The sequence below is a fragment of the Arachis hypogaea genome, chromosome 7 (genome assembly GCF_003086295.3).
Source record: "Arachis hypogaea cultivar Tifrunner chromosome 7, arahy.Tifrunner.gnm2.J5K5, whole genome shotgun sequence".
In the NCBI taxonomy this organism is placed as follows: Eukaryota; Viridiplantae; Streptophyta; class Magnoliopsida; order Fabales; family Fabaceae; genus Arachis; species Arachis hypogaea.
In genome coordinates, this window is record NC_092042.1 from 29,167,516 (window position 1) to 29,239,604 (window position 72,089).

At 33.3% G+C, this 72,089-nt stretch overlaps 5 protein-coding genes across 6 annotated transcripts; 3 read left to right on the forward strand and 2 right to left on the reverse strand.

The window, feature by feature from the left end:
- The first annotated feature begins 17,213 nt into the window (after positions 1-17,213).
- Positions 17,214-24,569, forward strand: LOC112702893 (probable peroxygenase 5). Of its 2 annotated transcripts, XM_072199352.1 has the most exons (6): positions 17,214-17,405; positions 17,514-17,633; positions 19,797-19,882; positions 21,255-21,349; positions 21,503-21,628; positions 24,285-24,569. In XM_072199352.1, exons 1-6 carry the CDS (start codon positions 17,366-17,368, stop codon positions 24,430-24,432), a joined length of 615 nt encoding a protein of 204 aa, XP_072055453.1. In that variant the 5' UTR covers positions 17,214-17,365; the 3' UTR covers positions 24,433-24,569. The 2 variants fall into 2 exon arrangements, with proteins under 2 accessions (XP_072055453.1, XP_072055454.1); XM_072199353.1 differs by lacking the exon at positions 17,214-17,405 and having other exon boundaries at positions 17,451-18,863.
- Positions 24,570-40,690: 16,121 nt separating this feature from the next.
- LOC112702895 (uncharacterized) lies at positions 40,691-47,815 on the reverse strand. The gene is made up of 4 exons (XM_025754124.3): positions 47,326-47,815; positions 45,069-45,227; positions 41,141-44,926; positions 40,691-41,026 (listed from the first exon to the last, which is right to left on the reverse strand). Exons 1-3 carry the CDS (start codon positions 47,374-47,376, stop codon positions 44,708-44,710), a joined length of 429 nt encoding a protein of 142 aa, XP_025609909.1. The 5' UTR covers positions 47,377-47,815; the 3' UTR covers positions 40,691-41,026; positions 41,141-44,707.
- Positions 43,170-44,501, reverse strand: LOC112701335 (protein FAR-RED IMPAIRED RESPONSE 1-like). Its single transcript, XM_025752107.1, has 3 exons — positions 44,379-44,501; positions 43,929-44,303; positions 43,170-43,793 (listed from the first exon to the last, which is right to left on the reverse strand). Exons 1-3 carry the CDS (start codon positions 44,499-44,501, stop codon positions 43,170-43,172), a joined length of 1,122 nt encoding a protein of 373 aa, XP_025607892.1.
- An 11,076-nt stretch (positions 47,816-58,891) lies between the features above and the next one.
- Positions 58,892-63,326, forward strand: LOC112702896 (phosphoinositide phospholipase C 4). Its single transcript, XM_025754125.3, has 9 exons — positions 58,892-59,397; positions 60,029-60,225; positions 60,610-60,745; positions 60,828-61,061; positions 61,161-61,396; positions 61,533-61,650; positions 61,897-62,049; positions 62,135-62,221; positions 62,819-63,326. Exons 1-9 carry the CDS (start codon positions 59,086-59,088, stop codon positions 63,110-63,112), a joined length of 1,767 nt encoding a protein of 588 aa, XP_025609910.1. The 5' UTR covers positions 58,892-59,085; the 3' UTR covers positions 63,113-63,326.
- Positions 63,327-65,152: 1,826 nt separating this feature from the next.
- On the forward strand, positions 65,153-70,112 carry LOC112702897 (phosphoinositide phospholipase C 2). Its single transcript, XM_025754126.3, has 9 exons — positions 65,153-65,700; positions 66,510-66,706; positions 66,800-66,935; positions 67,167-67,343; positions 67,573-67,790; positions 67,856-67,973; positions 68,073-68,216; positions 68,319-68,405; positions 69,690-70,112. The coding sequence occupies exons 1-9, from the start codon at positions 65,338-65,340 to the stop codon at positions 69,981-69,983; spliced, it is 1,734 nt and encodes a 577-aa protein (XP_025609911.1). The 5' UTR covers positions 65,153-65,337; the 3' UTR covers positions 69,984-70,112.
- The last annotated feature ends 1,977 nt before the right edge of the window (positions 70,113-72,089 follow it).

The following is a 72,089-nucleotide window of genomic DNA, read 5'->3' on the forward strand; positions in this document are numbered from 1 at the left end:
ACTGTATAATAGTAGTGTGCTTTTGTTTGTGTAATTTTAGTATTTTGCAAGTAGCTAAATATTGAGAATGCAGTTGAAGCTAAATAATGAAATTGTAGTAAATTATAATCTTAGAATAATAGACATTGTGTATTCATTTATTTCTGTTTTCCACATTTCATGACTCATGCATAATTGAAACACAGAATTCTGATTTGAGAAAATAGAAAACATAATCACAATGTACAGTTACACAAAGATGAGATATTCTCATTTTACAATAGCAAAATTTTCAAAAGGTATCTATCAAACTCTATGAGACAGAGTTTCCAAAATGTAACTAACAAATTATGTGAGGCAAAGTTCCAACAATGTATCTCACAAATTTGTTAGGCAAAGTTTTCAACATGTAACCATACCAACCATGCTTTTGACATTGCACAAAATGTATCACAAAACATGTCTAAACCAATTACAAGTTTCTAAAATACAAGATTAGCAAAAAAAAACACAAAAATAGATAACTAAATGTGATATCTTATGATATGACCATCCTAAATAATTAAGTCTGCTTGGGTGGCCTAAAATTTGGCGTTGGAATGAAGTTAAATACTCTTGAAGAAGTTCATTCACTTGTTGCAGTCACTGTTTCATTGGAGATTGTCTCGGGATTTTTTTGATATAGTAGACTGGCCCAAAGTAGCTTGAGTTGGTACAGGCTGAGTGGGTCCATGGATGTTTGATGGTTGCGGATTCAGAGGAGCTGGTGGCCTAAAAGTCCTCTGTTTGGGTCTGAATCTAGTAGTTGGCTGGACTGGTGGTACAGATTCATTTTGAGATTGCTATGCAACAACATGCATAAGATCAAGTTAGTTCACAATAAATTAAGGTGCACAATAATACAACAGGCCAAAAGGAATGGAGAGGAGCATTTACCACTGGAGGAGCAGACTAAGTGTTTTGGATTTTCTCTTGTCCATCTTGTGGGGGAGTTAGCTTATTTGACATATTTTTCTTATTCTTCTTATACTGGGTATGTTTCATTTGGAAATAAGAGTATGCAAAAAATATAGGGTAACTATTAAATTTCAATTGTATGCCACACCATAAACAGCCAAGCAAACAGTCCAAAAAACAAAAAAAAAATAAAAAATACAACCAAGGACATTTCACTTTTCTAACCCTAATTTCTTCTAAAGAAATCTTCTGAGGCTTTGGGTTAGTGTGAGTCTAACCAGAGGATCCATCCTGCAACATCAAAAAAGGAATAGGTCACCCTTAACCTAGAATTCCATGGATGAATATTGAATAGGTACTATTCTATAATATAGTTAACCTAAATTGAAGGAGCAGCTAATGGTGCAGGATTATAGATGGAGTAGTGGCCTCATTATTGTTCCTATCTTGATTAACTAATGCAACTTCCAAAGATACATTTTTCTGTTTCTTTCTTTTTGGCTACTAGTTAGGATTTTTAGGGGCTCCCTTACATGTTTTGAAGTAGTGCATTTTTTCTCCATATTTGCTGCAGGTAACCTGGAAGGTCCTTCTGACTTTGTCGTCATCGATTGTTGCAGGGAGTTGAACTGCTTCCTTTCTCCTCTTAGTTGGTCTACCAGTAGGCCTTACAATTCTGGGTCGATCAGGCTTCAATTGGTCAGTTGGTTACAGGGTTGATACAGATATCATAAGTCTTCCTTATGACTTCTTTGGTGAGGAATGGAGATACAAAATTCTCAGCTGATTTTACTCTCACTCTTGATATCGCTACAACAACATGAACACAAGGTACACCTACAGGACAAAATATCCAAAATAGCATATCTAAATTTCATATCTAAAGAAAATAATATATCTAAAACATTTTACATGTTGCTAAACAAAATAGCTAATATAAATGTTATAACAGATTTGCAAATAGGACATATAATTGTATACCTAACCTGCGAGCTACCACAAATTATAGGTGCATGTTTGATTTTTCATATTAACCCCAAGCTTGTGTGAATTTCTGGATACTTCAAACACAAACACATATCTAAATCCTCTTTTGCAAGCATCAAAATTGATATACAGTCTCTCAAATAGGTTTGAACCTTATGGCTGGGGTAAAGTGTTCATATGAGTTGTGCTCCCTGGATTGTTCCTATGTATCTCATTTAGATAGTCTATCATCTTCCCAAATTGTGCCTTTTCACTGCTAAGAACAATCTCCCTAGCCTACTTTAATGCCCTTATAATCATCTTTCTATTTAATTGAACATTATAATCTTCCTTCATATGGTCTGTTGCCTCCCTAGGTGTCAACTTCGGTTGCGTCCAATTTCTCAGCAACCCATCTTTTGTCCGTAAAGTTGCTTCCATAATTCCTGCCACATGTGTGTTCGTTGTGCAAAGTCTTTACCTCAAAAGCCTTTCTAGTCGAGTTCTTTGACACATAGATCAACCAAGGACAATCCTTCTCCGCCTAAGTTGCTCTAACTCTCCCTGTCTCATTCTTAATATACATGCAATCTCTCATATCATGTACAAATACATCCTTAATTGCTCTTTTAAACTATTCCATAGTTGTAAACTACATACCTACCTTCAATTGCACATCCTTAAATCCAGCATATTAATAGAGATAGAAGAATTAGAGCAAAGGATCCAAATACCCCTGCTATGACCTCTAGCATCTACCCTCCCTGTCTCCTTATAACCTAAACGATTCCAAAATAGTCTCATTCTCTCAAAGGGAATATGAGTTTCAAGAAGAATAAAAAAAGTTGGGTGATATTTATGCATCAATTCCTTGCAGTGAATCTGAGATATTTTATTTGAGGTCCCTCTGATATTCCAAGATAAAAAAAAACTTATATCTAAACAACCCATAAAAGAAAAGAGAAGCTAAAAAAACTAACCTTGAGAGAATAAAGTCCTCACAGAGAAGACAAAGGTCCTGCATTCTGCGCCACCCCACCATGCCTCCCTTCTCCAGGATCCTGGATCAAAGCATTGATATCCACAACAGCCACAGACTCAACCGAGACTTTAGATTGCGGCTCATACGGTGTACCATTGTCCTTCTAAAGCATTGGCAAATTTTGCAAGGAAGCTGGTGTTAGCCTTTTGTGCCCATTCTTGAATAGTGTAGTCCTTGACAGAGTAGGAGTTCCCAATTTGAGTTCTTGATTTTTCACCCCATTAGGCAGAGCTGGTTATTTTCTCAAAATAGAACAATCTGATCCAAATTTTGTTGGAGCCCTGTAACCTGTCATAGCTGGACCTTTTCCTTTTTTATCGACTCTTTTTTTTTTGGCTTAGATAAAGGTTGTTTACCTTTGGATTTTTGTTGGGCTTTACCATCAAGGCCCATTTTTCCTTTACCCTTCCTAGTCACCTAGGTCCATCCCTCCTCATCCCTTTCTTAATTATTCTCCATATTAACTCCATGCAACGTATCCTCCGCAGAATCTGCATGTTTCATAACTGAAATTGCATTCATGGAATTCTTTCCAAATTCAAATTCAAAAATATTCTATTTTGAATTAACTGGCTCCTGACCAACTTGATCTGCCACAATATTCTCCAGACAACCATTTTCTTTCGCCGTCTCAGTTTCAATGCCATGAAAAGCCATGTTGCACTCCGTAGAGATGTGACTGAAGCAACTACATTTATCACAAATGAGTTGTAAACACTCATACTTTACATTATATTCATAATCATCAACGATAACTCTCCTCACCACTAGCAACCCAAGGTCAACTTGAACACAAGCTTGAGCATATTTTTTACGTTTCACCGATTTAGTAGCCATATCAACCTTAATTGGCTTCCCAACAGCAGAGGCAATTCTCAACATAGCTCTTTCTTGATAATACCAAATGTTGAGACCAAATATCCAAATCCATACCATTGTTGCACCGAAAGATTATTCGCAAGGTTTGAAATCTAGTGACAATGGTTTTACGGCAACATAATCGCCTAAAATCATCCAAGGACCACCCAACAGAACCTTCTTCATATCTTCTCTAAGATCAAATTTAACCAAAAAATAATCAAACCCCACATCCAAGACTTTATAACCACCCCTGAGTTTTCAAAACCCCTTCAGCTTATAAACCAGGGCCGTGTAACTGAAGTGCTTCCCCAACACCTTGATAACTATGGCATCCATATAAGGTACAGAAAGCATATATTTAGCTTCCTTAGTGAAAATCACCTTTGGAGGCATTACATTCCCTTGCTTGCCAATGACAACCTCCATAGAATCGCCTTCCAAAGCAATAGATACGTCAAAATCCTTAACCTCAACCGATCCAACCACCCTATTCTGAAAGGAGACTTTGAGACCCTGTCTAAAATCTTCTTGGATAGAATCCTCTATTCTATTAGAAACAACCCACCCCACACTCTCCCCTTGTTCTCCTTAAGCTTCCAAATCGAGAATGAGTGAGGGAGGAGTGAATGATGAGAGCAGGGTGGAAAGTGAAAGGGTAGACACAGCGAGGATTCGTTCAAGTGATTTGAATGAGCTAATTCATTTGAATAATCTTATTTAATTTATTTGTTCATTTAACTAAGTAGAATAATTCATCCTTAATTATATATTAATAGATTTGAAAATAACAAACCAAAAGAAATTGAAAAGAGAGGAGAATTTGAGAGAAAAAAATAAAAGACTTTGGGTGCGAGGGATAAGAGATTAAAAAGGAAGGAAAGGATTCAAAAAGGATAATTGAAGAGAAAAGAATAAAAGAAAAGAAAAGAAAAGAAAGAAGAAAAAAAGAAGGAAAAATGAAGAGGTTCTTCTATAATTTTAGATTTAGCTGAAAACTGCTTACACCTAGTATTTCTCTAATTTTAGTGAGACACATAGAAGTCTTGATTATTAGTGATGAGCGGATAATTTATACGCTTTTTGGCATTATTTTTAGGTAGTTTTTAGTAGGATCTAGCTACTTTTAGGGATATTTTTATTATTTTTTATGCAAAATTCACATTTTTGGACTTTACTATGAGTTTGTGTGTTTTTCTGTGATTTCAGGTATTTTCTGGCTGAAATTGAGGGACCTAAGCAAAAATCTGATTCAGGCTGAAAAAGGACTGCTGATGCTGTTGGATTCTAACCTCCCTGCACTCGAAATGGATTTTCAAGAAAGTAGACAATCCAGGGCTTTCCAGCAATATATAATGGTCCATACTTTGTTTGAGCTTAGACGACGTAAACTAGCGTTCAACGCCAGTTCCATGCTGCATTCTGGAGTAAAACGCCAGAAACACGTCACAAACCAGAGTTAAACGCCAAAAACATGTTACAACTTGGCGTTTAACTCCAAGAGAAGCCTCTGCACGTGTAAAGCTCAAGCTCAGCCCAAGCACACACCAAGTGGGCCCCGAAAGTAGATTTCTGCATCAATCACTTATCTCTGTAACCCTAGTAGCTAGTTTTAGTATAAATAGAACTTTTTACTATTGTACTAGTGTCTCTCAGACCACGAGTCCTTTTCCCTATTTTGGAATTCATATCACATTTTGGGGGCTGGCCATTCGGCCATGCCTGGACCATCACTTATGTATTTTCAACGATGGAGTTTCTACACACCATAGATTAAGGGTGTGGAGCTCTACTGTACCTCGACTTTTAATGCGATTACTACTATTTTCTATTCAATTCATGCTTATTCTTATTCTAAGATATTCGCTGCCCTTCAACCTAATGGATGTGATGATCCATGACACTCATCATCATCTGTCCTTATGAACGCGTGCTTGACAACCACTTCCGTTCTACCTTAGACCGAGCGCATATCTCTTGGATTCCTTGATCAGAATCTTCGTGGTATAAGCTAGAATTATTGGCGGCCATTCTTGAGAATCCAAAAAGTCTAAACCTTGTCTGTGGTATTCCGAGTAGGATTCAGGGATTGAATGACTGTGACGAGCTTTAAACTCGCGATTGTTGGGCGTGGTGACAGACGTAAAAGAATCAATAGATTCTATTCCGACATGATCGAGAACCGACAGATGATTAGTCGTGCTGTGACAGAGCATTTGGACCATTTTCACTGAGAGGATGGGATGTAGTTATTGACAACAGTGATGCCCTACATACAGCTTGCCATGGAAAGGAGTAAGAAGGATTGAATGAAAGTAATAGGAAAGCAGAGATTCAGAAGGAACACAGCATCTCCATACACTTATCTGAAATTCCTACCAATGATTTACATAAGTAACTCTATCTTTATTTTCTATTTATTTATTATTATTTTCGAAAACCTCCATAACCATTTATTATCCACCTAACTGAGATTTATAAGATGACCATAGCTTGCTTCATACCAACAATCTCCGTGGGATCGACCCTTACTCACGTAAGGTTTATTACTTAGACGACCCAGTGCACTTGCTGGTTAGTTGTGCGAAGTTGTGAAGAATGTGAGTGAACCATAGTAGTGTGCACCAAGTTTTTGGAGTCATTGCTAAGAATTGTTCAAGTTAAGAAAAGTGTAAATCACAATTTTGCCTATCAATTAGTAAAAAGAATCGAAAGTTAATTATCACTCTGTTAATACTGGCTCCACCTGTCAACATAGTGCACTACAATTTGCATCTAAAAAATATGAAATAATCGCAAGAAAAGAATATAAAAGTTACTATCAAGATAAAGAAAATAGACTAAAGTTAAATGATAAAATATGAAATTGTAGGCACCCTAGTTTCATACCTTAGATTTTAATCACTTAAAGGCTCACATACTTCATTTAACACATTTCCATTAGGATTCTTAAACACCAAATCATAGCAGTGCGTATTTTCTAAATTCCAACATCATTTCAACCTTTTTAAAAGTCTGTATTAGAAGAAAAGTGTCTTATCACCTTTTCTTAGAAAAAAATATCCTAAGATTATGTGTCCAAACACCTTATAATAAAAAATAAAATCACATACGACCAATTGAATTAATATCAAAATTTCTCATCAATATACTTATATCAAAATCACCATATAACAAAATTTAGTATCAAACCTCATTATCTCATTCATCAGTATGTTGTCATACAAAACTATCATCTTCAATATTATTTCAGTTACCATCATAATGCGGCGTTGAACCTCATCATAAATATCATATAAATCATCTCATACTCGTAATTATCTTTTCACAATTCACTCTCAATAACCATTTGCCAGGATTTGACATGAGCCATCATTATATACAACTTGTAGGTTTAAATCCTCTCAAAACGACTTTAATTTCCTAGACTCGGGAGGATGGATTTAAGTTCTCCTATGATCACCATAGTAACCTGTTTCTGCGTACGCAAAGTGTTGGCCACCCAACAACCTTTCACGTACGCAGCCATTCCCACACACATGGAACTTTTTTCACTATTATGCCCCACGCATACGCAACTCCTTTATGTGCACGCAGAACTTCATGTATACAAGATTTTTTCGGTTAAACAGAAAAACATCTCATACATATTCGTAAGAATTCATTGCATATCAAGATTAAATCTCTGCCCACTCCCCTGCATCCTCCCTTCCAATGTTCTTACTTCCAAAATTAGCAACAATTTATTAAAAAATCATATAGCATATGTTCTTCAAAGGCATAAAACTAAACGCTCAAACCTTCTTAAAGAGATAAGCCCTGCCACAAAAAAGCCTCTAAGGGTCATGTTATGGTCTTGCTAAAATGGCATAAATCTATAGAATTATGCAATTTCTGCTTCTTACATCTTTCTTCATTCTATTTCATATAACTAATCTCTCAATAAATCCTCTCTTTCAATTTTATACCACAAATTCTCAAACTCAAACTTTTAACATTTTTACCTCAAATATCATGTTTTCAATTAATCGAGAATTAATTTATAAATCAAGAATCACAATACCTTAAGCTTCCAATTTCAAGTCTTAAGTATAGTTATCAAAAGTTCAGGATCGAAGAGGTAATCAACCCAATTAGAGTACTGGATTAACGAATTCGTAAAGTTTAAAATATTTTAAATACTTTAAAAGTTTAGATATTATTATAAAGATTGCATTTAGTATATTGCATATAAATAATTTTTTAAAAGAAAAGTTATTTTTAAATATTTTTTATTTTAGTAAAAATTTATATATATCAAGCTTTTTGTTAGGTTTCAGGCTAGGCCAAATTTAATAACAGGTGAGACTTAATATTTAAAAATAATCTATAATAGGCTAAGCTCAATCTAGTTTAATACAATACAGGTCTAGCCTGTTAGCCTGATTTGACCTGGCCTATTTCTACCTTTACAACCATTACTCTTTTTTTTATCACTTTCTTGCTTTTATTCCTTAACTTTTACCAAACTCTTTTTTTTTGCAGCAATGCTACACATACAAATCTTTTTAACAGCCAAGTCCAATCAAGTTGACCCAAACCCAACAAAAACCATCTTCATTGCCCAGCGCATGCAAACATACTCTCACTATCCAACACACTCGACATTTGCGATACGCGCTCTTTGACACGAAAGAACGTTTCAAAATCCTCATTTCAACATTGAAATTCAAACAACTCTCAAAATCTCTCAGTGAAGCTCTCTGCTAGGTTTAGAATCATCAACAACAATACTGAACAAAAAACTCTCAGTGAAGCTCTCTGTGTTAGGTTTCAAATCATCAACTAGAACACTGAACGTAAAGACGAAGCATTATTGACGGTAACTTGATTCTAAATTGTGTGTTTCTGCTTCTATATAGTTTTAGTGTTTCTTATGTGATTTAAGCCATGTTGATGAGTTTTCTGCTATCATCATTTGCAAGTTTGGCTGTTATTTTGATTTAGATTTAGTGTGATTCTTGTCACAAGCTTGGATTTGGAGTTTCTATGTAGTTGTAGTGTTTATTATGTGATTTAAGCGATGTTGATGAGTCTTCTGCTGTCATCATTTGCAAGTTTCGATGTTATTTTGATTTGGATTTAGAGATTCTTGTCATAGGCTTGGATTTGGAGTATCTATGTAGTTGTATTATTTTTTATGTAATTTAAGCCATGTTGATGAGTTTTCTGGTGTGATCATTTGCAAGTTTTTGCTGTTATTATGAGTTAGATTCAGTGTGATTCATCTTTTTTATTTCTTACAGGCAAAATGACAAAGAAGATAGCTGCTAAGAAGAACATTATAGTTGATAAGGCACCAAAATATGATGTAAGCATATTGTCAATAAAACAACTTTATTTTTGTTGCTTAAATAAATTTTAGGGTTAAGTACTTTTTTCGTCCCTAACATCTTGGGTCAAAATCAAAATCGTCCCCGACCTTTTTTTGTTATTAAAATCATCCTCAATGTTACAAAACATTATAAAATCATCCTTTTGTCCATAAACAATATTTTTTGGACAATTTTACTCTTAAATAAAAATAGAAAAACCCTCCCTACTCTCACCACTAACCTCTGCATCATCATCACCATTGCTACACATCTCTTTCTCCCTTTCCTTATAACCATCACCACTGCCACCATAACCAGCACACCTTCTTTCTCTCTATTACCAGTTCATCATTCTAAATCACTATCACCCACCCACTATCCCAACCCTTTTCTTTCCATCTGGACCCTTTTTCTTTGTACAACAATTCAACAACAATAACAACCACAAAATAAATCCATAAGAATTTCAAATTAAGGTGATTTTTCAACAGTCACCCCCAAGCTCTACACATCACATAAAACTTCACTGCAACAATCTAAAATAATCAAACTTCAATAGAGTGAATTGAAGAAATCCAAGTTCAGAAACAAAAAACACCACACCTTAACCGTGGAAGACAAAATCGAAAGGCATCAAACATTGTAGATGAAATTGAAGATCAAGAACATAGACTTAGTGTAGGTCTTGTACCAAGAGAACCCAATCCTATCCTTCCTCAAATAATTCAAATTCAAATCAAACTTCCATGAGCACAAACGGGCCGTCCACATGTGTCGCTGTAGGTTGATTCCAACACCAATTTCTCAAGAATATAGCACCCAACGAGAAGCATCACCATATACTCATGGCACCCAAACAAAACCCTATCCCCAACGTGCAACACCTTCAGCAAAGGGAGGGACACAGCGAAGGGAGCCCCGAGCGTCGTCGACTAAGTGTTACACATTCTTCTGGGCCTCTTCGCTGGCAACGACGACAACGACCACAACGAACGGAGTTTCTAGCGCCTCGGTACCTTGCGCAACCTAAGCGCCCGACCCCGACTTGTTGCCATCCGCCCCCCCTGACAAAGCAACTACTGACGTCTCCTCGCCGTAGAAGACAATGTCAACAACCACGCAAAAGTAGTCCGTCTTTGTGCCGCTATCACCTCCCTCTTCTTCCTTTCCTTTCCTTTCTTCTCCTTCTCTGTTTCTCTCTTCTCTCGTGCTCTCTCATCTCCTCGTCTTGTCTCTCTCTACCGCCACAACGCGATGGTGGAGGCCACCCTCTTCTCCGCCGTCACCTCCCTCTTCTTTCTTTCATTTTCTTTTTTTCTCCCTCTTTTGTTCCTTTTTTTCATTTTAGTTTTTCTGTTTTAGATGTAGTGGGAAGGGGTGGGGTAATGGGTGGGTGGGGAGTAGAAGGAAGAAGAGGAGGGAGAGGGCTATTGCACCGGCGTCGTGCCTCACCGTAGTCCAACTTGCCATCGCGCCGCCACCGCACCCATCTCACCCAGCCGCATTCAGCTTGCTGGCTCGCCGCATTGCCATCGTCGCCACCAAAGAAATTGCCGTTGGAGGGAGACCTTGTCGTTGCAGCAGAAAGCGCAGATAACGAAGAGAGGGTGAGAGAGCTACAATATGGAGGGAAGAAGGGTGGCAGTCGTGAGAGGAGGTGACGATGAAGGTTTCTGCTATTGCCGTTGCTGGAGCTCACCGCTGGTGCACCTGGAGCTACTTCATCCCCTAGCTTGCTCCACCGTGGCCAACCCCTGGCCTCCATATTTTTGTCGAAATTACTGATGTCACTGCTGGAGAAGAGGATCTAATGCAACTGTTGTTTTGCTTCACCAGTGTAGCTCTTACTGTTGCCGGAAAACATGCTACAACTTCCAAACTTGCCGGCAACACTGTCTTGCCACTGTTCTGGTCTAGTTTATTCCCTTGATCTATTCCAATTTTACCTTATCTCTGTCACCATTTTGTTTTTCTGTCTTGCTCTTATTCTGATTTATTTTTTGCCTCTATTCTATTTTGGATTTTCAGAACTATATTTGTATTTGTCTTTCATTCGATTTGAATCTACTACCTTTGGCTAGTGTTGTGGCCATTATTGCTATCGTAAGAATTGAAGTTGATGCACTGTCCTAGTTCAAGTTCCGCGTTCTTTCGTACCCTTTTAATTTGGCACCCGAGTTCAGCCTCTTCGGTCCCTTAGGACCATATTGTGAGTAAACTTTACATTTATAATTGTTTGATTGTGCATCTATAATTATTTTGACATATATCTATTATGATCCTTGAATTATACTCACTATATTTGTCTAGAACGGTTTTAAATTGATTAGAATAATTGATTTATTAAAATTGAATAATTCATTTTATGAAGTTTATACTTTCGGAACTGTACATGAGACCATATATATTTTTGATGAAGTTTTGCATTATTTTAAATTGTTTGATCTTATCTGAATATCTGTTTTTGAGACCATATATATTTTTGATAAAGTTTTGCATTATTATAAAATGTTTGAATTTACTTGAATATCTGTTTTTGAAGCATTGAAGTATTTGTTTGTATTCACTTAGTTTAAAGATTGTGAAATATATTTAAAATGTGTTATGATTGAAAAAGTATGATTGGAAAGGATTCTAATGAGAAAGTATAATATGATTTGATTTGATTTGATACCTTATATATTTGAAAGATCATAGATTTGTTGTATTTGAAATTATATGTTTTGAATTGGTTTGGAAGGCTCGTATTAGAAAACCGTAGTTAACGACGGTTATGACGTTAACTTAGATGCATCTAACTCAGACCCCAGCTAGCAGGGGTGTTGCTAGCCTAACGTGTAGGCCACATGTTAGATCTGTTATTCTGTTAGGACACACGAGAGGAAAGGGCTACCCATTGAGGTGGAGCCGCCCAAGTGTAGACTTTTGATTTGATTTCTATATGAGAACTCCCTTATTGATTCACTTATTATTATCAACTATTATTTTCTAATAAAAAATTACTTTAATAATGATGTTTATATGGTCTCATGTCGATTATAGATGTATTGTCTACTCATTGAGTTGCAAAACTCACCCTGTTTTTCTAAAAATATTTTTCAGGAATAAATATTTGGTCATGTAAGCCTTTCTATTCAAGAGTAATGATCTACAATGGGTACCTATTTTTTGTTGAGTTCTTAGACATCATCTACTCTATATGTCACAGGCAGGATCCAACTATTCTTAGTTATTTTAATTTTTCTTAAAAATGTATAACTATTTATTTTGGAACTTGTAAAATATTTGAAATTTTTTTATTTAACTTATATTTGAGTCGGTTAGGCTTGCTTGGGGATTATTTTCCTGAGCGCCGGACATGGCTCATTTTCAGTCGTGACATACATGCTCTCACTCCTTTGTATGCTTCTCATCCCATTCCAAAAGTGGTGATCTAGATATATTGATGTCCATAAATGCTGATCTTCAAAAAGTTCTGAAAAACATCAAAATAGTAAATTAGATAGCACAACACCCAAAATGTATATAATTTCGCAGTGTTATTACAATGCAATAACACCCAAATATCTAATAAAGTCATTGTTACCTGATAGCCACTTATTGTCTACAACACCATACTTCGTAACAAAATCATTCTAATTTCTATCAAATGCATCTTTTGTAAAAGAGTTTCAAACAACATGACTCATCTCCTATTGAATTTCTTCATGTCTCTTGTAGCCATTTAATTTTTTGTGAAATCTTCTTCATAATATGCCAAATACACCACCTATGAATTGTAATTGGCATGAAAATATCAATAGCCTTTTACATTAACGCACATTGGTCGGTAAGAATGCCTTTTGGAGCCTTTCCTTCCATGCAACGAATTCAACATTCAAATAACTATTTAAATTATTGAATATCCTCATTTTTTATTAAAGCACATCCAAGAAGTGTAGAACCAAAAACCAAATTATACCTAAACTCAACAGCATAACAAAAAAAATATGCACCGAAATGTATTTCTAAAAACACAACAACTGTTTATAATTGACACAAAAAATGTTTTAGACCAGCACAACAAAGTACTTGTTTGTATATAAGTGGTATCAAATGAAACAATATCGCCAAAATACTCAAAAGCAGCCCGGATTCGTGCATCAGCCCAAAAAGTATTTTTAATTTATTCACCAGCCTCAAGTTCAAGCTCATAAAAAAGTTTTGATTCTTCTCTTTCATTCTGAAAAGTATGTCCCAAATTCTTTGGCATCATCTTGTTCAAAAATATTACCAACTTTTATTGTAATGTAATTTCTAATATCTTTTTCAATAAACCTTAGTTCACGATGACCTCTTGCCACTGCAACAAAGGATTGATATGTCTTACTTGGCCTAATACCAGCTTCATCGTTATTTTCAATTGTTCGACGGTCAAACATGCTTAGCTGCCTATGTTGTTTAAGCATCTCTGCTTGATTTGGACAGCATGCATGTGCATGATTCAAAACAACCTTGAAAATAACTCAAACATCAGTCTCCTTCAATATATGTATATGAATTTTTGCTAGACAATTTAATCTAACTGACGGGTTTGTATTCTCATTAGGAGATATGTTGGATTTTCATTTCCCTTCTCTATTGCATGTAATTAATTGATTTTTTATTTAATTTTCCTTTTATTTGTGTTCCTTATTTTGGTAGCAAAACCTTCAAGTTTAGCATAATCTTTGTAAAATTTTTTAACTTCTTCAAGTGTGTTGAAAGTCACCCCAACTTTTGACACAAACTACTCATCAACATCAAACAAAAATTGCAATAACATAGAAAATTGGTCAATACAGCACCATTATTAACTCAAAACAATAGCGAGATTATTCATATTTGACATCAAAGAATTTCATTAACTCATTGCTAAATGAAAATCACATAAAACTAAGCACACAATCACTAATTTCATTTAGCACAGAAATTTAATGTACAAAACTAAAAGATATCCTCCCCAAATAGCAAACAATTCCCCTTGAAAAATACTATTACTCTCAATTATTTTCAAATACGCCCTTTGTCAACTCTCATTACAATCTCTAATAACACAAACAAAACCAATACTATCATCCGAACCAAGATAACTAGCATCACAATTAATCTTAAAAGTACCAATAGATGGGGGATTCTAAAAACCATTTAGAGTAGAGGAAATGGACATACGTTGTAATTCAAAAATATTCCTAAACTCCTTTTCTAAAGTTAATGCTAGACAAATCATTTTTTTCAGAGGCCAAGTTTCATGAGAATTAAAGATGTCATTATTCCTTACTCGCCATATCTACCAAAGTCTCGAAAAGAACTTAAACGGATGTTTTCAATGGTGTCTTGGATAAGATTCGGACTAGAATAACAAGCTAGAAAGGGAGTTTACTCAATCGGACTGGTAGACTTTGCTTGGTTAATTCTGTTGCAGCCGCTATTCCCACGTACCAGATGCAGGTCTTTATTTTTCCCAAAGGAATCATTAGTAAATTGGAGTCTATGATGAGAAATTTTTTTTGGAAAGGACAAGTTGATGGAAGATGATTGAATCTTGTTAGTTGAAAAATACTGGTTACTCCAAAAAAATATGGAGGTTTGGGATTAGAGATCCTTATTGTGTAAATATTGCTCTTCTTGAAAAGTTAGTTTGGACTTTTTTCCAGTAGTCTAACAAGTTATGGGTCCAATTGTTGGATGCCAAATACCGATCATCTCTATATGATTGTTTTAGTTGTCCTAAGAACAAGGACTCTCCCATTTGGAGGAGTCTTTGTAAGGTTTGGAAAGTGGTGAAGGATGGGTTTGGTTGGTGTATTGGAGATTTGAACCAGAATTTTTTGTTTTCTAGCTGGAGGAGAGAAGGACGGTTATCTAATGAGATGGATTATGTTCACATTTCTAATTCGAATCTCTGGATATAGGATATTTGGTTGATTGGTAAGTGGCATTTGGATATTCTTTGTTCTCATTTATCTCAAAATCTGAAAGGTAATATTCTCTCTTACAATCCAGATGTGCAAACAGGTCCGGAAGTGGGTTGGTATTAGTTTGAGTTTGCTGCCAAAGTCTATGACTCACGCAATGGTTACTTGTGGTTGTGTAAGCAGCTGTTTGGTTGGGAGGAGCAGGAGAATTGGCTTTGGTTTTGACGTCAGATTGTTCTAGAAAAGCACAAGTTTTTGGCTTGGTTCTGTCTTAAGGAGTCTCTCACTACTACAAGTTTTCGCTTTAGAAGAGGGATGTCGTCATCGGATAGGTTCCCAAGATGTTTTTCTCTAGTCAGGAATCGGTTTTACATTGTATTCGGGATTGTCCAAAAGCTCAGCTTGTATGGCATAGATTGGATATTTTTTGTCATTCTTTGGATTTGAAAAACTGATTCTTGTATCATAGCAAAAAAATATCTTTATTTAATTACGTGATGGAACATATATTCATATGTAAAATATAATATAATAAAATAAATCTATTCTGAGTATTTAAAAGTATAATTAAAATCATAAACATATAAATATAATAATAAAATTTATACCCCAAACAAATAAACATATTTTTTTATTATACATATATTATTTAAAAAATAAATAATTACTAAAATTAATAACACAAATTTAATATGATAAAATTCAATTTTTTTATCGTATTTTTTATAGTATTTTTATTCATTTAATTTTTAATTTATTAATACTTTCTTCTTTAATTAATAATTAAACAAATTATTTTTATGAAAAATTATTTTTTGTATTATCTTATATAATAGTTTAAAAATAACTTAAAAATGATATTTTAAATAAAAATATTTAATATTAAAATTTTTAAATAAAAAATAAATTATATAAATATTTAGGAGATAAATATAAAATAAATACCTAAAATAAATAAAACAGACAAAATGGGAGTACTCTTGAGAAATAGAGAATTATTTTTGTCTGTTTTATTTATTTTAGTCATGTATTTCATATTTATCTCTTAAATATTTATCTATACAATTTATTTTTGTATTTAAAAATTTTAATATTATCTTTTTTTATTTAAAATATTATTTTTACAATATTTTTTAAACGGTTATATTAGTCTCTTCTTTAAGATAATACAAAAAATAATTTCTCATAAAAATAATTTGTTTAATCATTAATTAAATAATAAAATAGAAATAAATAAAAAAATAAAAAAATAAAAATACTATAAAAAATACTTGTAAAAAAGTTAGATTTTATCATTTTAAAATTGTGTTATTAATTTTAACAATTTATTCATTTTTTAAAATAATTTATGTTTGATAAAAAATATGTTTACTTGTTCAGAGTATAAATTTTAGAGAAAGTATAGGGAGCCAATGACCTAAACGTACAATGTGCACAATGAAGGGTTAGAAAGTATTAGAGATATGATTATTAGTGTTACGTTATCCTATCAGGTTACGCTTTTGGAATAATGAGTGGTTTCAGGACATGGTATTAGAGTTTCAAATCTGGAAGGTGATGGTGGCTATATTGGATAGGACGACAAAGTTACTGACGACGGAAATTCAACGACGTCGTTAAGGGATGAAGAGAGATTACGTGAGAGGGCAGTAGATGAGGACGATATCGGCATTTCTTGTCATGGCGACAGCGATACTTAGAAGGACCGAAGTTACATGACGAAGAAAAAAAATAGAGGAGTGAAAAGATACTTCAATTAATGGGATATTTTAAGAAATTATATTATTATCTATCTCAAATAATAAATTACAAAATAATTTAACTATGATTAAAAAAATAACTAATTAAAATGTGACACATTATAAAAGATAATTTACATCTTATTTTAAAAGAAATTGGATAGAGTTTATCTTATTATAGTTATATTAAATTCGAATTTTGCATAACGTGGCATACAACTTGTTTGGAAGGAACAGCAATAACTCTCATATCGCACGTTATGTTATTCCATACTCTTCCAGTCACCATCAATATAATAATCAATAGCAATATAATAATATTTTATATTTAATTAAATATTATTATATATCCCCTAAAATCAGAAGTTCATCAGAACTCTATTATTATTATCATCATATTGCTAAAGCTTATTCTAAGAATAAAAGATCTATAAGTTCCTCCGTGATTTCGTCCCCTCTCTATTTTGTCATTTTATTATCCATCTATCCATATGTTCCCTCTCTATTTTGTCATTTTATTATCCATCTATCCATATGGCTGCTACTTCTGCTACAGAAAACAGAACACTTAAGGGTATATATATATATATAAACTCAAATTTCAATTTCTTAGTTTTGGTCTCTTATTTATATATCTGGAGTTCTATGTTGTTAAGAAATTTCACTGTAAATTAATGTGCAGGAGTTGGAGGTGGTGCCGAAGAGAAACCAATTCCACTTCATGAGAATGTCATGCAGAAGCACGCTGCATTCTTTGACACCAATCATGATGGTGTTATTTATCCATGGGAAACTTATAAAGGTCTATCTCTCAAATTTCATGACGGTCTGTGTGACATTTCACCTTTTTATACAATAAAAAGTGAATATTGTTAACATGTATTCTGTTATAAGAATGAAAGTTAGCAAAAAAGTGAAGGCTAACATTCTTTTATATATCTCTTCATACTCAATTAAGAGTCTCATACCTTTGTTAAAAAAAAATTCCTTTATATGTACGCTTTTGCTTTTTTTTTTCTTTTAAATGTCAATGATAAAGACTATTTCGGGGAGAAAAGTATTTAAAAAAGACACACACAGAGACAGAATCGTTGATGAATGAAAAAAATTTTCAAATGTTGTTGACTTAGTGGTTCGATATTAAGGGATCGGATAAATGTGCCTATATTTTTTTTTTTTTTGAATAAATATGACCTTTCAAACGTATTTTTTTTTCCGGAATATCCAATATGAACAGAATCGTTGATGAATGAAAAAAATTTTCAAATGTTGTTGACTTAATGGTTCGATATTAAATCGGATAAATGTGACTATATTTTTTTAGGTTAAGTACGATTTTTGTATTCAGTAGATTTTTTGTTTTTAATTTTTTTTATATATAAAATGATCTTTAAAATTTAATTTGGTTAATTAAAAAAATAAAAATAAATCTGATTCGTTAGGAGAAAGCAAGTAAACAATAAACTCGGAACTGAACTAAACCCTCCCGAAATCTCTCTTCAAACTCCGAAAATCAAGGAACACAATGGATGAAGACCTCATCCAACCCAACAAATCCGCATAACCACCCTCAACAAACCCCAATATATACGAAATACACACTCAAGTTGCAGGTACGCTATTCACACTGATTTTCCCTCTAAACTCTCTTATACTCATACTTACTTGAGCGTTGGAGTCCCTTTTCAGGTACCCAACGCCGCCTCTCCAGAAGAAGACGACGTTCCCCCTCGTCCGCTCCAAGGAAAGCTAGCCCGCGTATTTCCAGAAGCGTGCTATACCTCGGAGCCGACTCCCGCACAGGAACATTTGGCGCCCACCGTGGGGCCCGATTTACTTAACCCATTTTTTCTTTACCCTGTGCATTTTTTGTCTCCTCTGTTTTGCAGGACACAAACAATGGCAGACGAACACAGCCGCGCTCCCTCCGACGTCAACCCACCGGAGATGTTAGCAATTAACGAGGCCCTCAGGGCCGAGAATCAAAGGATGGCCGAGCTCCTGCGTCAGATGAAGAACGCTCACGCGAAAGGTGAACGCAAAAATGCCGAACAAAACAAATACAAAGAAAACGCAACTAACCTTTACTCATCCTCCGCGACCAAGAGAGAAGAAAAAACGAAACACTACATGCAAATGGACAGAACAAAAACGCAAGACAGCCAGCCCACTATCTCCGTCGCAAACGTTACACCTTCCAGAACAAGCCCTAGCCGTCCAACGTGCGAAGTCACCTCACTCAATCAACGGCCAGATCATAAAAACCCTTTCCCATAAACCAAAATGCATTAAATGCAGTTACATTTTCCCAGTATCAAACCCTCTCTCTTACTACGTGGCCCGCGCGTAAATTCAAATCAACACACAACTTAATATTATAGACAGTGAACGCGTTAAACTTGGGGGCTCCAAGTTATAGCTCAGCTCCGAGTTATAGCTCAGCTCCGAGTTATAACCCACGAATAAAAGCTTAACCCGTTCACAAAACAGGTCAACCTTGGGGGCTATGATCCGTTAGGAGAAAGCAAGTAAACAATAAACTCGGAACTGAACTAAACCCTCCCGAAATCTCTCTTCAAACTCCGAAAATCAAGGAACACAACGGATGAAGACCTCATCCAACCCAACAAATCCGCATAACCACCCTCAACAAACCCCAATATATACGAAATACACACTCAAGTTGTGGGTACGCTATTCACACTGATTTTCCCTCTAAACTCTCTTATACTCATACTTACTTGAGCGTTGGAGTCCCTTTTCAGGTACCCAACGCCGCCTCTCCAGAAGAAGACGACGTTCCCCCTCGTCCGCTCCAAAGAAAGCTAGCCCGCGTATTTCCAGAAGCGTGCTATACCTCGGAGCCGACTCCCGCACAGGAACAAAATCAATAAATAAAAAAAGAAATTGCTGAATCCATTATCATGTTGATTAATTAATGAAGTTAAATTATCTACAATTACAGGGTTGCGAGAAATTGGAGTGGGGATATTGCTGTCAATTGGCGGTACTCTTTTCATCAATGTGTTTCTCAGTCGCATCACTCGCCCAGTACGACTCTCTGCTCCTTAAATTGAAAAAATGTTAAATGTATAAAAACATTAATCAACAATGGTAGTATGTTACTGCATATCAAAAAATACTTATTTAATATTTCATATGAATTTATTATTATTATTATTATAAATTTAATTATTCATCTATTTATAATAAATTTGATTATTTTATCACGTTAACTTTAATTATTCTAATATGTGTTCTTAGAGCACACCATAAACTCATCACTAATAAAAAAATTTAAATATTTTTATTTAATAAATATAAAATAAATATATTTAAAAATTAATTTTTTATATTTTAATAAAAAAATTAAATTTTTTATATTTTAATAAAAAAATTTTATTTTATAATTTTAATATGTGTACTTAAGAGACATAATAGATAATTTAAATATTTTTGAAAAATTTAAAAAACGTTTCCTATGAATAGAATAATATTGTGTGAATTCAGAATTAGCTAGAACAAACATTTTTTTTAAGTTAAGAGTGAGATTCGAATTCACAACTTTTAGGTGAATATGAAAATATTATGCCATTTAAGTTATAATTCGTTGGGACTAAGACAAAGATAATCGTTATCAACTAATTTAATCTTATTTTTACATTTTTAAAGTTTAGAAAATACACACATTTTTTTTTTTACACTACTGAAACCCAAGTACGCACGCGTTTTTATTTGTCTTATATCCTATGCATTTTTGTGTTAGAAACAGAAACTAAACACCACCTACAATAATAGAGAATTAGCCACTAAAAATTTAATTAAAGGGCAAAAATGTTAATATAGTATTACAATTTACAAACTAATTTGGATTGGTCGAATAATAAACTCACTCATCTGCAAGTTGTTGAAAATTCAAATCCCACCTTATGTATGTAGTTACAGATCCTTAAATTAAGTTTAAATCTGCGACGAATTAGTTCTTGGTGTGTCAGACTAAAATATATATATATATGGAAAAGTATAGGGTACCAACATATTATCTGCCAACTTCTGCCAACTCTTATTTATATTTGTGTTTCATGGAGATGTGTTCGTAGATGTGTCTAATAATTAATATATTTTAAATACATATATAAAGAGACACATCCATAAAATATATCTATAAAGACACTTCTATTAAACACAGTTATAAAAAAGACATTTTTATTAGACACATCCACAAACACACTCCCATGAAACACAATTATAAATAAGAGTTGGTAGAAGTTGGCAGATATGCTGTTGGTAACGTAGCGGAGCCGTATATATATATATTACAATTTATTAGAATTTACTAATAAAGGAAACATTCTCACACATGTATATACATAAAACTTAACACACATTACTATATCATCAAATACTTGTTCTGGTGATGTAGGGGAAATTTCCATCTCCACTTTTACCAATTGAAGTGAAGAACATACAACTCGGCAAACATGGAAGTGACACCGGTGTCTATGATACCGAAGGAAGGTAGTTTGCTTTATTTTATACATTCACTTTCCAGTATGTCTTAATTATTATTATTTTTATTTTTACTTGTACAAATAATAATAATAATAATAATAATAATAATAATAATAATAATAATAATAATAATAATGTACTTGTTGACAAACGTTTTAGGTTTGTTCCTTCAAAATTTGAAAAAATTTTCATTAAGCATGCACATACACATCCAAATGCTTTGACATATGATGAGTTGAAAGAGATGATAAAGGCCAATAGACAGCCAAAAGATTTGAAAGGAAGGTAGGGCTGTTGTGTACCCCATATCCTTGGTAATCCATTATTTTCCGTTTTTTCTTTTATCTTGGCTTATCCACTTAATTACCTCTATGTTTAAAAAAGATTACTTGAATACCATATTTTGAAACAAACTAATAATAATGTGCCATTGATTTTCATATATATAACAAATAAAATATTGTATTTTGTCAAAGTTTTTTTATGGTATGTTATTTGGAGGTTTTTTTGGGTTATGAAAATCAAATCGATGGTTGAACTAGTAAACTAAAATTTTAAAAATTTAAAACTTCAATTGAGATTTCATCAAAATTAAATTGAATATAATAAAATAATATATTTATGCATAAGACAAGAAACTGATTTTGTTTTAATTTTTTTATTTTTAAACCGATTTTTCAGTAAAAGAAGTTGTATTGGTTCAATTAATTAATCAACTTTTATCAATTTTGACCGACCTATGATAATCATTTTTTGGTTAATTCCATTAAACCAACTAATTCAATCCGATTTTCAAAATACTTGGTTTTTTCAAATTCTAAAAAATTTCCACCTCAATCAATAATATAATAGTTTGAACTAATTTTTTTTTTACCCAAAAGCAATTTTGGTAATAGTCAAAATTGTCTCTAAAAGATATCCCGATCTCCATTTTCGTCTCCGAAAGATAAAATTAATCGAATTCGTCCCCCAAAGATATCCTACCTGATCGCGTTCGCTCCTTCTGTCGTCTCTTTCGCTGAGTTGGCAAACGTCCGCTGACGTGTGTCGTTAACTGCCAACGGGGCAGACAATCAAAACGACACAGTTTTGGTACAAGACTCTCCTAGCCTTGAAACGTCGTTGTTTAGTCTTTAGAAGAGAGATTCAAACGTACTTGAGAGCTAGCTTTCTGTAAGCAGTTTTAATTTCTTGATCAGAAGAGTCCCTTGACACAGACAACACCTCATATGGGTCACGTCAATTTGCTGGGGTAGACAGTCCTTCCAATTTTGAATCCATCACCATTAACTAGCCAGTCACTCCTTTTTTCTCTGCCCTCTTCAAACACAGAGCTAAACCCATAAAATGAAAAAAAAATCACATTTTAGCTTTCGAACACTATTGTGGCATGTTATTCATCGACCTAAGCGATAGGGGTGTAAGTTACTAAACCGGACCAAAAATTACCACAAAACTGAACCGAAAATTACAACAACCGATTTGAAAACCATAAAAACCGATTTTTTTTTCGATTTAACTAATTGGTTCGGTTCGGTTTTCGGTTGGCTCGATAAAAACTGAACCGAACCAAACTGAACCAAAGATATACATACATCTTTTTTTTTTGTTGGTATTGCCCAACCCTCCCCCCAAGGCCCAAGTCACTCACCATCTCAAGCACTCAGCGCCTCCCTTAATCATAATCCCTCATTTTTTGCTTCTGATGTACCCTTATTATTTCAGTTTATTGACTATTTTAAACCTCTAGTTATTGTGATTCTTATTCTGTTCATCAGAAATTAAAAACCGAAAAATTGACCGAACCAAACCGGTATTGGTTCGGTTCGGTTCGGTTGCTGTAAAAACAACAAACCGAACAGTTGTGTTTGTAGGAACCAAACATATCGGTTCAGTTGGTTTTCGGTCTAAAATCGAACCAAACTAAACCGATAACACCCCTACTAAGCGAGAGAATTCAAAATCCAAAGATAGATAAAGGAGAGCTCCGAGAGAAAGCAAGGAATTCAAAAAGTCATTGGATCGAGCATGGTTTATGATTTTCTCGGAATGGGGGAAAAGCAGAGATTTTGCGAAGTGGGAATTTGGGGGATCTAAGGGAAAGTGTGTGAAGGTGAGGTCAATTTGAAATGAAATCGGAAATGGAAAAGAAAAGGGTTGGATTAGGTTTGAATTTTTAGGAAAGAAAAAAAAAGAAGGAGATGATGATGGAGGTAAGGCTTTGCAACGTTTGAATCTCTCTTCTGAAGACTAAATGGCGACGTTTCAAGGCTAGGATAGCCTTCTACCAAAACTGTGTCATTTTGTTTGTCTGCCACGTTGACAGTTAACGACGTTTGCCAACTCAGCGAAAGAGATGACGGAAGGACGAATGTGACTAGGTAGGGTATCTTTGGGAGACGAATTCGATTAATTTTATCTTTCGAGGATGAAAATAGAGATCGAAATATCTTTTAGGGACGATTTTGACTATTAACTCATTTTTATAAATAAAACATTTATTATCATACAAAATAGTGACATATTATTGACTTGTTTTAAAAGTGATAATTAAGATTACAAACCTTTTATCTTTAGAATTTATTTTGATGGACTGTGAATATAAAATAATTTTACACAACATTTAATTATATATATAACAATACATCAGGATAAATGATCATCTTTCATATTAACTGCATGAAGAATTATTAAAAAAAAACGAACATAATTAAATAAATGTATATACTTTTTTATTTGTTACTACATCAAAATTAAAATTTTATTTTTATTTTATATTCTTAATCTTAAAAAGGGTTAGGATCATTTCAACCAATAGTCTAAGAATATTGAAAATTATGATGAATGCCAAATTGGATATCAAATTCAAATATAGGGTACGAATAGTAATGCTAATTTAATTTTGCATTTCAAAACTTGATTATAACCATTTGATGCTCAGGATTGGAAGTTTTGTTGAATGGCACCTCTTGTACAAGATTGGTAAAGACAAGGACGGACTCCTACAGAAAGAAACTATCCGAGGCGTTTATGATGGTAGCGTCTTTGAAATACTGAAAAAGGAGCACTCATCGGACAAAAATAACTGATTAATCAAAATTCATTTGATATAATAATAATGATAATTTATTTCTTTGGATAAAAATGCAGATGTTATATAAGGTACAAAGATTGATATTTTAAGCATTGATGCTTATAATGAAATAAAATGTTTAGTATTCCTTTATACATTATATGTTCTTATTTTCGGCCTTAGCTTATTATATAAATAAGTTTTTTTTTTAATAACAAACTCTAAACAAATTAGCCCAATCACTTATTGCTTTATTGGTATATAATTATTAGGCATCTAATTCAAGACAATCCGACCAATTTGTTAGCCCGAGATATAGAGAGAATTGAAAATACAACCACTATAAATTTGAAGTATTTAGTATTAGGAAATTATTTTAATTTTTTAATTTGTAAGCAATACATATATTAATCACAATCATAAATTATGTTATTTTAAATTAAATTATTTATATAATGGTAATCTTATTTATTGTTATAAATGCTAAATTGAATAAGTCATCATTATTTTTTATTTGAAATTAAATAAGAATAAAACTGGATATTATCTTTTGTTCTTTAGATAATTATCTTTTGGATTTTAGATATATTATCTTTTGGACTTTAGATATTATTTTATTTAGGTTTTAGAGTTTAATAGGTGCCATGCTCAAATATAAATAGTGTCTTCAGGGTTTCGGTTCCCAATATACCAAAACCGCCTTTGTTGCTCTTTTTTTCATCAAAGGAGTCACAATTTAGCCACCTAGGATACAGAAGGCGTTGGTTGAGAAAGATCAAAAGAACTACAAGATCCAAATCCTTCCATGACTCCTATGAGTAAAGTACGCTTCCGCATTATGTTATGAGATATTTTGGTGATTTAATATGAATGATCTGAGTTAATAAAATTAATTATTCCAACAAGTAGTATCAGAGCCATCCATAATTAAGTCATCGAAAATATTCGATTTTATTTTATTGGATCAATATACATATGTGTTGTTTACATATAAAATTGTTGCGCGTTTGGTGAAATTGTTTCCACTATGCATGTGCGTCATGTGTGGTGTATATGTATATTAGTATTTTCACTGACGCATCATGAATTCTTTATTATGTATGTGATTGTTCATGACTTGGTGTGTGTGTGTATATATATATATATATATATATATATATATGGAAGGTGTTCACGTGTGGCCATGTATTTTTGCGGAACAGCAGTGTTTCCATTGGTATGTCCGTAAAGATATGGGACATTTTCTTATGTGGAAATCCCATAAATAGAGTGTTGGATGGGATAGCAACTGGTGTAGAAGTTATGCTATGCATGTTGAGAGTAATTATCAGTTTTGTCTAATTTTCAAGAAGGCTACGTATGTGGAGCCAGAATTTGCTGCAGAAGTGCAATAGCACTTTAGAAGAGCCGAAATGGTTATGGGCTGCATGAAAATATGTGTGGCTCGTTTAAGGTTTGAGTGTGAAGGATTGGACTGTGATTTAATTGGTATCACTTATGGACTAAAGACGATCTAATGAGTTGGGTTTTACAGGTGAAAATCCTTTAAATTTTTTTATCCGATCGTAAGTGGTGTTTACTATCTGTTGGTTTGGAAGGAAGGTAAAGATTCCCAAAAAAATAAAAAAGTTAAGCAGAAGGTAAGAATGAGAATGGTTGAACACTTACAGATGTAAAATTGGTGAATAAGTTTAACGATTATTAGTTGATAGTATGGAGCAAATTTTTTGTTTAAATTATGTAAGTAATTTACTAAAAGATTTAAATAAAAAAATAATTTGAAAAATATATGAGAAAAAAATTTCCATTGTGAATATTCTTCGTTGTGTAAGCTCAGGCCCTAAAAAAGAAATTTAATCGATTTAGCGTGTGTAGTTTATCAATAACGTGTTCTAGTTATGTATTGTGCCAGCAACATAGTATGTACTTAGATTAAAGTTTGTATTAAATTTTATTTTGTGAAATTAATTTTGGTTTAAGTACATTAGTATTAATGTGATTTATGGTTGACAACTTTATATCAAAATAAATCGTAATAAAATAAATGTCATTTAGTTGATATTTTTCAAAAAAAATTTAAGTGAAAATTGAGTCGGAAGACATGAAATTTAATAAATATTTTACGTTAATTTATTAGTTGAAGATGAATATTTAAGTAAATTTATAAATGTATAATATTAAAAAATTAATGAATAATAATTAAATTAAGAATAATATATATGAAATCATAAAATATAGTTCATATGAAAAACAAAAATAGTATATGAAAAATATAGCAAAGCATAGTTTAATAAATTATGTTAATCAAAATTTTTTTGGTACTCTCAAAACTCTTGTATTTGATACTATTTTAAACTAAAAATTATAATTATTTATAATTTTATTGTCAGTTATTACTAAAATTTTATTTACTTTGTTTTTTTAAGGAGATTAATAAATTTATATTATTAAAAAATGACAATAATAAACTGGTATACAAGAATTATGCTAATAAATTTTATCAGAACCGTAGCAAAAATAAATTTTTTTATATAAAAAAAGAATAAAATTTGAAGAAGATATAATTAATGAATGTTATTATAAGTTCATTTATCAAATTTAATTTTATGTGCGTTAGTTTCAAGTTAAGGTCGCTGAGAATGTGCCAAAAGGTTGTTGATATTGCATTGATTGAATTACTTGTCGACATGCAGGATAAAAAAAATTTTGACCTGTCTTAAATGTTTTTTATGTTTATAACAATTTGAAGAAGAAAGAAAAAATTGATTTGAATAAAGGTTTTTGAGAATATTACTGTTGTAATCTCTAAGGAGTTAATTTTGTGAACAACACAATCACAAGGTAAAAGTGTAGCAAGTGGAGGAGTGGGCACCTGTTAGTTAATGTTTTTGATATTGGAGGTCTACTGAGAATTTGTTTATTTTATTGTGTGTGTAGTTGATGTAATAAATATTTAATACAGATCAGTTGATTGGGTTGGTTGGTATGGTTGGGCCATTATAAAAGCGAAAAGTTGGAGGTGAGTCTGTATTGTTTACTTTGGTACCTACTGAACTATATGTGGTGTGCCTAACGTGATTCAGGTGGGGTTAAAAGCGAGTTGCGGTAGTGGTTCTTATGAGGTGGAATGATGTTATAAAGGAGAATAAGAATGTTAAAGAACACGTTCAGCAAGTAAGGATGGAAAGCATGCATACTAATAAGTTCCCATGAAGCAAGTATTTAGAGAGTACAAGCATAAGGTTGTAAAGAAGAGTTGGATTGCAAAGAGATGTGATCAACATTAACAGATGATGCTAGCCTCAAAATAAGAAGGAAGAAAGACAGAGGATGGATAGTTGAGGCATGATGGTTGGTACGTACTAACTTTTCAGCTGACCATGGCACAAGACGGTAGCCATGAAGGGTTCTAAGTCGACTAGGTGCTTGCTCCTCCAACGCCGTCGTTTGAAGTTGCTGCCCCATGCCTCGCATGGCAAAGCATCTCCAAGGTGAAGAGCCTCTCTTGCAAGGCATTATTGGACTCCGTGACATCCTTGAGTCGGGCCTCGAGGGTGCAAGTTGCTTGGCAGAGGTCAATGTATTTTTGTTTCCACCTCTCTTCCAGGTCGTAGTTGTAATCGTGGATGTAGGTGTCGTTGGTCTTACAGAGCTCCCGGATGCATAGCTGTGCCGCGTCCTCGAGAGAAAGAGTATGATCGAAGGCTATACGGCCGACAACTACTAAGGCTTCAGACGATGACGATGGCATCACGGAGACAAGGTGGCGATAGCAAGTCCGACCATCAGGGACCCTTTGGACGAGAATCCAATAAATGGGACCTGAAATGTGCAGGTTGTCGCAGGCTTGGTCCAGATAAGCCGTCATGCTTGGGTTAAGCAACGGAGGCGTAGCCGGTGTCGCTGGGACTAATTGAAGGCCTACGGACGGTGAACTTTGTTAGGAGACAGTAACAATGAAAATGGAGGATCCAGTAAGGGAGGTGGTTGTAGGATGAGAACTTACACTGCGGTTTGTTTGGCAAAATGTTCTGAAGTTGGTGAAACCTTGCATGCAAGGCTCTGAGGGCAATTTTTTGCTTCTCCTGGTAGTCGTTCGTCTCAACGGCGTCCGGTGTTTCGCCGTTCATGATGCGTCTTTTGCCTTCTTCTACATCTCCAGCATCGAAGTATGAAAGCCAGGCTTGCTTGGCTTCAGGCAACGTGGTGTATTTTTCCCAGCAACAATCCTTGACTCATTTATCTGCTCGTGAAGTTCGGATAGAGAAGTTTATATCCTGGGAACCCATCCATCGAAGACACAATAGTAGTCAGGAGTGTCTCTAGTACCCATGAATATTGTTGGTTGTGGAAGGAGCAGTCTGAAGGAATGAGAGGGGGCTTTTATAGGCATGAAGTTGTTAGTGTAATTGTGGTCAAAACGGGAATTCAATAGTTGAAATGTTTGGTTTGGGTTTTGAAGGGGGGAGGGGACTGTGAAAGTGGCAGTGGAATTCGAATCTTGATATGTCCTGTGGATCTGTTCAATTGTGGCAGTAAAGTTTGGATGACAGAGGCGTGAAGAGAGTAACATGCTAAGTTTTTATTTTTTAACATTTACTTAAAGGACATGAATGCTTGGGTGGGGCGTAGCCAAATGTTTATACTTAGTTTGTACTAAAGTATATTTTGTTAAGACATTATGTAGCACCATGAGGATAGGATTACATCTGTACTTTGGTTGGACCTAGTTAAAAATTTTGATGTCGTGATTTTTTTGGATATGTCATGGTCTATAAATATACCTGTTTAAATCACTAGTTGTACAACAACGAAATAGTATATGAGTGGCAGAATTGGAAGACATTGGCGTGATGTATAAAGGAGGATAATTATAGTTCCATAAATTTTGCATTATTGGTGGTGTTAATTTTGATAATATATGTGCATGATATTTCGAACATAAATGGGCTCAGTAAAATAAATTGTGTTGTCGAGTAATATATGAAATTTAGGATTAGAGTTTTCTGGATAATTCTATGTATAAAGGAGGATAATTATAGTTCCATAAAATTTGCATTATTGGTGGTGTTAATTTTGATAATATATGTGCATGATATTTCGAACATAAATGGGCTCAATAAAATAAATTGTGTTGTCGAGTAATAGATGAAATTTAGGATTAGAGTTTTCTGGATAATTCTTGTGGGGTTTTTCTTTGGCGGGAATGATAACCTCATTTCTTTCCATTAATATGTGTATCTCAAGAAATGTGCATCACGTAATTGTCTGAATAAGGATGTGACTTGAAATGATGGAATGATGGAATGCTGGAAATGAGGCAAGTGACTGTAGCAGAGATATATGACATGATTTGGGGATCAGAGATGCAAATCGATGGCTTTGGAGCGTAACCAATTTGTCATGCCTTTATTTTTACCTTTATTTTTGGTTTCTAATATTTTTTTTGTAACGTTTCATGTTCTCACCAAAATTAGGTTGGCCTTGAACATTTTATCTTCCTTTTATTTTTTTTTTACAAACATATATTTATAACTTGTTAAATATTTTAGGAAGGTAGTTATGAGAATCTGAGTTTAGAATTGTCCTTTTTTAAGTTTTTGGAAAAATTCTCTTCTCACCGTTTGTTTATTTATTTAACAAAATAATACTAGTTATGAAAGAATTATATTTCATATTGTATGACGAAATAATTTTTAATAATAATTAGTCCAAAAATTATGAAAAATATATGTTGACACAAAAAATATGATAAAAAAATATAATTAGAGTCCCTTAACTTTTGATATTTATACTTTAATCCACTAAATTATTAGTATTTATGATTTCAACCAAAAAATCTTATAATATTTACATTATGACCCCTAAAAAAATCAAAGTGGTGTTCTTGAGAGTTCTTGGGGACATTCAAAAATGTTCTTCGTATTCTTCATAAGTTTTCCAAATTCGTTATTCAATTGTAACCTGTCTTTCAAGCTTTTTGATAACTAACATTTACCTTAATGCAAAACAAATTATAAGCCAATAAAGTCTCATACTTTTCACTTGATTTCAACATAACCTAACCATTAATTAAGGGCTATGGTTTTGGTTTTAGTTTCCCACTGTACTTAAAGAATAACGTGCATAGCTTGAATATCATCAAAGTTCATGACATTTTCATGAAAGTTTCAACCACAATTACTCATATAAACAAACAGTTTGAAGTATAATCAAACCATTCAACAATTACACAAGTCAAACAAAACAAATGACAATTAATTTCACCAAACTCTTCCTTTAATATACTGTTCTGAATTCAGCTCTCTTTCAAAACGCTTGGAGCACTATTTCCTCCTAAGTTATATATATTAAGAATAACTTTAAATCATTAAATTGTTACTGGATTGAACTTCCAGCTATATGTTAGGATCAAGTTGTTTAAATTAAACTTGCTCAGCATTGAAGTTTATAGGCCCACAAGTCAAGGTAAACAAGAAATATATAGAATAGAATCAAGAAAACACATCTTTATGCATTGTTCGTCGAATCCAAACCAAGTGTGGATAAGTCACATGGTACTGAAGAGAAGAAGAGAGGATCACTTTAACCAATTTCAAATTCTGATTTGGGGTTTAAAAAAATTAAACGTTTAAGACCATTAACCTTTAACTAAAAAAAAATACACTTGTATAATCTTTAAGATTAAATTTTGTTAAAAAAATGTACTCTTATTATTCGATTTTTCTAATTTGGATAGATATATTTTTATTATTTTAAACATTTTTAAGTTCCATACAAATAGTTTTATTTAAACTTTAAATTTAATAGTTTGACTAAATATACTCTTATCATTTTAAAATTTTTGTTGTTTAAATAATTGTACTCTCAGTTTAAAATTAATGCAAGTAGATTTAATTTTATCTTTTGAATTTTAAATAAAAATGTTTGTATTATTTTACATAACTATATTATTTTAATATAAAAATAATATTTTTATATTTAAATAAATTAACGCATATTCTTTTAATCGTGCTATAGTAGTGTGGGATAGGTTGTTGCAAGTTAATCGTGTTAGAGAACGAGACGTATCTGATTTCACATTAGTTGTGCTATTCGATACTGGTTTCGATGAGAAAAGGTAAATCATACTATTTTAGAATAAGGAGTGTAAGGGAGCCAGCATTTTTGTTAAATTCTAGCCGGCACTTAACCATCACAAAGAAATTGAATGATTCTACATCAATAGATGCAATCTCACACCATTAAAAATATTATTGATAGCTAATTGATGGCTAAAAATCACAAAATCTGCTGGCCCCTAGATTTTCTCTTTTAGGATTGCTTTCTAAGTTATTTTAGAAATAATGTCATGTTAAAATTATTTTTTGCTGTGGTATTTAATATAATATGTAAAACACATTAGCTTAGCACTATTTATATTTTAGTAGGTTTAGGAGAGTCAAATTTTTAAATATAAGTTAGGGGAACTAAAAAATTTGATCCCTCTTTATTTCATTTAAAAAAACTATTTTATTCTGTCCTTGTTAGTTAAATTGAAAAACATTTAAAAAATCCAAACACATGATATAAATTAACATGGATTAAAAGACAATAGCCAGGGAAGCTTTTAGGATCTAGATTAGGTCACTACCTAAAATAAAATGCAAGGTTGATAACACTCAATAGATATATCAAAATTTTCTTAATTAAACCAATTAAAATACACTAATAATGTTCATAACCAACATTAACCCCTTATCAAATAACAACTTGAAAAAAAATTGGCATTTGATTACTTAACCATGAAAGACAAAGAATCAGTGCACAGAAAATTAATATTGAACAAAGCAAATTGCATAAGCAAATTACACGAAACTTCCAGAGACGATCACATGTGAGGAGTTTTCGATTTTCAAATTCTCATCAACCAAATAGGGCTCATCCCAAACAAACAACAAAAATATAGCATCACAGCCGATTTCCTTCGGAGTTCACGCGACAGAGTAAAAGCAACATGACTGCTTGTTGACACGTTTAAAAAAATTAAAATTTAAAAAAGGGAAAAAGAGTAGTTATGTTAACCATGAAAAAAATTACTATAACATGGAAATGCAATGAATTAAATTAAAGAGAGAGAGAGGTTCTTCAACATATGTGCATGAATTTATCGCCATGTGAAGCATTCATGCGGAACATGCATGCATTGAGTGAGAAGGAATAGCGCTTTCTACCTGCGTCGATGTCCTTGAATGCTTCATGGTGACATGGTAATCCAGGTAGCATTCCTTGGGGTTAATTACAGTTATATCCATACTGTGCTAACTGCGCCAGTTTTGCTACAGTCAAATGCGTGCCACTTTTCACAGGGTTATATATGGAAATTTCCAAACATTAATCTCAATCGAAGAGTGCTTAGATGTAATGATTACATAGCCTTCTAAATAAAAAGTTTGTACTACCTAACACGACATAGGCATCTGTCATAGCTAAGCCTATATCATGTGAATGTGTATATCAGTCTTGCCCACATACGAGAGACAAGTTCATTTTATCTATTGGTGGATTACCATAACCCTGAGTCGTTCTGCAGCGGAAAACTCCTCTCTTAGAACAGGAATGACTTGGTCGCCACCTCCCAAAGTAGATAATGTAAACACGAACAAAATGGAAGCCTCTGATTCCTTTCTCCAAGATTCTCAACATGTTCCTTTGACAGAGTAAGTTATCGGTACACACCATATGTGTTAATATTCGTTTAGTAAAATCCTTGTCGTCGTTGATATGTGGTGGTGTTGACCTGGTTGCTATATTGGCGATGTAGGTTGGCCCCTGGCGACAACACAGTACAAGAGCGTGACCTATCCACAAACGATGTCAATCCTGGCATGAACCTTGAGCTAACCATAGATGTGGTGAGCAGAATAATGCAGTTCATGTACATGCTTAATGGTTAGCTATGGAAGATAACAATTAGACATTAAGAATATTCAACATGAATTTTGTGCTGTAGCATGTCTTGTTAATGCCGTTGTTAGTATTGAAATTTTGTTGCATCTGATAAACTGTATGTGTTTCGTGTAATAGCCCCATCTAGAACAGCTGAAACAGTGAAATGCAACTGGTGAACATGATGCAGCTCAGAAGGACGTCGTCGCGTGCATTTTCCTTCATGAGAAGGTATATTGTGAATGATTCCCATGTAAACTGTGTGTGGTATCCAACATGGTAGACATCATTCGAGTGTCTGATAGTCCGATATGCAGTTATTACACCCATCTTCAACATATTTACTAGCGATATGTTTTTCTAGTCTTTGTTTTTCATTGTTTTATGATATTCTTTCATGTATAGCTTAATGGGGCCCAAGTTAGATCTCACTGTTGGATGTAAAAGATACGAGAAAATTATTTAAATTAAACTTAACATATTCAAACTTTTTTTAATCGGTAAACAGATTTGAAGGAAATTATATTGGTATTTATATATTACGATTCATGAGATACATGGCATATGTTAACATTTTGCACACAGGAATCATACTTAATATTTCGAAATATTTCAGTCTAGAAAAAAAATTTAAATATCTATAGATGTCATTAAGAAAGTTTTATAGACAAATTTAATTTTTGGCAAATTTATGTAAACGAGCAACTAAAATGTGTTTCTAGGGTTGGAAATTTTGATTTAGAAGCAATTACTTATGTATGTTTTACGTGATTGAGAAGATATTAAAAAATAGTAACTAGGCTGAATATCATTTTTTCATTGTTTTGTTCATATGTATACTGTAAATACATTTTCAGATTACCGAACAAATGGTAAAATTAAATGCATTCAGATTTTTAATGTAATTTATTTTTTCTCAATAAATAAAATAAGGCTTGAGTGCTATTCTATAACTGTTGCATCATTTTTTTTGGCCGACATAATTATTAGGCTAATTAGGCCTGAGTACAAATGGAAAATTAAAATGGGCCTAATTGTTTCCTACATGGCACAGTAAAATAAACTCAAGAGGAAACATAAGAAACGGACCTATATGTGGGCCTTACCACCCAAAAACACTGCTTATTACGTTCTGCAAATAAAAACTACACACACATCTCAACCAGGGAAAAAAAGCATAGACCCACTATTAAAGCAGATATTTGCTCGAGCATAAGTCCAAACACATTTTTGGTTGAGTCAAAGGCATAAAAAACGGTAAGAGTTAGAAACTCCTCTTCCTGGGTTTTCATTTACGAATCCAACTTGCTTCAGTTGTGCCTCACCTGCTTATCTGGGGAGAGATTCACTCCCAGACCCAGAAAACTCTAGACTATCACCCCTACTCTCTTCCGCAAGCTGTGTTACCTTTGAGGCAAGATACAAGACCCATTTATTAGTTGGCAATGTTAAAGCATGATTCCGTTGTCATGAGTCTATCACTCTTACTTGTTTATTATAATGAAATTTTTTTAATTCTTGTGGTGTGCTTTGTCAACGTAGGGTTCCAATGAGAAGCTTGCCGACATTGAGTCTAGATTGGCCATCATTGAAAAGAGGACAGCCACTTTCAACGGGTATTTGCTTCAGATTCTGGACCTGGCTCAGAGGCAGCATGACCAAAGCGGTAGCATCGGTATGGTTTCGAAGCCGTCTATGGCACAAGCGCAGGGGATAGTGCCAAGAGGAAGTCGTCCTCAGAGGTCATGCCGCAATCGGTTAACGTCACGACTGTTTCCGGTCACGCTGACGCCCATAACATCAGCCAACAAAGAGGTCTGTTCACCCATTTTAGGCCACCGTTGGAGAAGGGCAAAGGCATACAGCAAGGCCTAAATTCTGAGGGTGCCCTATTTGACCTTTTCGTTCTTGACTCACCGTGTGACAACGACGACCTCCTCATCGACGAAACGGGATCAACACCAAGATATATCACAGGGGCGACTCTCCTCAGTCAACAGATGAATACCCAACCACACTGGGCTGTTGGGGTGTCAAAGGTACCTAGGCAGGGGCCCAGCGGGAGATCTCAAATTCCTGCCTCGCCTTATGACAAGGTACGTTGTAGTTCTTGTTTCTAAATAACATCATGGTCATCCTACAACATGGGATATGCTACGAAGGTGATTTTATGTGTTCGCATGAGTCTAAACATGTTTGAATATAATAGGACATTGCGAGCCTCCCATCATGGTCCGGCTTTGACAGCACCAATGAACTTTGTGGCCTATTCACGTCGACTCCAGATATGCCCAAACCACCTAAGTTGCCGAAACTGGAGCGCATTTAGATTACATGTTTAGGCCGGCCAGCATCCTCAATGACTCGCGACGTGCAGGTGTTAATGCAGGATTTCGTTACCCAAAGTCATCAGAAGAGGAATGTCCTTAGGCAGGCCGCGCGAGGTCGTGGGCGTGGCTGTCACAACAATAACGCTGTTGATCCCGCCGAACCCAAAATCCCAAAGGTAGGTGACTTGCTTTCTGGAACAAATACAATGTTATCGAATTATGTTACCTATGCTGAATGCCATCTATAACCTATGTAACTCTAACCATCTGAGTCTTACAGACATACGAAATGGTGTTCAGGCCATTTCACAGTATGGGACTCTCGTTGCAGGAGTGCAAGTTAGCAGCATACATTTTCGGCAAAGAACTTCCACTTGAGTAAGTCACCTCACACAAGTATTATATTCTGTACTAATGTGCCAGTTCGTCAAATTTAATTTTGACTAAGTAGCTTGGCTGATATTTCAGGGAGATATTGTTTAAGTATTCATTCTTCGACTTGCCTCGGGCACTATTCATGTCACTGTCTCCCCCAGGGACCCCTTGCCTTGATGTAAGTCACCCAAACTTCTTTCTTAATGCAAGCTTTGTAGCTTCAACCACCGTGTTTATAGCGAATCAACGTTTGGCGTGGTTGCAGATAATTAACGCAGCATGTCTGATGGCGTCAGTTCGGGCACGAAAGAGCAAGACTCCGCGTTCCTGGTATATGCCAACTAACTTTGCAATAAATGTTCTGCTAGACACCCCGGTAAGTGAGCTGGCCCAACATTACCAGCCGAAGTGGATGCATGAGACAAACCAATTGGAACACGTATGAGATCTATCCCTCCAATCTTGTTAGGGATTTCATTCCATTAACGCCAGTTTGTGTAGTTACTTATCCCGCAAATGAAATATTGTTAATCAGAAAAAAATTTTCACCCTGTGTAATGTAGGTCTATGTGCCTATTTGCGAGGCCGTTGATACGTGCTATATGTTGTTGGATGTCAAGGGTGCAACATTGTACGTCCTAGACGTAAGCAGAAGTCCTAAGAGTATTGTACGTCGAGAGGCTAACATGCGGCGCATAGTAAGTAATTTCTTCACGATTACCTACATACTCTGTTACATTATATTGTTGGTGAATGCTTTTGCCTGCCTACCGCTAATGTAACTATTTTTTCCCCTGCTAGTGCCGTGTCCTTGGTAAAATCTACTCCACGGATAAGAATATTGCTAACTTTAGACACACAAATCCGGACCCTTCTAATTGGGGTTCCTTCCACTATCCTGAAGCCATTCCAAACATGGTGGATAGGTAACTCAACTTACTTTAAACTGCTAGCATAATGAGTACAATTATCAATAGCATGACCATGTATGCGATGTAAGAAAAAGAATTTTTCTGGTCCCAATTTGTTAAGTATTTTGTTGTTTTCTCTTTAGTAAATTTTTTATTCTGCAATGATTTTTTTTATTGCGTAAATAGTCTTTAGTAGTTATTGAGGTTAGACCGAAAAAGAAATATAATTATAAAAAATCAGTGTCATCAGAGTTCGAAGAGCCAATGGTCATCTGTCTCGTAACCTTAGGTACACATAAAGGTTGTTCTCCTACTTATTTTGTTGTTCTCCTATTTTCTATATTGGTTCTGTCATTTGACCAATATTTTCCTGTTTTAAACTATATTGTTTCATTAACTAATGTCTTTTTTAAATGATATATAAACTATACGAAAATTATCAAGTATTTCCATGTACGATTGCGTAACTTGATGTTTGTATGTAATATCAAGTTTTCAACAATATTTTTGTCTTTTAGTCAGTTTTGGGATTACCATATTAACACTTGAAGTAGATATCAAATTATGCAATTCGCCAACTAAAAATAGTTCACATTCGAATCACAAGATAGTTCGATACAAATGTTTGTGGCTTAATTAGTGATCTACTTTTAACTCATTCGAATTATATAAGAATAGGTGATAGAACAGCTCAACATTCTTATCTGTAGTATAGAGTACTTGAAAATTTTTTTATTTTTACGTACATTTAAAAACAATTATTTTACATGTTAATTAATATTATTATAGAGTAGTAATTAAGTATGTTAAGTAACTAATACAGATAATAGTAAACAATTTATTTGTAGAAAGGAAATTAAGTATAACTAGAGAACATATTTATATAATATACCGAAAAATTCTATTCAATCTTCATTTAGAAAATATTTTAACTTAATTATTCACCAATTTATTTATTTGTGTTAATTTTATTTTACTGCAAATATATTTTTGAATAATTATTGTAGATACAGGATAAAAATAATACAATTATAAAAAAACGTTGTTAAATTTAAATATGACTATACATATAAGTAGTCACAAAATTATTTTCTCTTAGTACTTTATTTTCTTTATGTCTTGTTATTTACTATTATTTTATTATTTTAAATTATAATTTATAATTAAGTGTTGTCTTTATTTAAAGTAATACATTCAAACTATATTCTCTTATTACATTCCTTTAGTTACTTTTTTTTTAAGACTTTTAAATTTGCTATACATATATTCTCTTAAATTTTTTCAGAATTTCTGAAATTTGATATATACATTCTCTTATTAGAACTATATTTTTTATTCCTATTTTTAATTTAATTCATGTGTACAAAATTCTTATAAATGAGAAATTTTTTTTCCAATTTTAGTTATTTTATTTGCAATTATGTTATTGTATACGGTAACAAGTTGATTTTACTAATTATACATAAAATTTTATTATAAATTATATCTTTTTAATAATTATTAAAATATGTTTATGAAATAAATAATATATCTTTAATAATTATTTGCGAATATCTATAGAACAAACATTACATACATATATATGAAAAACGATAACACTATTATCAAATTACTAAGTAAAAACACCACTTTTTCTTAATCATACTTTCTTATTTTTCCTTCCTACAAATCTATCCCCGGTAAATTATTCAACAATATTTATATAATAAAATAATAGTAATAGAAATTAATTAAATAAGTAACTAATAAAGTTAAAAAATTTAAAAAATATGAATTTATTTTTTTTGTACATAGGATGAATTTCTACCTTAATTATACTTAATTTTGTCTTTATTAAAATTTTATTTAACTTTACCAGTATGACTTTCTCAACATATTCAATTACTTCCGTCTAATAATATTAATATGTAAAATAATTGTTTCGAAATTAACGTCGAAATCAAAATATTTTTCAATACTTTTTATTAAAATAAAAATGTTGAGCTGTTACATCACTTATCTGTGTGGTTAATATTTTTTTACCAAAACTTTTTGTTTCATGGCATCACACAAAATTTGGAGCCAATTTTATTTGACAGATAAGTTTGTATATTTGGTGGGTCTGTTATTTTCTCCCTCCTTACCAACGTTTTTTTGATAATCTTCGTCATGCTAACGTGTTAACACAATGCTACACGATTGACTGCTGCAGCAAGGAGTCATCTACGTGGCTACTGTACTGGTTGCAACAGGCAGGAGAATTTTCTACTCGAATTTTCGCTTCCATGGTGAGTTTCCTAGCATGCCCTTGATTAAACCGTAACTTCTAGTAACTGCAACTAATAATTGTTTCCCAATCTAATTCCTTTGTGATTATATTACTTCTAATGTCCATAACACTGTGCAAATATTGTTATGTAGATCCACTCGGAAGATGTCAGGATGAGGACTGCCACTAGCATTGCTAGCTGTGATGCAAATGAATATGCATGCTTCATAGATGTTAAAGCGGAGCTGCTTTGGTGTGATCTCCTGGATCGCACCGACTGAAGCTATTCCATTTGATCACTCTCTATTTTGATAAGCATATATATGACTTGTATTTTTTGCCTTTTGGATGTATTTTGAATATAGATGTCGAAAACATTCCATTCTACAACTCAGGAATATGCTAATGTTGTCTATGACATTATGCTTCAGTACTTAGGGCCCATTTGAAAAATTTTAGAAGTAACTTTTTTTAAATTTTGACTTATGAAAAGTAGTAGTATTAGTGTCTGGTACAATTTTCAAAACCAAATTGCAACTTTCTAAGAAGCTATTTAGGAGTTTATAGAGAAGTTAAAAAAATGATTTCTCTCATAATATTTCTACTTTTCATCACATTTCTATAAAATAAGCACTTTTAGAGTTAAAAATCCAAATACAAAATAACTTATTTATAAGTTACTTTTAACAGAATCATTTATTGTTTAAGTTATTTTATCAAAAGGAGCTTAATTAAGTTGGTTACCCAAACTGGGCCTTAGTCCTTATCATGTCAGTAACTAGGTTGCCTCTATTTTGGATTTAGGATTACTGCAGGAAATATATGTAAGCGCATAGTAACGTTCGGCACGAAGCCACAGACTTCGCATGTATGGATACAAATTGTATGTGATCATGGCATGATTTACCATACTACTCTATAGCTAGTCTAGTTTTTTCCAAACAGGTGAAATTTTTTAGTCAAACGTCGCTAAGTGTACAGCGTGTGAAATGGTCCACACCATTCTTCATAGAGGAATTATAGAACAACTATAAGATCAACCCAGCTACAGTTGACATTTTTGAGTACCAAATATTAATAAAACGAGATGCTCTTTAAAATTATCATGGTTTGATACTTGGAAAACAAACACACACAAAAGGAAACAAATGACACAGCAAAGATCCCCATGAAAATCGAAACCACTACCTATTTTTTTCAGGTAGACCAAACTTCTGCGATGACATGGTTTGTTGCAAACAAAACAGATCTTATCGACGGCCATGAATCTATCTATAAGGGCCACAACTGACATTGTGTTGGTCAGAGGAACTTTGTAGTTGGGACAAAGGAATGTCCTATCAAGAGCCTTGGCCTATTTCAGCTTAATAGTATCCTTAGTGAAGTGGACAGGGAAAGGTGTCTCTAACCTGAATTTCTCACTGCCTTCTGGACAGGTAGTACTCACATAAACATAGCATGGGGGAATAAATAACGTAATCGAACAAACAACTGCAACATATAATGTATTAAAATTACTGTATAAACCTTTCATAGTGGAATTAAGTTTACTATATCATGCGATCAAGTCAACTACATAAATCGCTGTCACTAATAGGGTAACAAATCTAATTAAAATTTCAGTAACAATATATACTAAACACAATTGAATCACCATACATCTGAGGACATCAGCATGACTAATAAGTAATATAACATCTTTGCCCCATTGGCGACCCAGACTGAACGACCACTTGTGAATAACCACATATGCATGGATCCAAACTGCTTCAACAATCAGCACCACACAATGCTCCCTTGTTCTTAGATTCAAGGACCCTGCAATACATAATGAACACCCACGTTATTGTTATCATATTGTGAGTTTCACACCAGCATACATCAACACTAGAGAAACATAATTCCAAAGTGAAGCATGGATGTCCTGCTTACCATGTTAACATTTGGTGATAATGTTTTCGCACCATAGTCCTGGGTTGACACTGCTGATGTCGGTGGAGCATTGGGACAGCGGGTCCTTCGATGATCGAGACACCCGCAGGTGCTGCACTTACGCTTCTTGATACCCATAGACCCAAGAGGTTCATTGCCACGTCCTGTGCCTTTAGTCCTAACACTAACAGGATCCCTAACCCCTCCTCCAATGTTGCCACTATGGATGTTACTTTGAGTCATGTGAAATTCTGTTTACTTTAGGTAACATTTGGATGGATTTGATGGAGTTTTTGCAGAAAAAGAGAAGAAGGTGAATGATGCTGTCAATCCTGACCTCTCTGCACTCAAACCTAAATATCTCGAGCTACAGAGGTCCAATAAACGTGGTTCTAGTGGCGTTAGAAAGATAACTTTCAGAGCTTTCCAACGATATATAATAGTCTATACTTTTTTTCCACCAGCGCAGCCAAGGTTGCGCCTAACTTGAGATTTCTCAAGTTAGGAGCAAGGAATGAAAAAAGAACGCCCAAGAAGCTCTGCCTAGGCTGGGCCTAACTTGAGATTTCTCAAGTTAGGTGCAAGGCACAACAACTACACACAACAAGGTGTGATTCATTCAAGTTAGGCGCCAGTGTTATTCCAAATCCAAGTAAGGCGCACAAAACCTTGAGTTAGGCGTGGTTGTTATTCCAAATCCAAGTAAGGTGCACCAAAGCTTGGGTTAGACGCAAGCTCACTCACTTAAACTCCAATCCATGCGGCCATGACCAAGTAAGGCGCATGAGAACTCAAGTTAGGCGCATAATCATCCAATTCAAGTGGTCCCAGCGTCCAAATTGAGGCTGTTCGAAGATTTTAACTAATTCTAATTTAAATTTGTATTTTAGTTTAAAATAGGAAAATATATTATTTTAGTTTTAGAAAATAGATTTTAAATTAATTAGGATTAGATATAAAAGAGAAAAAAACTTCTCTTCTGGGAATTCCACCACATTTCAAATTTACAGTTTACCAGAATCCTAGTTTTTACTCTTTTCCATGAGCAACTAAACCTCCATTGTTAAGGTTAGGAGCTCTGTTTATTGTATGGATTGATCCTGTTGCTTGTTTTTTCTATTTTAATTTATGTATTGAGTTATATTTCAAGAATTGTTTTTGTTCGTTATTTTATGAAATTGGGTGGAACGGAAATATGACCCTTTTTTCTAATTGAGTTCTTGTATAACTTGGAAAAGCCCTTTACTTGAACAACAGCTTAAAAACATATTCTCCTAAATTTACAATTATCTGGATTTAATGGGATACGTGACATATAATCCTCTTATATTTGGGTAATTAGGATTTCTGTGGCATATAACTAGAATTGAACTTCACCCTCTAATTGGAATTAATTGACAAAAGAATTGGCGGTTGATGAATTTTAGAGGAGACTAAAAAGGTCTAAGGAATTAGGGTTTAGTCATATATAGTTTGCCAAGAATTAAATCTTGCATGATTAAAATAAATTAATAAGAAAAGTCAATCCGAAAAATAGATAACTCTAAAGCCTTAACTGCTTTCTCCATATTTTATTCCCAACTTATTTATTGCCTGTCTTCTGATATTCTGAGTTTCCTGTTTAATGCTTTTTTAAACTCTCAAACACCATTTTCTGTTTGTCTAACTAAGTAAATTAATCAACCATTGTTGTTTAGTCCATCAATCCTCGTGGGATCGACCCTCATTCACCTGAGGTACTACTTGGTACGAATCGGTGCACTTGCCGGTTAGTTTGTGGTTATAAATTCCGCACCAGTGGTCCCAGTAACCGCACCACCTAGTCCATTTTTTTTTCAAGAAAACAAGTATCCTCCACAACCTTGGCTAAATATTCCTTGAAGTCCTCTTTCCTAATACATGCAACTTTTGCTAACCGCTTGCAGTGCTGCAGGAATGCACCCACTCTACTCCGATACAAAACACCGGCATCACTATATTGGCTACTTAACCGTTGATAACAAAGATCCTCCTTCGCCGCTTTAGACCACTACGGCAACACCAGATTCTTAGGCAGGGAAACAAAATCTAACCTTACCAAAACTGCTAGTATGTGAACACATGGCAAACCGAATGACTCCATCCTCACGCAACTGCAAACAAACTCCTCTTTCCTTCTCATATGTACCATAGTCCACCGTGAATTAGGTCTTCTATACTTTTGTGTCACATACACACACCTATCTTCACCTTGAATGCACTCTAATATAGTGACCCGAACACACTTTTTAAGCGACTCACGATATCTTGAGAAAATTTCCTGTGTGAAGTTTACTGCCCCTGACTTTTCTAACTTCAGAAACTGGGTTTGAAGGATCGGTGTCCCGTACGATGATTGGAAGTCAAGCTCTTCTTCATTGTCCCTCAGGAAGTCCACACATCTTTGAAAATTGGTTACAAACTCAAGTATATAGTACCGCCTTTCCACAAACCTCCCTAACTTTGCGTGCAACGACTCACACCAAGATGTTGTGCAGAGCCCAGCATAAAACCGACCCCGTATATAAGCAGTTGCCCAGGAAGATTTCTTCTCGTATATGTCCTTAACCCACTCTAACTCCCTAACCCCACACTCCTCCAGCATGGCATCCCAAAGCAGTTCAAACTCCGGAACCTGAATATCGGCAAGCATGCAATGTCTAAACAACAATGTGAACCGGGGTTTACATACATTAACCGTCGGATTCTTCAGGAGGTACCAAGTGCATAAGCGGTGGTGAGCATTGGGAAATACTTCCTAAATAGATACACGCACTGATCGATCGCCATCAGTTATCACCACTGTCGGTGCTTTACCCCCCATGCATTCCAGTAACTTTCTTAAAACCCATACATACGATGCTATTGATTCGCATGATACCATCGCAGTTGCATACACACAGGTCTGGTTGTAATGATTAACCCCAGAAAAAACAATAACTGGGAGATTGTACTTGTTCCACCCATAAGTTGCATCGAATGCTAGTACATCTCCGAATACCTGATAATCCTCCTGGCTTCGCCCATCACTCCAAAATAGATCGCACATGTGCTGCCCCTCACCAACCTCGTACCTCCAATACAATTTCTCGTCTGTCCGGGCTGCACCCTCCAAAACCCTCAATGCAGCATTCACGTCACCATTCTACATCGCCATTTGCCGCCTAACCTCGTTGTACATATCTCGCTTAGTAAATGGAACAAAATTAAAACCACCCGCCTGTGCAGCAATAGACTCATAGATCTTTGGAATTGATATCCTAACTTGCTTCATGCTCTCCATGTGTGCAATATCAACATCAGAGATCTTACGGTGAACAGGTAGATAGTCCACATACTTCATAGGCAGGAGCTCGTGGTTATGTTCCTCCACAAAACGAGACACACACCACCTGCCACTGTCCCTTTAGGCTTAATACGCATATCCGCAGGACATCCACAATGATCACCACCTTGTGCTCCCTCTTGCGATCCACCTTCTCTAGCCACTTCTTGTCTCTAAACCCTTGTCTGTTACATAGATATGTGTAACGAAAAAAATCACCATTTTTATTTTTCAACTTCTTTCCTTTTTGCATCGCAAAACCCTCGCCCTACTATACTCTTCATAGAAAATAGTGGCTTCTGCTGGACTATTGAACTCCGTCTTAAGTACATCCGCCGCAGTAACTGGTACTGCATCAGACTTCGTGTTGGCAATGCTTCACTCTGGTTATACTCTAAACCCTCAAACTCATCCTCCTCCATTCCTATGTCAAGCATTTTTTCCTTCATGAATTCACAAGTTGACATGTTAAACACCTTTCACATAAACTCAAAAATGCGCACTAACTTAAAAGAAACTCTTAGAAAGCTTTTTCCACCACATTCATACCCAACCCCGTGCTGTTCAACTCGACAAAATTCGTACCTCGTCGTCGCCTACCATTCTGGGCATTTCACCGGCCGAATTCGGCTCCTCACTACTACCGCATCCCATTTCATTAACCACCCTGCTACATGATGTCATCTCCCAACCGCTCCTTCTTGCCTCTCTTCGAAACTGTGCCTGTTCTGCTCTCAACTCTAACTGATAAGGAAGATAACCAATAGAATTTTTTATCAACAAGCAAATACTTACACACACTCACAGGCCCAGCAAATTTCAACAGTCGAAGCAAAATTAATACCGAAAAACATAAAAATTGATAGTAAGACTGTTTAGACAAGTTTCTTTTTTTAATTAACATGTAAAAGTACGTTGATTTTAACTGCGTTATTTTAAAGGTGTTCTCTTCACATTTTACATTTTGGTCATGTTGCTTAATAACCTTATTACTAATACAAGCTATAATATGATACAAAAATTAATTATTACTCACTAATTGAATAATCTATCACAAGTATAACTTAAACGGAAGAAATTCAACTATTTTTTATAGGTTTAATTACTCTATTACTCTCTATAGTTTTGCAATTTTTTTAATTACGTCCCCATACTTGTTTATCTTTTAATTGTGTCCTTGCACCAATTTTTTTAAAATTGAATCCCTTAATTTTTTTATTCTTTTTATTTGAGTCCTTCGACCAATTTTTTTTAATTATTTGGGTCCTTATACAATTAAGCTAATTACTACCAACAAAGACCTAATTGAAAAAAAAATTGGTGCAAACACCCAATTAAAAGAAATAAAAGTATAGAGGCCTAATTATAAATTTTGTGGAACTATAGGGACCAACAGAGTAATTTAACCATCTTTATAATTGTCTAGGATAGACAAAAAATAAATGGCACAGAGACAAATACTAAAATCCAATAATAAAATCTCTCTTCATACATGTAGGTGTAAAAATATATTATTCTACTAAACATTTATTCAACAATTTTATTGCTTTTTAGCTCAAGAGTTCATAATACTTACGATAGAAATTAAATCTTTTTTACAATATTAAGGGGACCCAAAAGAGAGGTGAGAAAGCTAGCTGTCCACTAATGGGTAATGCCATAAAGGTGCATAACACAAAGATGCAGGTCCAAGTCATATAAAGAAAGGAATATAAACATATAAAAGGAATAAGTAAATGGTGGAAACCCCTCCTGCTTAATATCCCTCAATGCAAAGACTCCAACACAAGTTTCCCCATTCCCCGATCACTATTCAGCAAAGGGATCATAAATGGCCACTCAACAAATAATGTGAAACAAGAACAAATTCATACACTTTCTACTCTAAACACTACTATACAAAAAATGCCGTTTCAGGCTACCACATTAAAAATCATACATCAACATTCAATCTTACAAGATAAGTGCACCGCTTTAACATACATCCATATACTCATATGCATGCAACATTCATATTTCCAGCAAATATATATGGTAACATATATAAATTAGCTCCAACAAAATACCACCAGCAGAAAAAGCAGTTCAAATATGCAGCAATATTTAAAATAATAAAATAAAATAGCAACAGCAAAAAAGCATGTATATTGACCTATTCTATTTGACAATTACGATCACAACCATGATAACTGCAACAGCCCAAGTTTTCTTTTGCACTTGCATCTATCACCTAACAAACTAATCACAAGTGATTAACAAAGTAGAACAACTACTATCACAAAAGCTACAGTAGAATAGTAACAAGCAGATAGAGGTGTGATTCATCCCACACTTCCATTCAAGGTCATGAAATAGAAATCTCTATTACCCTTCAAAGCAATTCAGGCCTCAAACTATCTCAATTGTTAACACCAAACTTAACTGACTTCACCATTAGCATTCACTTTAATCAGGCTTTCGATACTTACATTTCCTAAGTCACTAAAATATTGCTCAATAACCTCGTTATTACTGCTCTAACCAAGTACCTTGCACTTCACTAACTTTAAAACGGCTGCTAACATTAACGACACCAGCATTCATCTTAACTCTTCTTCAGAAGCTTCATTACAACACCATAATACATGGATCCTACTTCTCTAAATACTTCACCAACGATTAAATGAACTTGAACAATCTTAAATCTATACCTACATTGAATCCACGTACCGCACCCATAGCAACTGCATACCCATAAAGTAACAACTACAAAATCCACAACAGGCATTCCACAATCTTTCATTCTAGCAAAATCAAATCAAAGCCCCAACCTACTCTGCATAACGAAAACAACAAAACTTACCAAAAAAAAACAGGAGGAATTTAGATCTTGGAAAGCTTTCTTCACCGGCATCAATCCCGCAAAAAATCAAACCCTAAACCCACATCTACAGACGGTGTCTCATTAACTATGATCCTCTTCTATTCATTTCTTACCACCATCGATTCGCACACCAGCGAGCTTCACCCATGCCATCGTTTGTCCCAATGACCCACAATCGAACAATTCTTCTCCCCTTCAGCTTCACATTCTCTGCCACCGCCCAAACAGGTCTCCTCTCCGTGAGTTCTTTCATTACTAATTCGATTTAAAATACCTCCAGTCGATGTCGAAGCCGCCTGATTCTAAGCACGGATCTCACCGCAAGCTTTATCCACTACCCATCTAAGCTGGTCATTTTCGATAAAGAAATTCCCAACTTGGGTCATTCTCGTCAATTCCAACCTCAGAAAATAACAAAACTTAAGTGGAAAACTTGTTCGTACAGAGAACATCAAAATTTTGAATCCGTACGTAGGAACACCGGATAATTTTTATATATATATATATAAATTAATCTAAATGGCCACAATAACATATATGCCGAAATAGTACTAAAGTTATTGTGGCCATTTAGATTACTTTATATATATACTTTCGGCTACTTATATATATATATTTTACTGTATTCATTTTTTTAATTTGATATAGTAATTGATTTATTTTGAAACATTAGTACAAAGTATTACTATGATTATTCGGATCTAATTGTGTATGTCATTAATTTGGTATAGAATTGATTAATTATCCTTTTAGAATATAAAGATTAATATGTATATGTCACTTATGCGAATATTAATTGATCCAAAAGGAGATTTATATTTGGCCAAGTTATGTGTGCATATTAATAATATTTGATAATAGAAAATATTATTTAATTGTTACATAAAGAAACTAGTAACAATTTGGATTAGTATACCCATCTATTTTATAAAGATTTGGTTTTGGAATAAATTGATTGAACATTATGCTGCCAAAGTAGTCTCTTTTGTGAAAATTGATTTATTTAAAATATTAGAAATATGGTGATATGTAATTTATGGTGATATGTAATTTATGTGAATATTAGTCGGCCCAAAGGAAGGTCTGTATTTGGCCAAATTACATACACATATTGATGGTAAATACATATTTTGGTAACTAATTAAGAATAAAGTAATGCTTATTATTTATGCAAACAATAATCAGTCCAAAGAAAGTTTATTCTTTGGCCAAATAATAAGCATTGCACACTTTTGTTTATTTTCTATTAATTATGCGGTCAATAATCGGCCCAAAGGAAGATTATTGTTTGGCCAATTAATAGAAAATATATGCGGTAATAAATAGCTTGCGAAGTTTAAGTTTCTCTGTGCGTATTAAGTCGGTCCAAAGAAAGGCTTAATGTGTGACAGGAATTTTGACAATATTTGATTACTGCAATGAGAGTATCACTTACAATTAATTTTTCTATCCAAAGATTGAAAATTAATGTTGTGCTAGATATCTCAATATAGATTTTTTCCATTAATTAACTAATGTTTACTGCATGTTCTTTTTGTTCTAATAAAGAAACTACGGCTTCAGCTACCAATGTTTCTGCATAAATTAGCAGTATCCCTATGCTGAATGGTTCAAACTTTAAAGTTTGGAAGGATACCGTGGAGATTATCTTCGGTTGTATGGATCTAGATATAGCTCTTCGAGAGGAGAAACCCACTTCCACTCCAGAAAATCTCAATGGGGTTAAAATAGAGAAGTGGGAGAGATCCAATCAAATGAGCATTATGATCATGAAACGCTCAATTCCTGAGGCACTTCGGGGCTCAATTACTGAGGATAAAGATGCCAAACAGTTCCTAAAGGATGTTGAAAAATTCTTTACTAAAAATGAAAAGACGGAGGCAAGTAGTCTTTTGAGCAAACTTATCTCCATGAGGTATAAAGGTAAAGGGAACATAAGAGAGTACATCATGAAAATGTCTTATCTTGCTTCAAAATTGAAAGCACTAAAGTTAGAGCTGTCTGAAGATTTACTCGTGCATTTCATTTTGATTTTCCTTCCTACACACTTTGGGCTATTCAAAGTGAGTTATAACACTCTGAAGGACACTTGGTCCTTAAATGAGCTTATATCTCACTGTGTGCAAGAAAAAGAGAGGCTACAGCAAGATAAGACTGAAAGTGCTCACATGGCTTCATCTTCTCAGTATAAAAGAAAGCGTGATACTACTGCAGATGCGCCTTCTCAGCAGAAAAGGCTAAAAATAAGATCAAGTTTCAACATATTTCTTCTGTAAAAAGGTGGGACACATGAAGAAGGATTGCACTAAATATGCCACCTGGCGTGTAAAGAAGGGTATAATTCTTACTTTTGTTTGTTCTGAGGCTAGTTTAAGTTATGCACCTGTTGATACTTAGTGGGTAGATTCTGCTGCTACTACTCATGTAAGTGTTACTATGCAGGGTTGCCTATGGAGCCGACCGCCAAATGATGCTGAAAGATACATCTATGTGACAGGTAGCAATATAGTTGCAGTTGAAGCTATAGGAACCTTTAGATTATGTTCCACGTGCGGATTTTACTTGGATTTATTAGAGACATTTTATGTACCGTCATTTAGACAAAATTTGGTTTTTGTTTCTCGTTTAGAAAAATCAGGTTATTTTTGTTCGTTTGGAGACAATAAAGTCAATCTCTGGTCATTTGGTGGATAATCTATATAGGCTTGACTTAAATTCCTATAATAATTAAATACTGCAAACGGGTACGAAACAAAAGCTAAATGAGAATTCAGCATCATTATGGCACAAACGCCTAGGTCACATCTCTAAACAGAGAATTCTGAGGCTCGTATTGGATGAAATTCTTTGACCCCTAAATTTGGTGGACTTTGAAATTTGCATTGAGTGCATAAAGGGGAAAAAGACAAACGAAAGGAAATTATGTGTCAAGAGAGCTAAAGATGTCTTAGAACTGATACATACCGATATATGTGGCCCATTCCCTACTGTCTCTTGGAATGGACAACGGTACTTTATTACGTTCATAGATGCTTATTCTCGTTATGGGTATCTATATTTAATCCATGAAAGTCCCAAGCCTTGGATGTTTTCAAGTCTTTCAAAGCTGAAGTTGAACTTCAACTTGGAAAGAAAATTAAAGCTGTCAAATCTGATCGTGGTGGTGAATACTACGGACGATATGACGGTTCAGGTGAGCAACGTCCTGGGGCTTTTGCTCTTTTCCTAGAGGAGTGTGGTATTGTTTCGCAATACACCATGCCAGGCAAACCTAGCATGAATGGTGTTGCAAAGTGAATGAACCAAACTCTTAAGGACATGGTGAGAAGTATGATTAGTCATTCTTCCTTGCGTGAATCACTCTGGAGAGAAGTCTTAAAGACCGCAGTGTACATCCTTAATAGGGTGCCAAGCAAAGTAGTTAACAAAAATTCCATATAAAATTTGGACTGGGAAAAGGCCCAGTATAAAGCATCTGCATATTTGGGGATGTCCAGCTGAGGCGCAACCTTATAGGCTGCATGAAAGAAAATTGGACTCAAGGATAATTAGTTGCTACTTTGTTGGTTACGCTGAGCACTCACGGGGGTATAAGTTTTACAATCATGCATCAAGGTCTATTTTGAAACGGAAAATGCGAGATTTCTTGAGAATGTTGACTTTAGGGGGAAGGAAACATTAGGAATGTTGCTTTTAATGAGGATTCTATAACTGACAATGATCAGGACCTTGTGCCTATTATTGTTCAAGATACAATTATAGTACAAGAGCACAATGAGAATCCTATTGTAGATCCAGTTGCAGTACAAGAGAACAATGAGAATATTATTGTTGCTCAAGATACTGCTATAATACCGAAAATTAATGAAAATCCTCCTCAACCCCAACCCATACAGCAAGCTCAACAACCTCAAGAAGTGTTATTAACGAGATCTAACAGAGAAAAGAGAAAATCCATTTATGGTCTCAAACAAGCTTCCCGTCAATGGTATCAAAAGTTTAATCAAGTCATTATCTCATATGGTTTTTGAGGTAAATATTATAGATGATTGTGTATACTGCAAGTTCAGTAGGAGTAAATACATCTTTTTGGTCTTATCTGTTGATGACATTCTACTTGCCAGTAACGATATAGACTTGTTGCATGAAACTAACAAATTTCAATCGAACAAATTTGAAATGAAAGATCTTGGTAATGCCTCTTTTGTATTAGGAATTGAGATACTAAGAGATCGTTCTCAAGGTATTCTTGGATTATCACAAAAGAACTATATCAAAAAGATTTTAAGTAGATATGGCATGAAAAGTTGTAGACCGATGGACACACCCGTAACCAAATGAGACAAGTTCAGTCTCAAGCAATACCCTAAAAAAATGATCTTGAGAGGACGTCAATGCATGATAAAACTTATGCATCACCATTAGGGAGCTTAATGTATGCTCAAGTCTACATACGTCCCGATATATCATTTATAGTGGGAGTGTTGGGTAAATACTTGAGTAATCCGGGCATAGATCATTGGATAGCTGTTAAACGCGTAATGTGTTATCTAAAGAGAATAAATGATTACATGTTTACTTATCAGAGATTAGAAAATTTGGAGATCATTGGGTACTTTGATTCCGATTTTATGGCATATGGTTGCAAAACTTTGTCACTGAGCTTCGTATAGTAGATGACATTGAAAGGTCATTAAAGATATTTTGTGACAATAAGTCAACAGTTTTATATCCCAACAATAATAAGAGCTTGACAAAATCGAAGCATATAGACATCAAGTTCTTAGTTGTTAAGGAGAAAAGTTTAAGAAAAACAGATTTCCATAGGACATATAGGAATAGAGTATATGCTAGCAGACTCAATAACCAAGGAATTGATTCCTAAAGTCTTTCATGAGCACACTGCTCGGATGGGTGTCAATATTTGTGATTTCTTGGTTTAGTGGGAGTTTATTTTATGTTATATGTTCTATGACAGATATTGAGTTATTTTTCTGCAGAATTAAGTTGATGGTTTATTTCATGTTATGTAAAATGTTCATTTTGCAATATTTGTATTGTGTTTGATCTCAATAAAGTTTTAAAGTTGGACCAGCTGAAAATAGACATGCATGAGATCACTTGGCATGTAATTTCCATATTACTCATCCAAATTTGATCTATGTCGTCAAGTATATTAGGATGTTGATTGTCATGGTTTAGTCACGACATTAATGTGATAAAAGCTGCGGTAGTTCCATATCTAATGTATGAGATGGATCAGATTATTAAAGTAATGAGAGAAATAGCATTCAGATGCGCGCATAAAGTTTATAAGATGTGATTATATCAAGAAAGAATATATGTATAGCCCAAGTGGGAGATTGTTAGGAAATTATTTTAATTTCCTAATTTGTTTGTGGACAATACATATATTAATCATAATCACAAATTATGCTATTTCAACTTAAATGACTTATATAATGGTGATCTCATTTATTGTTATAAGTGCTAAATTGAATAAGTCATTATTACTTTTGATTCGGAATTAAATGAGAATAAAATCGGATATTATCTTTTGTTCTTTAGATAATTATCTTTTAGATTTTAGATATATTATCTTTTGGACTTTAGATACTATTTTATTTGGGCTCTAGGGTTTAATGGGTGCCATACTCAAATATAAATAGTGTCTTCAGGGTTTCGGTCCCTAATATACCAAAGCCGTCTTTGTTGCTCTTTCCTCGTCAAAAAAGTCACAATTCAGCTACCTAGGGATACAGAAGGCGTTAGTTGAGGAAGATCAAAAGAACCACAAGATCCAAATCCTTCCATCAACTTCTGACTCCTATGAGTAAAGGTACGCTTCCGCATTATGTTATGAGATATTTTGGTTATTTAATATGGATGATCTGAGTTAATAAAATTAATTATTCCAACATTTGGATCTTATGGCAAACCCTTGAACTTTTTAAATATTTAACCAATCTTTGCCTTCTATATCCATGAAATTACAAAGCTTCATGCATACAATAAAACTCTAACTAAAAAAAATGAAATCTCGAGCTAGAAAGTTAGGGTAAGCGCTTTGAAGATAAAGAAATTAACAAGAAATTCAAGTGTTGAAGGTGATTAATAAAGAAAATTAAGGATGAAACAAAAAAGGCTAAACACAGAGACAAAAACCTAGAAAAAAAATTTTCTTAAATAAAATTGTGAGATGAAAAGAGAAAATTATAGGTCACAGATTATGTAGGACACACAACTAAAATTTTTTTAATATAGATTGATTTGGTCTTTATTATAGACGAATTTTTTATTACCGACGGATTTCGTTCTTCTATAAAAGTCTCATCGAAAATTATTTACCGATAGATTTTTTTCATCGGTAATTTACCGACAGATTTTTAACAGTTACTGATAGACTTTTTCTCGGTAAATTCTCCCCATCATTTTTCTGGAACGTCAAAATTTTCGACGGATTCGGGTCGGTTTGGTTCAGGTTCAAGGTAAAATCAGAACAAAAACGATCAAAATGTAATTGGTTCGGTTTGGTTTGGATTTTCATTTTTTTTGTGCTTGTACCCGAACCAAACCAAACCGATTAAGAACGGATTGATTCGATACGGGTAATTGGGTACCCGATGACTTTGAAATTCATAAAAAAACCAAATTGTCAAATTTTTATCTTAAAAATTTAACAAGTACAATAAACATGTAACTTCAATAGAAATAATACAAACATGTTAAACACCAAATACATTAAAAACTAAACTCATCAAAATCCAAACATATTAATAGTGAATAATCTTTGTCTCATGGAAATACAAAAGTGTAATAGAAATTTAAGAAACTAAATACAAAAGTCTAGTGAATAATCTTTCAAAGAAGCTAAAATCAAAACACATTAAAATTCAAACATTAGAAGCTAAATAAAAAGTACAATAGAAATATTTGTCTTGTTTTCAAATTCTTCACTCCATAATCCTTCATTCCATCAACCAATCATGTTCAAGAGAGGAGTTGCGACCTTCAAAAAATCAGCATATAATTAGCTAATGTCAATAAATAAAATTGATTAATTAAAAGTAATTCAACAAACAAATAATTAATGAAAAAATATTAACCTCAAATTGTTGTAAACAACGTCAACTCCAATGGCTTGATTAGATATTGTTAAAGCTGAAAACTTTACATTAACAATAATTAAATTATTATTAGAGACTCAACAATAACAACAATTACATAATGATTTAAATAAATATAATATAAAAATAGTTACCTAATTCAAGTTTTTCTTGGTCCTCAAGTTCTTGCTTTAAATCATACATCTTCTCTTGAGTCCTTAACCAATTTTGTGAACAAATTAGAGACTCAACAATAGAAGGACTTAATGAGCTTCTAAATTGGTCAAGCACACAACCACTAGTACTAAATGCCGACTCAAAAGACACGGTAGAGACGGGAATAGCCAACAAATCTCTAGCCATGTGAGCAAGAGCATAATACTTCATTGATTTCAATTTTCACTAACGCAAAATGTCAAAATCGGGAATGTTATCCTCCACATCATCTTCCATGTATCTTTCCAACTCATTCCTTCTGACCTCACCTTGCTTTTTTTAACCCTCAATCTAAACTCATCCTCAAAGCCATCTTCCTCCTCATTTGCATTTTCACCACCAGCCCCATGATCATGAGAGGCAATGCTAGAATTAAAACTACCAGAAGAACTACCATCCGGAAGGGGATATATCATGGTGTAATACTCAAACAACTTATGAATGATATTCTTCAATTTTTTCAACATATCTTTGGCTTGATTAAACCCATACACCCGATTAAGACAAAATTCAACATACTCATACTTGTAACAAAAATCAAGAAAAACAGCCACAAAAAGAATGTAATTTATGCAATCACCCTCCCAATATTTGTCTAGTTTCACTTTCATTTGTGTCGCCATTTTTTGCAAATCAACATCGTTACTCTTTCTCCAATTATTCAAAGTTTTTTGAATGTCACACAATTCATTGAAAAATTATTATATGTAATATTCAAAGAACCAGAAAAAGTAAGAGTTGCATCATAAAATATTTTCAAGAACTTCACAAACACACGTGTCCTTTTCCAATCATTAGCATCAGGAGGTCCTCCTTCAGATTCGAGCGCCAACAAATAAAATGAGTCTTGATAACTAAGCCAACTAAAAGCCGGTTCAAACTTCTCAGCAGCCTCTAGCATCAAATAGGTAGAGTTCCACCTAGTAGGCACATCTAACACTACACTAGCCTTACAAGTTATATTAGCCTCTTGAACACACCTTTTAAAAGCTTGCATCCTAGCAGGAGATGACCTAATAAACTTGCATGAAATTTTGATTTTACTTATTGAGCTGTCAATTTCTTTCATACCATCACCGATAATTAGATTTAATATGTGAGGACAACATCTCATATGCATGAACTCCCCATTTAACAATGTTGACCCATTCCAATCACCTATGCCCTAAGTAAATACGAAATTGCAACACCATTAGCACTAGCATTGTCAACAGTTACACAATATATCCTTCTAATACCCCACTCTTGCAAGTACTGTTCTAAGGCTCTTCCTATAGTCTCACCCTTATGATTAGTAATCAAACCAAAATTCAATATTTTTTATGAAATGTCCAAGAATCATCAATATAATGCGTAGTCACACACATATAATTCAAATTTTGAATTGAGGTCCAAGTATCGGTAGTAAGGGAAACCATTTGGCAATTTTCAGATAACAAATTTCTCAACTTCTCTTTCTCATATCTAAACAAAGCCATACAATCTCTAGCAATTGTCCAACGAGAGGGATCCTTAAACCTAGGTTGTGTTTTATTCATAAATTGTCTAAAGCCTTGAGCCTCAACAAATTTAAAAGAAAGTTCATCAACAATTATCATATTTGCAAGAGCAAGACGAGTTTCTTCTTGATTAAAATCAACGAGCTTTATAGTAACTACATTAGGGTCATCCTCAAATTGGCTCCCAAGTGCAATAGTTTTCTGCCCCTTTTCAACTTGCTTATGAGGATTTTTAGTGCAAATTCTTAAATGTTTATGTAAATTTGTTGTACTATGACTTGAACTATTGCATGCATATTTTTTTTACAATAGTTGCAGCAGGCTTCATTAGGAGAACTTTTAGAAAAATGATCCCAAACACTACTAGGTGCTCTACTGGGTTTACGTTTTACCTCTTTTGGAGGCTCGCCAGTAGCTCCAACAGCTTCGGTTTATGTTTCTGATGAAGGATTTGAGGCAGGTAATGGTGGGGGAGTTGGACTTTGTGATGTTCTACCAGAAAGACCATCGTCAATAGCAGCAAGAGTGGCTGCACTTGGAGAAGAAGTACTTCCAACAACCGAATCACTTTTAGGGTTAGTTTTTTCCATTTTTGAATCTGCAAAATATATAAAATAAGAGAAGTCATGTATTTGTTACTAACCAATTAGTACAATTGGAAGACCTTTCTGTAGAGTATTTATTAATATTGCAAGCAATATATCCCCAAAATGAAAGTTTACAATAAAAAAAATAAAGTTAGTCCCATCATTTAATTATTCAACCAATCAGAGTATAATTACTATTTTGTATATAATTTTTTTATAGTTACTATCTAACTATCTTATATATTGTCTATCTCTAATGTAAATCTAAATCTCACCATTAATAAAATTCAGTTCTAGCTTTCTTTTAATTTTTTCCTCATTTATCTGTACTATGAATTATAATAGTAATAGAATAGCATAATATTTTTTAAGTTAAAAATTAAAATCAACTTATAGAAGATCCTCAATTCAAAATCAAATCTAGGATACGCTTTTACATAAGAGTAACATTCCACTAATATTTAAAAGCAAGTCAAAGTAGATTTTAATGAGCACTAAACGACATTGATAAAAATATATAAGTAAATTCCATCATATCATTATCCCACGTCAGTGTATTTTCAATAAGAAAAATCTTGAGGATCACAATTCTTCACACTCAAACTCGCATGAAGAAAAATTATTACTCTAAAAAGAAGCCTTTAAAGTAGTTTAACATACAACAAAGGTCTAAAAATGTATAATTTAAAAACTTAAACAACAAAGGTCTAAGAATGTATAATTTTAAAAATTGAAAAACAGAATTGCTTCAAAGTAAACAAAAAGATTGACCAACATAAAACAAAAAATGTATATTTAACTCTAACAGGTTCGGTTCGGATCTATACGGATAATCGAGTACCCACTACTCGTGCTCACCCCTACCAAAAATTATAATATTAGAGTATATCACTACTTTTATTTCCCTACCAACAAAAAAAAGGGCCAGTTCATAGTTGTAAAAACGGGACCGGACCGGCCAGTTCGACCAGCAAAACCGACGAACCGGACTTTGTACCGGTTCAGTTTAATATTCTGACCGCCTAAGAAAATGAACCGATCAAAATTGGTACGAACCAATCAAACCGGTCAAAACCGACACGGTTTAGAATCGAACCGGTCCGGTCAACAACGCGGTCAATGGTCAACCTGCGTGCCGATGACGTCATGCTGACGTCAGCATACGGGCTGTGAAATTAGAAAAAATGTATTGCAAGCAGTGGTTGTCAATTTGGCCTCCCGTTTCTTTAGCGTTTTGAATGCTTTTTAAAATATATATATAAATTCTTTCTAACTTTTATATATATATAAACATGGAAATACTTAACTCATTTTTTAATTAAAGTACAAATTAATTAATTTTAAAATAAAAAATGATAATGAATAAAAAAATAAAATAAAATTATTTATTCTGAAAAAAATAAATTTATATAATTATTTATTTATATAAAAATATTTAGACCTTGAAATTATTCTTTGGATATAAGTCATAGATTGTTATTCTTATTGTATCTAATTAAGATATTATATAGTAGTATGAACTAATTATATGTTTATCTTTATATTAGTTATTTATAGAATTTGACTTAAATATCTTAAAACGTTAGTAAAAATATGTATTTCAAATTTTAATTTTAAGTTTTTGACTATTTTTTATTTTTTATTTATGTGAAAACGATTTTACCAGTTGAACCAATAATTTATGGATTGAATCACTAAATTAATAAATCAGTAATCTGACCGATTTGATTACTAGTTCGGTTTTGACAACTATGTGCCAGTTCATGGTGTCCCAGTCTGCTCGTGGGACAACCGGGAGTGGATCCTCTCCAGTGAGAAAAAAACTGGATGATATCCAGTGTTCAATCTAACCATTCATTGCACTCTCTCTCTTATTTATTTCTGGGCCCACTCATAGAATCAAAGGTGATAGATCACATTGGATTCTATCAATTGTTAAAAAAACTGGAGAAGATCTTTTTCGGGGACAACCCTCTCCTTTTCCTTCAATTATATGACATCTCATCTCACATAAATAAAGTGTCATATACTATGCAAAATTATTCACATTAAGTGCATGATTAAATTATGTTATAAACTAGTACTACAACAATGCACTACCAATATAAGAAGACAAAAAGACGACCTAGATTCTCCCAAGTCAAACAAGAAAAATTTTCCTATTGATACATTACAAGTCCATGATTTATATTTTATACACATAAAATGGCTGGAAATAATTCACATCTTTGAACAAAATTAATTGCTGGAACCTACACTTTGAAACAAATCACATTGTCTTTTCAACTCTCTTCCTGAAAGAGTAGAAGCACTATAAACAAATTAAAGACAATGGGGAGCTACCGCGTGTGCGTGTGCTTCCAGCGGCGATTCAAGGTGGCGGAGGCCGAGCCGCCCTCCGACGTCAAGGAGCTTTTTCAGAAATACTCCGACGGCGGGGCCCACATGACGCCGGACAACTTCCGCCGCTTCTTGGCCGAGGTTCAAGGTGATGACGTGTCCCTCATTGAGCACCAGAACGTGGTGGAGCAAGTTCTCCATAAGCGCCACCATATAACCAAGTTCGCAAGGCACAACCTCACACTCGATGATTTCCATTACTTCCTCTTCTCCACTGAGTTCAACCCTCCCATCGGATCTAAGGTATCAAACTTGAGTTTCGGGAAATTTAAGTGAATTCTCGACGTTTGATGTTTGTTTGACTCGTGACTAAGCACATTTTAGCAGTGTTTTGCTGATTTATTTTTTCTTCTTTTTTAGACTGAGAGCAGTTTTTGCTGACTATTTTGGTTGAAAATGAAAGCTTTGGATTGGATCTAGTTGCTACTTTTTTTTCTTTTTTGTCGTTTTTTCTAGAATCAGGAAAACTCATACATGATCAGGTGTTCTAGCTCTCCTTTATTACCACTCAAAATTCAGTGAAAAATAAGAATGATGATTGAATTGAACTAGTTGTATGGCAAAACTCTGGCTAGCATTTTTCTCTTAATTAGTTGTTATACTATATTATTATCATTATTCAAGACGAAGGAAGGAAATTGAAATGCAATTCTTCACGGCATTATTGTGCTTATGATACCTTGATTTAATTGGCAATTAGATGGGAAAGACATGTTAATTAACGCAATGATACAGAGAAAATCTTTATTTCATGAACAATGCAAGTTTCATTGCAGGAATGAAGAGTCTCGTACTTTCATTAGCAATGTGGTTTATTATGTGAAGAATTCAACACTATAACAAGGTTTGACATCTAGATTTTGCCATTGTTTAGGTTAATCAGGATATGTCGGCTCCATTGTCCCACTATTTTATATACACTGGCCACAACTCCTATCTCACTGGAAATCAACTAAGCAGCGATTGCAGTGATGTGCCCATTATAAAGGCCTTGAATCGGGGCGTTAGAGTGGTGGAACTTGATATATGGCCCAATTCCACAAAAGATGATGTGCTTGTTTTGCATGGAAGGTATTCAATTTTTTTGACAGAGCAAAGCATTGTTACTCTTGATGTATCCTTTGGCTATATCATGGGATGATGTGAGGATGAAAGTTTAATGCATAAATGAAATTTGCATTCTGATCTCTTTCCCTTTGAGAAATTCATTGGTGTGGCTATGGAAGCTCATGGTGAGCATTCTCCTTATTAAGAGTAAAAAGGTTAAATAGAAGGTCAAACAAGATATTGTCTTTGGAACTATTTTATATATACATATATATATATATATATATATATATATATATATATATATATATATATATAGTAGTTGATACTTGATTCCAAATTTGTATGCATAATTTCATAAATATGGTTTCTAGAAGATTCCTAAGTACCTTAAACCTGTTTATATAGGACATTGACAACTCCTGTTGAGTTAATTAAATGTTTGAAATCAATTAAAGAACATGCTTTCGCTGCATCTCCATACCCAGTCATAATAACACTGGAAGACCATCTTACACCAGATCTTCAAGCTAAGGTTGCTCAGGTAATATTTAATGTCTTAAAGGAGTAAGTCACTGTGTTTGATCTAGCTTTTGAACTGAATCATAATGCTATTTTGATGTTAGATGCTTACTAAAACATTTGGAGATATGTTGTTTTGTCCAAATCATGAAACTCTGAAAGAGTTTCCTTCCCCTGAAGAATTGAAGGGTCGGATCTTGATCTCAACAAAGCCTCCAAAGGAGTACGCTGAAACTGTCAAGGAGAATAATTCCTTTAAATTAGAAAAATCAAAGGATTCTGATGACGATGAATGGGGGAAGGAGGTCTCAACAAAAAATCAAAATGAAAATGATGTGGTGAGCTTGGAATCACACTTTTAAAGTGTTCTCCATTTTGTCAATACACCAATCTCCATTTCCTTGTGTCTTCTAAGACTTAATTCTATTTCCTTATAGGGTGATTCTGATCCAAATCAACACAGCGAAGATGATGCCGTCGATGATTTAGCTCATGAGTTATGCTCATCTGAAGCTCCTAGTTATAAGCATCTCATCGCTATTCATGCTGGAAAACCGAAGGGTACTACTCTGAAGGACGCATTAAAAGTTGAAAATGATAAAGTTAGACGACTTAGCTTAAGTGAACAAGCTCTTGAAAAGGCTACTGAGTCACTTGGAACTGATCTTATTAGGTAAGAGTAATATAAGGTTTCTTTACAAATATGAGTAATATTCTACCATTATATTCAAATGATCTGCTACTTCTATTCCAATTTCCAGAAAATTCTTCAACAATATGACTATAAGGATTTCGATTTTGTATAACAGATTCACCCAGAAGAACTTTTTGAGGGTGTACCCCAAGGGTACAAGGTTCAATTCCTCTAACTACAAGCCAATGATTGGCTGGATGCATGGTGCTCAAATGGTTGCATTCAACATGCAGGTTTTAATTTTGGTTCCATTTTCTGTCCTTTATTCTGGATCATGACATATAAAATGCGCTTTTGAGTCTTAGAATTTTTTATGTTTAATTTTTACTAGTTTGTTTGTTTTGTAAATTTTGACTTACAATGTTTTTTGATTCGTATTGATTGATTGATCAATCCTTTCCTTTCATATTGTCTCATTCTTCAAGCTATAAAACTCTATAAACTGTAAACATTAGACTGATCGTTGGTTCTGATCGCAGGGATATGGCAGAAATTTATGGTTGATGCATGGAATGTTTAGATCCAACGGAGGATGTGGCTATGTGAAAAAGCCAGAGTTTCTTATGAATGTAGGTCCAAATAATGAGGTATTCAATCCAAAATATGATTTGCCAGTGAGAAAAACTCTAAAGGTAAGGATTCTATCAAACTGTAAGAAACACAAAAGTTAGCAATGTGCAATTTTCATATTGTTTTTAATTTAATCTCATTGGATAGGTGAAAGTATATCTTGGAGATGGATGGCGTATGGACTTTAAACAAACTCATTTCGACACTTATTCTCCGCCAGATTTTTATGCTAGGGTGAGAATTTTTCTTTTCTTTCTTTTTATTTGTCCTCAACTTCAGGGTAAGCCTGCGATTCGAAAGATGCTATCTTGTGACTTGAAGTTCACATATTTTAGTTTTCGAAATAGGATCTCTGCTTGTGACGGGTAAAAGCTGCACGGATTTACCCTCGCCAAACTTTATATATATATATATATATATATATATATATATATCTAGGACACTTGCGCATTAAGCTGCCCTATTATCCTTGGTTTACAGTATAACTCCTTATAAACCAATGTTGGTTGTCCTTTGTTATATTTTAGCAATATTGATTGTGTAACATGTTTGTGTTATTTGTGTAAGCTAGTATATATTAGCTAATCTCAAGATAGAAAATATTCTATGTAATATTGACGCAATCTTCTTAGGGTAATGATATAGTCTTCTAATAATCTTCCTACTCATCATTCTAATACCAAATTAAAAGAAAAAACAGATGTATTCATTCAATCATTTTTCTTCAAATAGTGGAATTTAATGTATTCTCTTTCTCTCTTTAGTAATTAGGAGCATGTTTTGAAGGATAGATTAAGAGGATAAATCACTTTTCACATTCTTTACTTGCAGGTTGGTATAGCTGGGGCGCCAGCCGATCAGATAATGAAGAAAACAAAGATCATAGAAGATAATTGGATACCTACTTGGGAAGAAGAATTCACATTCCCTTTAAGAGTTCCAGAACTTGCATTGCTGAGAGTTGAAGTGCATGAATATGACATGTCTGAAACGGATGATTTTGCAGGCCAAACTTGCTTACCAGTTGCTGAACTAAAGCAAGGGATCCGTGCAGTTCCACTCTATGACCGCAAAGGGGAGAAGTACAACTCAGTTAGGCTTCTCATGCGATTTGAGTTCATCTAAGATATTGTTTTGTACTTAGGATTTTTTTTTTTCATTTTAATGTAAAAATGAAAAATGCTACAATTGACTTGTTTGATAGTTTAATTATGTATGGGTTTGATTCACACATTTGATGAAAAGGAATTATTTTTCTTAGTTTTGTTTTTCCAAGAGGACAATTATGTCGATGTAATAAATCATGAGAGGCACATGATCGCTAACCGAAGGTCTTTTTTGTTAACTGAGCTTGAGCATTAACCTTTTTTAGGTGCATTTCTCTTGCCATGGCCGACACTAGCAAAAAAGAGTTACGAAATAGAAATATAAAAAATGGAACGATAAATAAAAATAATAGACTCAGTATGTTAACATAAGATTTTTAGAATCCGAAGAAGGATATCAATGTAAAGTTGTGTCCCAATGTAATGATGAATTTTGATAGGATGTTGAGTTGTAATGTGATTGATTAGCCTCAATATGATGAAATCGACGACGAATTCTAGTGTTATTAATGTATATTATTCTACATTCTTTTTTTGTTGATAAATTAATATTTTTGGATTATAATTTCTAAAAATGTAATTTTGAACATTAAATAATATTTCCCAAGTTAAAACAGCCTCCAAATTGACCCACAAGTGAGGGTTTGCTTCAAATTTGTTTTGCTATGAGATGTCAAATCCCTTTTTCACCTATGTACTCAATGTGAATGTTTATCTTACTTCAAGTAGCTAGCTTTACCCCTGCATTACAATGAATATTCCTAACTTTAAGTTTGAAGATAAAATTATTGCCCCTAGAGAGGGTTTCTATATTAGTTATCTATACACTTCCCATGGAATTGGATCAAATAATAACCCAAATTGAGTTTGAAGATAAAATCTTAATTGGTTTAAGTGACGCTATTTTTTATAAGTAAAATTCTAACCGTTATAAATAAAAACACTAGTGTTAAAATTAAAAGAATTTTAATAAGTCACCCCAAGCTAACATAAATTACTGAAAGTCAAATAAGTTCAAATGAAAGGTGATCTAAAATAATCCATGTGTGAAAAATTGAAATTATAATCAAACTTTAAATATAATCTTTTATATTTGTAGTAGAATTTAAAAAAAAAAAAGTCTAGTATTGCAGTATCAACTGGATATATGAACTAGGAATCAGGAAAAACTGCAGGGATATGAATATGATGTTCTTGTTGTTATGTTGTACATTTTTAAGTTTTTACTAAGCGTGGCCGCAAAGAAACAGTGTTCTTTTCTTTTCTTTTTTGGTTTTTTAAATCATTTTACTCTTCTTAGTATAAGACTATAAGTAGTTACATTCAACTATTTGAGATTCTCTACTAAAAAAAAATTGTCTTATTCAATATTAAATTATTATATAAACTAGACTTGAATTTGCGACTATTTATTAAAGAGGCTATCCTAACAAGTTATGCATTTGTAGATGACATTTATCTCTACGAAATGTTGTTTATAATTTTATTTAATCATATATAAATTTAATAGTTGTTATTTGAACATTTCTTAGAGTATAGCACTGCATAAGCATATTTTTATCGTATATTTTCTGATTTTTATGGATGATTTAGATTTATAACAATAATTAATTTTTTAGTTTGACCAATTTGTATACCATAAAATATTTCGGAACTTAAATATTAATTTTAAGTTTACATTATATAAATTATCGTAATTTTTTTTTACTAAATGGTCGTCATTTCTAATTTGAAATAATTATTATATTATAATTATTGTCCCAAAAATATTATATTTCCTATATTTTTTTAATCGTATTTTTTTATTTTTTTTAATGGTATCTTACTATCTTTTAATCTATTAAAAATTTCAACTTTATTTAAAAATCCGTCATTCAACAATGAATTGTTGTATACATGTATTAGCCAAATTTAACGCAAATATATTTCTCTAGTAGTATATTTTCATCCCTAATTGTATATATATAACTGTTGGTTTAAAAAAAATCATGTTGTACATACAATTAATACAAGTCCATGCTTCTAATTTAATTTAATTTGTGATCCTTGTATTATAACCATCTTCAAGCAATCTCTTCCTTGCTTAAAGAGATAAAGTTAAACAAAAACAAATGCTTTTTTGCACATATTGCAATAGTATAAATTCTCACTTTACACTAAGCAGCAATTCAACAATTCCTGACAGATTAAAAACCTCAAACTTGTTTCCATCTTTTCTGTAGATTAAATTAAACAATAACAATAATGGCTTCATCAGGAACTAGTTTGGGATCTAGCTCTTGGAGAAAACCGAAACACCAACAACACTTCCAAGTGTGCTTCTGTTTCAAGAGGATATTCAAGCTTAAGGTGTCGGAACCGCCAGAGGAAATCCGAAGTATCTTCGAGAAGTTCTCGGAAAACAACAATGGCACGGTGATGAGTGTTGATGGGCTCTACAGATTCTTGGTTCGGTTCCAAGGAGAAAGAGATTGTGATGATACAAAACACAAGGCTCAAGCTATATTTGATAGTCACAAGCATCTCTTCTTGTTCCAAAGGAAAGGCTTTCATCTTGATGCATTCTTTCGCTATCTCTTAGGTGATGATAATGCCCCTCTTCTTCAGGTAAATAATATACATGCTTTTAACTACACTTTAAATTTTAATTACTTTAGTATGAAAATATATAAATATATCATAAAATTTTTTACTTGTCTGAATATAAATTAGTTTAAAATGCTAAAATTTATCTATTTTTCTTAATTTAATTTTAAAAATACAACTAAAAAGCGAATATATTAAATTCGATAATTTATACGAGTTGAGTCAAATTAACATTTACCGGGTTAATCCGTTTTCTCAATTTTAGTGGGTTATTTTTTAATTGAATCCTATTCGGGAGTTAATGGAGTATTTGTACAATGTGTATAATGGGTTATTTATTTGGTCCAATATGAGTTAAAAAATGAACATCCAGAATAAAATACTACTAATTTCTCAAACACAATATACTCATACTATCCAAAATAATCATTGGGGTACCAGAAATAATAAATATCTATATCCTACTGAATCTGAAATCCCTAAACTCCCATTGTATATATTGTACAGATACTTCATTGGTTCTCTATACTTCTTTTTAATTTTAGTTAGTTACTTCGTGACGAATTGGCTCAAACTTATTTAATAGATAAATAGTTTCTATGATTTATTCTTTTACAATTCCGCTACGTTTATAACCTTTATAATAAATACTGTTTTCACATTAGTATTTTCTTAACAACTAAACACGTGTTTTTTTGTTTTGTTAATTAAAAAATAATTTAAATAAACAATTACTTAATAATAATAATTTTATTTTGTTTGGTGTATCAATAATGTTTTTTCTTATTATTTTCATTATTCTTCCTAACACTTTATGATCTATGATCCAGGTTGGTCATGACATGAGAAGCCCACTGGCCCATTATTTCTTATACACGGGCCATAACTCCTACTTAACAGGTAATCAATTTAGTAGTAATAGCAGCACCGCCCCAATTATAAAGGCACTCAAGAAAGGTGTTAGAGTCATCGAACTTGATTTGTGGCCTAACTCCACTGGTAATTCTGTTGAAGTTCGTCATGGAAGGTATGCAATTTCCTTTACTTTTCATTCATATATAATTATTGACAATAATTATGATTAATATTAGTGTTTATTTGGAGCTGTATATTATTACAGGACTCTAACTAGTCCGGTGAAACTGAGAGCTTGTTTGAAAGCAATTAAAGAATATGCATTTTATGCTTCTAAGTATCCTGTTGTTATAACTTTTGAAGACCATATAACTCCACCTCTCCAATCTAAAGTTGCCAAGGTATTATTTAATTACTATCGTTATTTTCATGAGAAATTTTTAGGGCTAGCACATTTTAATATTTTTTGTTATTATTTAACTATAATATTAAATTGAGACACACAGCAAATAGAGTCTATATTTTATCCAATACTATAGCTGTATCAATGTCGTGTCTCACAAATATTATGTATAAATAATATTTTTCTTATTTAATATGTTCAAGTGGAAATAGATTTCAAATGTATGTAGATGGTGAATGGCATATTTGGGGACATGCTGTATCGCCCTTCTTCACAACACATTATGAATAAGTTCCCATCTCCAGAATCACTGAAGGAAAAGATTCTAATTTCAACCAAACCACCAGAAACTCCTGAAGAAGATCAAGAGCACAACGAAGAAAGATCATCTGAAGTCAACTATATGGTACGTTAAATATTCCATTTGACTTTCAGAAATATCATTTTACTAATTTTATCTTATGCACTGAACCGTTTAAAACATTTTATATTTATATTATTATTTTAGATGATTAATATAAGATGTAGTTATTTTTATTAACATAAAGTTAGATATCAAAAAATAATTATTTTTATTGATGTAATATTTATTATATGATTTGATGTATATATAAAATTATTTTATATTTTTTCAGATGCGATATAATTCATATGACAAGGATAAAAATGGAGATGAAGATGAAGAGAAAGAGGATAATTCTCTAGAATACAGAGATTTAATCTCAATTCATGCGGGGAAACCAAAAGGTGGGTCAGGGAATTTGTTCATTAGTCATGAAAAAGTAAGGCGTCTAAGCTTGAGCGAGGACCAGCTTGAGGAAATTGCTAAAACAAGGGCAACAGAAATTGTCAGGTGGTGAATATAAAACTTTAACTATATTGTTAAATAAAGATGTTAATCCGTAAATATGCTTTCAGATTCACCCAAAAGAATCTGCTTAGAATATATCCAAGGGGCACGCGTGTGGACTCATCTAATTACAACCCCATGGTTGGATGGATGCATGGAGCTCAGATGGTAGCCTTTAATATGCAGGTTACAATTAATTTCCAATTTTTCTTCATTATTTGCAAAATTATAATCACAAAACATGAATTGACTAATTAATTGATGTTATATATATATTTTTTCCAGGGACATGGGCACTTGCTTAGGATGATGGAAGGAATGTTCAGAGCAAATGGTGGGTGTGGCTATGTCAAGAAACCAAATATCTTGTTGGATGAGAACGAGGTCTTTGATCCTAGTGCATTTAGACTACCTAAAAAAAATCTGCAGGTCATTGAATTATTAAAGTGTGAATATCTATCTACATTTTTTGTGCTTTCTATAATTATTTAACTACCTCTAATTTTTATTATCGATGATATTAATAAGCAGGTTATGGTGTACATGGGTGAAGGTTGGCGTTCAGAATTTTCCCCAACACACTTTGATTTATATTCTCCTCCTGACTTCAGTGTAGAGGTAAATAAATATTATATATTGTTTAGAAACTAAAAAAAAAAAAATGATAAAAATTGAACCAGAGATATAGCGAAAAGATGAAGATTCTTTTTGATAAAAAATTAAATATTTATTTATGAGAATATGTAATTTTATTTTTATTGATTTTTTTAAAATAAATTATACACTTCTCTTTATTTTTTTTCACACAAACATCTCTTTAACCTAGAATTGTCCAGATCATAAACCACAAAACAAATGTATATATATTTCATCAATTAGCATCGTATTAGATAGAGTCACGCACTCTGAAGTTATATTAAATGTCTATACACCTTGGGAATAATTATAAATATAGGTTTTCTTGACCTAGTTTTCTGAAATAATTAAGTTATTACATCCATTATATAATAACTATGAAACTAGTTAGTTATCGATCAATATTAATTAACTTTTTTAAAATTTTATTTTTAATTCATAATAACATTCAAATAAACATTAAAAAACACACCAGAAAAATATCTAAAATTCCACTAAAAATAACATCTAAAAATAGAATAACAATCTATGAAATTATTTATTTAGTTTAAACATCCAAAATTAAAAAAAAATCTAAACGTAAGATACATCCAAAAATTCTCAACATATCTTAGTGAACATTCAAAATTTAAAACAACAGAACATTTAATTTGAGAGGTCAGATAGAGAGCGGTCGAAGAAGAAGAGCACATTGTCTCTTCACAATTGTTGGGTGATTTTAAAAAATGTTGACTCTTCGTATTTTCTCATTGAGTGAAACAAATGCCACGTCCAACATTCTCTTGTTCAATATAATAAATAATAGAAAGGGTAAAATATAATTTTTATTCTTAAATTTATTAAAAATTTTAAAAATATTTTTAAATTTTATTTTATTTTAATTTTATTCTAAAATTTTTTATTTGTATTAAATTTATCGTTAACATTAATTTCTAAACAAAAAATTATAACTAAATAATTTTATAAGAATAACTTTTAACATAAACAAATCAGATATATTTAGTATGTATTATTATTAGATTAGTCTTAAATTTTTTAAAAATTTAACTGTTAAAAATTTATAAAAATATATTTAATATAAATAAAAAATTTTTAAAATAAAATTGAAACAAAAAAAATTTAAAATAATTTTTAAAACATTTGACCAATTTTTTTTTTTTGGTGACTACATTTGACGAATCTTAAGAATAACAAATAAAACCTCCAATCTAATTAATTAGCCTAACTTTTAGGGTTAAGTGCTAATACATTAAGTTTATGGTGCAGCTTCGTATCTATGGTGTCCCAGCAGATGAAAGTATAAAAGAAACAATGACAATGGAAGATGAGTGGGTACCTGTATGGAACCAAGAATTTATCTTCCCATTAACGGTTCCGGAATTGGCACTCTTATACATCAAAGTGGTCGAACATGACTTCAAAGGAAAGAATGATTTTGGAGGACAAACATGTTTGCCTGTTTCTGAGTTAAGACAAGGCATTCGTTCGATTCGTTTGTGTAACCAAAAAGGTGAACCTTATAAGCATGTAAGGCTTCTTATGCAATTCCAATTTATATAAAAACAATAACAACAATAGTAACAACGAAGGTTCTATAATAGAAGTTGAAGTTGTGTGTGTGCGAGAGAGATGCTGCTTATATATGCATTATTAATTATATAATTCATGAGTTTGCCTCTTTTGATTGGGTACATGTTCGTTTATGAAATTTAATGTAACACCCTACCACACATAGTTTTATACTTAAGTCATTAAATAGAGGTGGCGAGGTATTCGACCTCTAAAAATAAAATTTAGTATATATAATAGTGTAAAAAGGTTTATAATTAAGAGCCTTTGAAGAAAAGGGGTAAATCAAAACCATTAATACGAAAAGCGTAATACTCCGATCGATAACGTGAATGAAACAAATATAGAATAAGCTAACATGATAAGATATACAAGAGAGTGCCAAAAATACAGATATCAAGACTCAAAACTCGCTTTGCGAAGAGAACTAGCCCGAGCATAGAAGTATACATACATATATAAAGGAACTACCCAAAACAAAACCCGAAAGACAATATACAGAACTTATTTCTCCAAAATAGCCTCTAAAAGGAGTCAATACAAAATATATATATACAATGGAGAATATAAGTATCTAAGCAAGTATATAAGATCAAAATAAAATTTCGAGAGCTAAGGATTTTCGCCAAAATAGAAGTCTCCAGCATGTCTCAGCGAGGAGCCTCACGTCCTACATCTAAAAACCACAAAATTCGTATGGGTGAGAACCTCCGGTTCTCAGCATGGTAACAGTACCCAAATATCTAACATGTAATGTCCTGAAAAAGTCAAAGGCAATTCTAGAACTTCCAATTATAATATGATGAGTTTGAAAAACTCTAATTTAATATGATGATGATCAAATATTATTAAAATATTATTTAAGAAATTATTTAACTTCAGTTTCAAATTAATTGATTAATAATTTCTATTTTTGTATGCAGAATTTTGGTCATTGGGTTTAAGCAACAAAAAAGCTCAACATAATGATAATTTTCAGCCTTGTGCAAAATTGTTTAAAATTAAGTGGCTGAATTATTGTTATGCTTGTTGAGCAGAAAAAACAAATTTTGAGGCCTAACAAAGTGGTTGATCCGAAATCAAAAGGAAATGGGGCACAAGGTTTTCTTTACTCATTTAACATGATGAAATTCATTTCTTTAATTAATTTGCTGCATGATTTCAATGGATACCACTTTCTCTCTTTTGATGGATTTCAAAATTCATTTAACTTGCATTAATTGTCTTGGAAACATGAAAGAAAAAAAGCAAAGTGATATGATGGCATTAATTGAAGCTTACACGTTACTAGGCAAAAAGCATAGGAAGTTAATTTTAGTTGATTTTATTTGATATCACACATTACTTCCATAGCTTTTCTTTTTTTAACATTCTCTTCTCTCTCTTCAGATTCGGTCAGATCCATCAGGAACGATGGAAGCAAAAACAAGTTATTAGAAGAAAGAAGAAGAAGCTAGGAGCAAGCATGAAGCTATTGTGATGATGGCGTTGGAAAAAAGAAGATCCACAGTAGGGTGTGGCTGATATCTTTGCCACTTATGGTAAGAAGTGGTGAGGAAGTCTCAAGCTCTCCATACCCAAAAATGGAAGAAGATCTAACTCGGTCAGAGAAGAAGATCCCTTGGAAGCATGGCTCGTCTCTACTTTTGATCAACCACCACAGGAGGTAGCTACTGTAGCTACGTGGAGGAAGAGGCAGAAGATAAGAGCAGGAGGAGCTGTCAAGCATCAAGGACTCATCAAGGGTCAGGAATCCTTCTTGAGAGCAAGTCAAGATGGAAGACCCGGATTGATGAATCTTGCTGAGAAGGGATGACACAAAGATAATTGCATGTTGGTTTTTGCATTTGGTTATCTCTCTTCTCTCTTTGGCCGAACCGGTTTTGTTTAAAGAAAAAGAAGATTAGCTCGATTCAACAGTTTCAACCTTGGAGGCTTTTCCTTCTATAAATAAGGGAGAACAGCCAGGGTTTGAAGCAAGGAGAAAAGAGTGAAAGCACAGAGTTCTCATAGCTACCTAAACGAACAGAAGTTCTTCTCCTTCAATGTGTTTCGTGTTATATTTTTCTATTTAGTTTTGTCTGTCTTAAGTCTCAT

Bases quoted from the DNA above. Each gene is read 5' to 3' on its own strand.
- LOC112701335 (XM_025752107.1), bottom strand. From the start codon at position 44,501: ATGAAGTATGTGGACTATCTACCTGTTCACCGTAAGATCTCTGATGTT. The intron at 44,304-44,378 runs GCGGGTGGTTTT...ATGGCGATGTAG, and splicing joins ATGAGTCTATTGCTGCACAG to AATGGTGACGTGAATGCTGC. The intron at 43,794-43,928 runs GTATCTATTTAG...GCCGATATTCAG, and splicing joins ATGGCGATCGATCAGTGCGT to GTTCCGGAGTTTGAACTGCT.
- LOC112702896 (XM_025754125.3), top strand. From the start codon at position 59,086: ATGGGGAGCTACCGCGTGTGCGTGTGCTTCCAGCGGCGATTCAAGGTG. The intron at 60,746-60,827 runs GTAATATTTAAT...TTTTGATGTTAG, and splicing joins TTCAAGCTAAGGTTGCTCAG to ATGCTTACTAAAACATTTGG. The intron at 62,222-62,818 runs GTGAGAATTTTT...CTTTACTTGCAG, and splicing joins CGCCAGATTTTTATGCTAGG to GTTGGTATAGCTGGGGCGCC.
- LOC112702893 (XM_072199352.1), top strand. From the start codon at position 17,366: ATGGCTGCTACTTCTGCTACAGAAAACAGAACACTTAAGG. The intron at 17,406-17,513 runs GTATATATATAT...ATTAATGTGCAG, and splicing joins AGAAAACAGAACACTTAAGG to GAGTTGGAGGTGGTGCCGAA. The intron at 17,634-19,796 runs GTCTATCTCTCA...CTACAATTACAG, and splicing joins TCCATGGGAAACTTATAAAG to GGTTGCGAGAAATTGGAGTG.
- LOC112702895 (XM_025754124.3), bottom strand. From the start codon at position 47,376: ATGCCGGTGAAGAAAGCTTTCCAAGATCTAAATTCCTCCTGTTTTTTT. The intron at 45,228-47,325 runs GTAAGTTTTGTT...CTTCCTTATCAG, and splicing joins ATTCCTCCTGTTTTTTTTTG to TTAGAGTTGAGAGCAGAACA. The intron at 44,927-45,068 runs GTACGAATTTTG...GAATTCATGAAG, and splicing joins GAATGGTAGGCGACGACGAG to GAAAAAATGCTTGACATAGG.
- LOC112702897 (XM_025754126.3), top strand. From the start codon at position 65,338: ATGGCTTCATCAGGAACTAGTTTGGGATCTAGCTCTTGGAGAAAACCG. The intron at 67,791-67,855 runs GTGGTGAATATA...ATATGCTTTCAG, and splicing joins AGGGCAACAGAAATTGTCAG to ATTCACCCAAAAGAATCTGC. The intron at 68,217-68,318 runs GTCATTGAATTA...ATTAATAAGCAG, and splicing joins TACCTAAAAAAAATCTGCAG to GTTATGGTGTACATGGGTGA.